At 35.1% G+C, this 60,948-nt stretch overlaps 2 protein-coding genes and 1 long non-coding RNA gene across 4 annotated transcripts; all 3 read right to left on the minus strand.

The window, feature by feature from the left end:
• Nucleotides 1-41,002: 41,002 nt before the first annotated feature.
• Nucleotides 41,003-43,137, minus strand: LOC131622665 (putative transcription factor bHLH107). The gene is made up of 2 exons (XM_058893703.1): nt 42,774-43,137; nt 41,003-42,152 (listed from the first exon to the last, which is right to left on the minus strand). The coding sequence occupies exons 1-2, from the start codon at nt 43,038-43,040 to the stop codon at nt 41,655-41,657; spliced, it is 765 nt and encodes a 254-aa protein (XP_058749686.1). The 5' UTR covers nt 43,041-43,137; the 3' UTR covers nt 41,003-41,654.
• Nucleotides 43,138-55,486: 12,349 nt separating this feature from the next.
• Nucleotides 55,487-56,147, minus strand: LOC131622685 (uncharacterized). The gene is made up of 2 exons (XR_009289970.1): nt 56,050-56,147; nt 55,487-55,744 (listed from the first exon to the last, which is right to left on the minus strand). It is a non-coding gene; the product is annotated as an uncharacterized LOC131622685 (long non-coding RNA).
• Nucleotides 56,148-56,354: 207 nt separating this feature from the next.
• On the minus strand, nt 56,355-60,645 carry LOC131622673 (zinc finger BED domain-containing protein RICESLEEPER 2-like). Of its 2 annotated transcripts, XM_058893720.1 has the most exons (8): nt 60,382-60,645; nt 60,221-60,269; nt 60,048-60,100; nt 57,243-59,303; nt 57,071-57,158; nt 56,818-56,971; nt 56,605-56,731; nt 56,355-56,427 (listed from the first exon to the last, which is right to left on the minus strand). In XM_058893720.1, the coding sequence occupies exons 3-5, from the start codon at nt 60,061-60,063 to the stop codon at nt 57,082-57,084; spliced, it is 2,154 nt and encodes a 717-aa protein (XP_058749703.1). In that variant the 5' UTR covers nt 60,064-60,100; nt 60,221-60,269; nt 60,382-60,645; the 3' UTR covers nt 56,355-56,427; nt 56,605-56,731; nt 56,818-56,971; nt 57,071-57,081. The 2 variants fall into 2 exon arrangements, with proteins under 2 accessions (XP_058749703.1, XP_058749698.1); XM_058893715.1 differs by having other exon boundaries at nt 60,221-60,645.
• Nucleotides 60,646-60,948: the final 303 nt, after the last annotated feature.

Here is a 60,948-nt window from a genome sequence, read left to right on the forward strand (position 1 = left end):
ATGTGACCTTTGTCCATCTTCACTTCTTCTGTTTTCAAAAACCATTAACTGTTTATCATATATATTCAACTGTTATCAACAAAACAACAAAAATACTGTTGAGGCTCTGTACATACTTCTTCAATGGCCTCCACTCCATCCAGGTTAGGCTTTACAAGCTTTCAATTTACAGTCTTTATTTAAATTACTGTCAAATATAAACTGTGCATATATTAGTTTAGAACTGTGTTTGAGTATAAACCTTAGGACAGTTAAACTATATATATATTATAGGAATATGACCTAGGATTGAGAATGTCTTCCCGGTGAAGGCTCTTTCCTAATTAGAGATCTGTAGTTCAAACCCCCAAGATGAATTATTCCCGGTGAAACATCTTGGCAAAAACCTTAGAATCCAAATAATAGGACACATCCACCCAAAGAGGAATTATTCCCGGTGAAACCTCTTACCCATTTGCTTAGAGCCAAAATAAGTTCAAAACCACATAGCTTTCTCTTGTGCTATAACAAGGACCCTCGATTAGCCTCCTCTTGGGCTTTGTACAAGGACCCACAGGCTTCTTAAAAGCATTTCCAGCTTCCTCTTGAGCTTGTATACAAGGACCCATCAGGTTTCTTATAAACATAGGAACAGGTCTTTAGTCACCTTTTAGCCTACCCTGGTGAGTTTCTTCCAATTTAAACCAGACTTTAAACAAGCTAAGTTTGTCTCAATTTTGCATTGAGTACACTTTTTGGAATGAGAGACATGGACAGTCTCTGTCACCCTTATCTTCATCAATCTTCCTTAGCAGAGTCTAGGATCCATGTTTGGTCATCCTCAGCATTGAGTCAGCCTTCATCTTGGGCTTTAAACAAGAAGTCTCACTAGATAATCTTTCTGCCAATTCTTTCATCCCTTAATAATTAATGGAGTGCTACCCAAATCATTCATTTTAATCAAAACCCCTGGAAAGGGTTAGCCTCCAACATCTGTCTAAAATTGTCAAAACCCCTGGAAAGGGTTAGCCTCCAACATCTGTCTAAAATTGTCAAAATCCCTGGAAAGGGTTAGCTTCCACACATTCCTTCATTTTAATAAAAACCCCTGGAAAGGGTTAGCCTCCAACATCTGTCTAAAATTGTCAAAATCCCTGGAAAGGGTTAGCTTCCACACATTCCTTCATTTTAATCAAAACCCCTGGAAAGGGTTAGCCTCCAACATCTGTCTAAAATTGTCAAAATCCCTGGAAAGGGTTAGCTTCCACACATTCCTTCATTTTAATCAAAATCCCTGGAAAGGGTTAGCCTCCAAAGTCAATTAAAAAAATAATAAAGATTCATTTCTCTTAGGAGATAATTTCCCCAAAAGAGTCAAAATCCCTGGAAAGGGTCAGCCTCCAAAAAATATGATAAAGTCAGTCTTTCAATAGACAAACTCACCAATAGAGTCAAAATCCCTGGAAAGGGTTAGCTTCCAAAGAAAAACAGTCTTTTAATAAATAAAACCTCCTCAGTAGAGTCAAAACCAACAAAAACAGTTAGCCTCAACCTTGGGCTTCATACAAGGCACCCAAACAATAAAACTCCCCTGTCAAGAGTCAGCCTCAACCTTGGGCATTGTACAAGGCAGATAATAGAGTCTCCCCAGTGAGTCCTTCATCACTCAGTAGCCACAACCTTGGGCTTTGTACAAGGCAGATAAACCATATCTTTCATGTGTCAAAGATTCCTAACACTTAGGATCTTTCCCCATATAGTCATCCATACTTAATTCATTTAAGAGTCCGCCATAACCTTGGGCTTTGTACAAGGCAGAAAATAGTGTTTTTCCCTAGCTACAGTCAGCCACAACCTTGGGCTTTGTACAAGGCATATAAAATAGAGTCATTCATTCAATTATCCTCAACAGTCAGCCACAACCTTGGGCTTTGTACAAGGCACATAAATAGAGTCTCCCTAAGTAGAGTAAGCCTCAATTCTGGGCTTCGTACAGAACACAAAAATACCCTGTAATTAATCCCCAGTGGAGTCATCTCCCAGAGTCAATAATTAATTAATCAATCAAAAAAGCCTCAAGCTTGGGCCTCATACAAGCCAGCTAAAGTCAAATCTTTTATACAGTAGATAGACATAGCTTATCTCCATAGAGAGATATTTTTACTACTCTACCACATTCAAACAAACAAACATTTCATTTCAATTTTAATCAAGTCTCCCATTTAGGATTTTGAAAGGCATGAGCTGGCAGTAAAACCCAGACATGTGGTAACTTTCCCTAATTTGGATGAGCATCTTTCTTTCATTTAAGAGGCATTTGACTGGTATACTTGCACATACACAAGTAAGGTCCCCCTCTTGAATGAAATGAATTCAGTTATTCTGTCGCTCCTTTAAATGTTTGTGGTAGAATAGTACAAATACCTCTCTGTAGAGATAATTTCATGTCTCCTTACTGTAAACAGAGATTTAATTCCAAGCTTCAACCTTGAGCTTCAAACAAGGCACCCAAATACAATTAATTTCCCTAGTTAGTTCCCCGAACTACATTAAGCTCTGACTTCCACTAGGGATATGTAGGCATGAGGTTCATAAGGAATCTCAGCGAGCTAATAAAATACCAAAAATAGTCAGTTTGTCTGTCTGTCTGTCTTTTAAAATCAATTCAATTCCTTCTCCTAATACAAAGGAGAAACTTTCCCAATCATTAGTAGCAAACACAATCACAATGACACAGAGAAGGTTCCTGTAGAGTACTACAGATATGTAGGGTGTTTAAACACTTCCCTATGTATAACCGACCCCCCGGACTCCAGAATTTCTAGTCTAGGTGAAATCCCCACACTTAGCAAACTCCTAGGGTTTAGTTGAGATCTTTTTTCCCCTTTCCTACTCGTAGGACAAATAAGAAAGTTCGTGTGATATCGTAGGAAGAACTGAAATAAAATTCATCCCATCACGGGCGCATTCTCCTTCCAAATTTCGCGTGAAGGGTTTAGCGTGCCGTCCTCCCAAGTGAAACGGGGAGGTAAAGAAAACGACCACCACCATAACCCCTCTTTTATTCGAAAGCATCCCCAGCAGAGTCGCCAGTTCTGTAATACGGTGAACTGACTTTATCGAAATGTCGCGGATAGCAAGAGTCGCCACCGACTTTTATTTTATCCAAATTAATGAAAAGGCTAAAAGAACAGGAAAAACCTTTTAAATAAAAACTGAGTTCGGGGGGTAATTTATGCAAAGGGAAGGTGTAAGGCACCCTTTGCATCCATGGTTTTCCATGGGCTCTTAATTGCTTTGCTCTTTAGTTTTGAAGCTAAAAGTTTTAAAAATGTAGAAGAAGAGAAATAAGGACTTTAGCTCGTAAATGAGCGTAGCCTTTTTGAAGGTTTATGAAAAAGTGTAAGAAAAAGATTTAAGCCAGAGCAAAGCAATTAGGGGCAAATTACCTGGTTAGATGAAAAATGTTCTTTTAGCCTTTCAAGGCTATCCATACCATAGGAGGGTAGAGAAGTCTTTTTATTTGGAGGTTGAAGGGTCGTCAAATTATCTTTCTCCACAAGACTGTCCCTGCCATAAAGGGGCAGGTAGTCTAGGGGAAGGATCAGAATAACCATTTACTTTTTAGGAAACCGGAGGATACCTCAGCACTTCGTAGGCAACTTCGAGGGACGAGATCATATTAGCGAATCTAAGGCAGCATCATTAGGGACTTATGATCTTTGAATGAACTGATGGCAACATTGCTTAGGTATCCTCGTATTCGAGGGACTTGGCTATTCTGCATTAAAAACACAAGGCAACAGGCAACAAGCAACAAGCAACAAGAGGGGTACCATAAAAGGTGCATGGGTGCAACAATCACGTGATCAGATTCAGAATAAGTTATCTTATAATTAAGTGATTCTAGATTCAGTTCAAGGTCACACTCCCTAAATTAATAACCACGCAGTAATATAATGCAGTTTTAAGTGCCTTCAAGGCAAAACAATACAACCTCGAAGCAGTTACATGATGAAACATGGGGAAGGGGAAAAGGCAATAATAAAAATCCCACCAAAGCAAGGAGGTTTGACATAAGTAATAATTTAAAGCAAGAAAATTAAAAAAGATGAATTTCTAGGGTTACCGACTAATCGAGCTTTGACGGTTGGCTAACCCTGAAAATTGGAAAAAGGAAAAATAAACACAAAGGGGTGAGTGTATGGCCAGTTCATTGATTATTGAAAATAAAACCACAATTTTTAAATCAAAAAGGCAAAAATAAATATTTAAATTAAGGCAAAAATAAATAAATAAGAATGGAATCAGGGACTTATCTTTGATCTGATATGGCGCGTAGTCGGACGAACCCTGATGGTAACCCTGAAAAACTGCACAAAGAAAAAGGGAAATTTTCAGTGTAGGAATGATCAACAATAAGGGTTAGTGTCATACCCCAAAATTTGCCCATACTAGTTCTCTTATACAAAGTCAAATCATTACATAAAGCTCCAGGACACACTCTCCTATGCAAGGCTCTGAAACTAGGGTTTGGTCTGCTCAAAGGAAAATCAGTGAATCAATGGCTCCAAGGCGTCTCATATGGCTCAATATCTCACACTATCTCTATAACAAGTATCAAGTCTCAATTCAAAATATTGGCCACTCATTTGTTCAGAAAGTCAACAGTCGACTAAGTTAACCTAAAAGTCAACTGTAGTCAAAGTAAAGTCGAAACTCCTGATTTTTTGTCAAGATCCTCATATTGAAGTATCATTCACCATTTGATCAAGAATTGATCATGGTTCATCAAGGAAAGATCAAAAATCAACAAATCAAAAAGTTTCTAAATTAGGGTTTTGTATAGGAAAAGTCAACTGAACTTTGACCAGCCATAACTTTCACATGGAACATCCAAAAATTTTCATCCAAAGCTCATCTTGAAGGAAATTTGATTCTGTACAACTTTGTCTCTCACATGCCAAGTCTAAAAATGCTTCATTTGAGAGATATGGACTAAAACATTATAGGTCCTTTTCAAAAGTCAACAAAAAGTCATTTTTTCAAAAGGATACACAAGGAGCATGGAAAATGATTTTGATACGGGACCAAAGACACTGGTTAGAGGACCCTCTAAGGTTTCTAAAAAGTCCTAGAACACTTCCATACCTTAAAAATTGAGAGAGATAGGCCTTGTCAAAGTTGGGTTATTTTGGATGAAAAATGTGAAAGAATTTGGATTTTTTGCAAAGAGGCCCAAGATATTTTCATTCAAAATTGATCCACAAGTTATTCAAGACCTAAAATTCATTTTCCACGAATTATTGTCACTTATTTGTTTTTTATTGAATTTTTATTTCATTAAAAATATAATTTAAATCAAATAATCAAAAGAAAAATTAAAAATATGATTGGGGATTCATTCATAACCAATCCCAATCATCATTTAGGCCTCACAAACAAGGGAATTTCGTTCACATGATTATGGGAAAAAGATTGGATCAATTAGCCATAATTAGAAATATTCTTGAACAAATTCAATCAAATTTTTCTTCAAAGGCAATCAAAGATTTAACAAGATTTGCTTTGGTTTTGATTAACCCTAATCAGTCCCTATAGATATCCAAACAAACCAAAGGCAAAGGTTCACGATTTTGACTTGCCAGAAGAACCCTGAATTCCTCCAAAAATTGAAGAAAAAGTCACATTCGGATTCCAGGAGACAAGCAAATTTAGGGTATCTCATTGATCCCAATACGTTCCTGAAGGTATTTGGAAGCTATCCAGGTCTTCACCTTCAATCAACGAGTCTAGAATCACCTGTAATAAGCCTCGGTTTGTCCAAATTTTCTTGAATTCGCATACCATTATTCATGATGCATAAATTGTTTTTGGTTGCATATAATTAATAACCGAGATGTGCTTGTTGTTTCTGGATAATTAATTGGACTGTTGCTTGCTTGTTTCGAGAACCACCATAGTTAGGGTTTGGCACCTTGAAAGAGGGCTTTAGAGTCTAGGAAAAATCACATGAAATTGCAGGTGGATTCGGATTCCTGGAACCTGGACGATCATGATGGTTAGGTCGCGAAGAATTTCTATGCTGGTTTGAAGTTTTTGCAGGTACAAGTGATATAGCTACGAACCCAAGTCGTAGCTAATCTCTAGCGGAGGTCGTAGCTAAATTTACAAGGGGATCCGGTGAAGAAGATGAAGTGTGGCAAACACTCATTGGCTGGATTCAAAATGTTTTCGCGCGCGTCAGACTTTTAAAGAATCATGGATCCGGTGCGTCTCATGCTTATGCGTACGGTGGGCCCATGCTTTTGCTACCATCAGATTAGAGGCCAAGATCATCCAACGTTGCTGAATACGCTGGTGTACCATACTCCCACAGAGGCGCATCACACCTGATCAAACGCTAAGTTCCTTAAATTTTTTTCTTTTTAATTATATAGCACTTGTTTTTATTATTATTATTATTATTATTATTATTATTATTATTATTATTATTATGTATATTATTTATAAATATTGTTTTATTTATAAAAAAAAATATTTTTGTTTCTTAATTATTTCCTTTTTCCATAAAATATATAATAAAATTAAAATCTTTTATTTTAATTGATAGTTTTGTTTATTTTAAATTAATCTAAAATAGTTTTAAATAACTTATTAAATCATAATTTTTTTTATTAAATTTATGAGAATGTCATATATTTAATCGAATTTATTTTCTCAATCGATTTAATTAATTAGGTTAAAAAACCAATAATTAATTAAATCGATCTTTTATTCTTTATTTAATTCGTACCCTAATCAGGGTTTACGAAAATCATTCCCTACACTGAAAAAATATCTTTTTGTGTATTTTCTTTTCAGGGTTATTATTAAATACACTCCGACTACGCGCCACGCAAATACGAAGCTAAGTATTAATTTATTTTAAAGTCTATTTTGTTCCCCTTTTATTTTTAGGGCTTACCCTTTAAAATCTCTTTGAATCGTGTATACACTCATCCATTTTCTTGCCTTTGCCTTTGCCATTTTTCAGGATTAACCCCGAGGCTTCCTCCGACCGCCAACCATGTCAGATCAAATTCAAAATGCAAAGCTAAGTACCTTTTTATTTATTTATTCTTAATTTCTTTATCTTTTATTTTTTTATTAGGGTTGGCAATGTTCGCCTCCGAATCGATTATACACTCACCTTGTTTTTTGCTCGCCATTTTTTCCCGCTTTTCAGGGTTTGTCAATTGCCAAAGCGTCGAGTATCGGTAACCCTAAACCCTAATCTCAATTATATTATTACTTGTTTCAAACCTATTTGTTTTATTTTATCCTGCTGGTTTCAATTCCCCTCTCCTCCGCTGGTTGCAATTTCCCTTCCCCCATTATTACTGTTTATATTAAACTGCGTGGTTAGTAATTTTAGGGAGTGCAACTTGTTAACTGAATTAGCATCACGTAAATTTACAAGATAATATAACTGAACATAATCACGTGATTGGTGCACACACGCACACTTTTGGGTAAACCTCTATGTTGCCTGTTGCTTGTTACCTGTTGCCTTGTTGCCTTGTGTTTCTTTGCAGAATAGCCAGTCCCTCGAATACGAGGATACCTCAGCCATGTTGCCTCGATTAAAGATCATGGTCCCTAATGATGCTGCCTTCGATACACTAAAAAATGATCTCGACCCTCGGAAGTTGCCTACGAAAAGGCTGAGGTATCCTCTGGCTGCCTACGAAAAAGGCTATTCTGATTCTTCCCCTTAGACTACCTGCCTCTCTATGGCATGGGTCAGTCTTATGGCGAACGATAATGCGATGACCCGTTTACATCCAAACGAAAGGCTTCCTACCCTCTCATGGCAAGGATAGACCCTTTCACCCTGAAAGGCTAAAAGAAACCTATCATCTAAGTTTAAGGTAATTGCCCCTAATTGCTTTGCCTTGCTCTAAAATATTTTTCATATTCTTTCTCATAATCCTTCAAAAGGGCTACGCTCATTTACGAGCTAAAGTCCTTATTCTTTTTCTTCTACATTTCTTTTCAAACAAAGAGCAAAGCAGTTAAGAGCCCATGGAAAACCATGGATGCAAAGGGTGCCTTACACCTTCCCTTTGCATAATTACCCCCCGAACCCTATTTTATTTAAAAGGTTTTTCCTGTTTCTTTTAGCCTTTCTAACTTGTTTGGATAAAATAAAAGTCGGTGGCGACTCTTGCTTTACCGCAACATTCCGAATAAAAAGTCAGTTCACTGTATTACAGTTAGCAAGACAATTAGTTTTTTATGGTGATAAATTCTAAATCTTGAGGGTTAATGGGCAACACCTACCCACAACAGTGATTAGTGATCATGATAGAATTAGGGTTTAAGGCATAAAATAAATTTAATTAGCCTAAAATTAAATTATTACCCCAAAATAATTATTAGCTTAAAAAAATATTTTTAATGTTATAAGAAAAATCGGATTTTTGATTAAATAGAGTAAGTGATTATAAAATCATTAGGTAAAAAATAATTTGTTTTAAAAATAAAATGATAAAAAAGAAATTATAATAAAAGAGGTAAAAAGAAAATAAACAAATGAAAAAAAATTATGTAATTAAAATTAAAAAAAAAAAGAGAAAGAAAAAAATAAATAAAAAATAAAGGACACTTAGCTCTGATTCTGTATGGCTGAGTGTTTAAGGTCCATGGTGGACTTGCGCTCCTGGAGTGTTGGATCTTGCGCTGGCGTTGATCCCATGGCTAGCATTGAGGTGCATGATAAGTCTGGGCTTGCTGGATGTACCGGATCGGCTAGAAAAAATTTCTAAAAAAAAATTTGTTAGAACCTCGATTCGAACCCAGGTTTTCAGGGGAATGTATATCTTCTCCTTGCCATCTGTGCTGCTTTTGATTTGTTGTTAATTAATCAATACTAAGAATAAATATACAATAACAATATTCAATGGCAAAAGGTCAAAACAAACTCAAACTGGGCCCCACGCGCATGCCTTAGCCAATGGAATCGTAGGGAGAATCTTGACTGGCCAATCGCGTTGGAGAGAGAACACCACTCTTTCACTCACCAACCAGGGAATGCCACGCAACTCTCCACTTTCCCCAAGCCCCTATTCATCGTCTTCTTCCTCGGAGGCTGCGAATTTATTTGCGAAAATAGGTGCAGCTTTACCTGCAGATTTTTCCGCAGGTCCTATGCCTCCATGGCTGCGACCTTCATACCTGCAAATTAACGGAAATAAAAGCAACAAGAGTTCCCTGCCCCCCTAAACTGACCCCCAGGAATTCAGTGGTGGTATTAGTTTTTCCTAAAAACCATCGTAAGTATGAACCCGACGCCATTGATGCATCATGCCCTAATCATGGTGCTTAGCGATTCCGGCTCCAAACCTTGCATGTGATAGGTCAAAGCTCTTCTAACACAAGCTACAAACTTGATTGAATGGTTAGATTAAATAGAAATAGCCATCCATACGTAAAACGACAAATGCAAAGAATGGATGCATATGAATACCATGGGAATGAGGCTATACATGTCTAAGGGACCAAGCTTTGATACTTACCTTCCTTTTGATGTCAGTTGAGAACGAAGGAATGACTAGTTTGAGTTTTTGAGGGCTGCTCTGAGGAAAACGCAAAAATTCAAGTTTTATGTGAATTTTTGACTTGAAACCCTAACCCTTGCCTCTGATTTTTTTGTCCCCTGGTGGCCTGCCAATGTTGTGTGTATTTATAATGGAATAGAATTAGGGTTGGGGCTTGGCTTAAGATTGAATCATTTGGTGACATGGAGATTGAAAAAGATTTTACATAAAATCTTTCTAAATTTGGTCACCAAGCTATTTTATGCATATTTCTTATTCAATCTTGACCATTGGATGATATTTGAATTGATTTGAATTAATAAAAAGAAATAATCATCATATAACTATTTTAGGATTTTATTTGATTTTTTATTTGAAATTAATTGAATAAAATCAAATATAAATAAGATAATATCTCAAAAATAGTTATATTTGACCAATGGACCTCTTTTGGGCTTAGTAGTCACGTGGATAATACCAATTCATGGGCCCAATACTCAAAAATATAAATTTCATCACTTAGGGCTTCATGTAATTCTCAAAAATCGACCAACTTGTGCGAGCCATAACTCGTTCAATATTTATCATATGGAGATGATCTAGTACTTTTTGGAAAGTCCAAGATGTCCTCTACAAGCCACTTTGGAACATATTTTTTATTTGGAGATTTTATCTCGATGATATTGCTCCTGACAAAAAACAGTTTTTTTGCGATCTTCTAGAAGGACCTGTAATGTTTTGACTTATATCTCTTATGCGGAAGCATTTCTTGACCTTGGGCCCAACATAAAAGTTGTAGAGAGTGAAATTTCCTTGAGAATAGGCTTTGGTTTGGGAATTTCTGATAAAGTATGAAAGAGATATGATCAGTCAAAGTTGGGTTGACTTTCTCCTATAAACCCTAATTTAGTAACTTGGTCATTTGTGGATTTCTGATCTTTCCTTGATGAATCATGATCAACCCTCGATAAAATGATAAATGTGACTTCATATCCTTGATGTTGACCAAAAAATCAGGAATTTTGACTGTGGTTTGACCATAGCGGACTTTTAGGTCAAATGGATCGACTGTTGACCGTTTGATCAGTTGACTGAGCAATCTTAAGAATCAGAGCTTGAAACTTGGCATGAGGATACTTTGAGGCATATGAGAAGCTATGAAGTCCACTTTAGGTGTCAGAAACTGATTATACTTTGAGAAGATCACAACCCTTGTTTGAGGGTTGTTGTTTAGGAGAGGGACTGCATGCTTCCTCCTTGTATATCTTTGAGCATTTGAAAGTCAGATAGACTGAAATATGAGTAAATATGATGGGCAAATTTTGGGGTATGACACTCCAGAACATGTTTTCAAAATAAAGAAATCATTATATGGCCTGAAGCAAGCTCCCAGAGCTTGGTATGAAAGATTAAGTTCTTTCCTTCTGGATAATGGTTTCACTAGAGGACGAGTGGATACAACTCTCTTCTGTAAAACCTTTAAAAAGGATATTTTAATTTGCCAAATTTATGTTGACGATATCATATTTGGAACATCTAATGCTACACTTGGAAAGGAGTTTGCTAAGTCTATGCAGGCAGAGTTTGAAATGAGCATGATAAGAGAACTCAAGTATTTCCTTGGGATCCAGATCAATCAAACTTCTGAAGGAACTTATGTTTATCATCAGACCAAGTATGTGAAAGAACTTCTGAAGAAGTTTAATCTTTCAGAAAGCAAAGAAGCAAAGACTCCTATGCATCCAACGTGTGTATTAGGTAAGGATGAGGTAAGTAAGAAGGTAGATCAGAAGCTCTACAAAGGTATGATTGGATCTCTTCTGTATCTTACTGCTTCTAGACCTGATATTTTATTCAGTGTATGCATGTGTGCTAGATTCCAATCAGATCCTAGAGAATCTCACTTAATTGCTGTTAAGAGAATTCTGAGGTATCTGAAAGGTACTACTAATGTTGGTTTAGTCTACAGAAGATCTGAAGAATACAACTTAGTAGGATATTGTGATGCTGATTACGCTGGAGATAGAGTTAAAAGGAAAAGTACTTTTGGAAGCTATCAGTTTTTGGGAAATCATCTGATCTCTTGGTACAACAAGAAGAAATCCACAATTGCCCTCTCTACAACAGAAGTAGAATATGTTGCTGCTGCTGGATGTAGTACACAGATGCTCTGGATGAAGAGTCAGCTAGAAGATTATCAGATATATGAGAGTAACATTCCTATATTCTGTGATAATACATCTGCTATTTGTTTATCTAAGAATCCTATCTTACATTCCAAAGCTAAACATATTGAGATCAAACATCACTTCATTAGGGACTATGTTCAGAAGGGTGTTCTTTCGTTAAACTTTGTGGATACAGAACATCAGTGGGCTGATATCTTCACAAAACCCCTTGCAGAAGATAGGTTTAAGTTCATTCTGAAGAATATCAGTATGGATTTATGCCCAGAATGAAAGGATGAGAAAATCTGATATATGGATTAGATTTGAGATGCTTATTTATTTTCTTATCAGATATTTTGAACTTGTTTATCATTTAGATATTATGATTCTATTATTGCTAACGTTTCATATGTCTAAGTTAATTCAGAATTTCTTTTAAAGCAAAACAGCTGTCACCAGCTATTCTAGATGATGAACACGTGTTCATTCTGAAGGGACAAGCATGCGTGCAGTTGATGAGACGCCACCCTAGTTAACTGTGCAAATCATTTCAAATATCACATTTTCTCCTAACGTCACTCAACATTAAATGCATTTGATTCTCTGCATTCTGTAACTGTTCATTCTCAGAATTTAATTGCATTTTGTTTCAAATTCGTGCCTATTTAAAAACCTCTCATAATCTCTTTTACTCTTTTCACACATTCATCATTCTCTATGTCACACCCCAAAATTTGCTCACCTCATTTCACCTTCCAAAACTCATACCAAAGTTCAACACTCAAGGGCACACTCTCCTAGACAATGACCTCCTGAACTAGGGTTTTGAATTCTCTGTATAAAATGAATGAATTATGGTCTCTAAGGGATTTCATAAGGCTTATGATTTTTCAAACTATCTCGATGACAAAATTCAGGCTTCAATTCCAAGGATTGCCCAGTCAATTGCTCAGAAAGTCAATAGTCGACTAGTTTGACCTAAAAGTCAACTGTGGTCAAAGTACAGTCAAAATTCCTGATTTTTTGTTAACATCCTTATTTTGAAGTATCATTCATCATTTGATTAAGGATTGATCATGATTCATCAAGGAAAGTTCAGAAATCAACAAAACCCAAAGTTTCTAAATTAGGGTTTTTTTACCTAAAGTCAACTAAACTTTGACCAGCCATAACTTTCACATGGAACATCAAAAATTTCCCATCAATATCTCATTTTGAAGAAAATTGAACTCTCTACAACTTTGTCTCTCACATGCCAAGAATAAAAATGCTTCATTTGAGAGATATGGATCAAAAGATTATAGGTCCTTTTTGAAAGTCAACCAAAAGCAGTTTTTTGTCAAAACCCATATCATCAGGATAAAATCCTCAAATGGAAAAAAGATTCCAAATTGGCTTGTACAGGACATCTTGAGCTTTCCAAAAAGTCCTAGAACTCCTCTATATCTTAAAAATTGAGGGAGATATGCCTTGTCAAAGTTGGACCATTTTAAAGGAAAAAATGTGAAATAATAGGCTCCAAAATGAATTGTTTTGCAACGGGACCCAATCTTTTTTGGCCCAATCTTCATCCTCAAGATATCCAAGATCCAAAAGACAATTTCCACGAAATTATATAATTTATTTGATTTTATATGAATTTTTATTCATTTACAAAGCAATTAAAATCAAATATTCAAGGAATTATGGAAAACAGTTGATTTGGATTTGATTTCCAATCAAATTCAATGAATTAAATAGAATATTTTCCATGTAATTTCGTGCAAAAAAATTTGTTGAAGATTGGATATGTAATTTGGCAAAAATAGAACTTTAAAATCATATTGAAGTCAAATTTCAAGTAATTGATTCAAGAAGATTTGGTCCAGGTTTTTAACCTAAAATCATTCTCCTATAAGAGCATCAGCATTGCAGATCACTAGGGGACGTTTTTTGCAGCCTCACAAACCCTAACCCGAGTTCACAAGTTTCAAAGAAAAATTGAAATTGTTCTTGGAGATTTGGATTAGTTCAAGGGGATTTCAACATTCCAACACATTCTCAGAGTATCACTGATCATTTCCTAATCCTTGGCAAGCCTTGAAGCATTCAGAATCACCTTCAATTCCTTCACGGTTTGATCAAATTTCTCTTAAATCGATTACGTTATTCCATGCATTTTAAATGAATTTTGGTTGTGTATATGTGTTTATCGTGATGTTATGATTGATGAAGTTTAATTGTATTTATATGCTTGTATGAGTCATCCGCCATTGTTAGGGTTTAGGAGCTCGAAAGAGGGCTTTTTTTTCTGGGCAAAATTGGGTGAAATTGCAGGTCCCATCACGCTCGTGAGTGTTAGACGAATGCATCCATATATTCGCGATAAATTTTTGTGGCTTGTATGAAGTTTTGATTGGTACAGGTGAATTAGCTTCAAACAAGGCCGCAACTAATTCGTAGCGAAACTGAGAAACAATTTGCAGGTCTCATGAGGAAGATGAAGATGTGTCATGTTACTATTGGCTCATTTGAATCACGCGCTGTTTTTATCTTTTATTCATGTTATTTGTTTTATATTAACTAACCATTGCATGTCTTAAACAAATGGAGCGTGAGGACCAGTTGGCTTGATGATTTCGTTGGTGATTTATAGGAAGTGGGTTCGATCCCCGTCTCTTTACTATTTCTTTGATAAATTAACAAACTTCAAGATCTTGTGCGCATGACATGGAGGCGTCTTAGATGTGCCCTCGTTCAGTAACCATCAGGTCATCCCAGCATCTGATCTAACGCTTCCAAACACGCAAGTCCATCATAGACATCCCTGAGCTTGCCACGCTGGATCAAAAGCTAAGTTTTTTTCAATTTTTTTTTAATTTTTAATTACATAAATACTTTTTGTTTATTTCTTTTTTTCTTCTTCTATTATAATTGTTTTTTGTTTTTATCTATTCTAACAAATTAATTTTTTTATATAATAATTTTATAATTATTTATTTTTTATCGAAAACTCGACTTTTCATAATTCTATTAATAATTGTTTATATATTCAAAATTCAATATTATTTTCACATATACTTTTAATCAATTAAATAATTAGGATTTAATCCAATAATTATTTAATTGTTATATTTAATTGAACTCTCGATTTTCTTAACCTTTAATGTTTATTTAAATTATTAATTTTTCATATGTTATGGTTCTAACCCTTATTTATTCTGGTAAATTAGGGTTGTCGATCTTTAATGCACTAACCTTTCTCTTCTTCATTCTTGATTTTTCAGGGTTTATCAAAGATCATGAAAGCTTAAGCCATTTACCATAAATTAATTATTTTCTTTTTTCTTTTGCTTTCCCCTTCCCCATAGGTGTTTATTGTAATGGCGTAGGATTTTATTTTTCTGCCTTTTATTCCGCCGTGATATTAATTGTTGTGGTTATTAACCTTAGGGAGTGCAACCCTGAATTGAACATAGAATCACTAATTTTACAAGATAAAATATCTGAATTAAACCACCTGATTGTGCCACACACACACACTTTAGGGTAACCTCTCTTGTTGCCTGTTGCCTTATTAATGTTGCCTTGTTGCCTTACGAATTATGCCTTTAAAATAGTCAAGTCCCTCGATTCCGAGGATACCTAAAGAAAATGTTGCCCTCAGTTCATTCATCATCAATTTTTTCCCTCGATGTTGCCTCGGTAAAGATGATTTGTCCCATTTCTAAGGTATCCTCGCATGTTGCCTTAAATGACTATTATATCCTTCCCTTAGACTACCTGCCCTCTTTATGGCAGGGTCAGTCTTATGGTGAACGATAACTCCGATGACCCTTTACATCCAATAAAAGGGCTTCCTACTCTCCTATGGTATGGATAGCCCTGAAAAGCTAAAAGAACGAATTTTTATAATTTAAGGGTAATTACCTCTTAATTGCTTGCTCTGGTTTAAATTCAGCTTTCCTCTTTCAAAAACCTTCGAAAAGGCTACGCTTATTTTACAAGCTAAAGTCCTTATTCAAAAATCTTTTCTAAACACACTTTAAACATTTCAAATAATTCAAAAGTGAGCTAAGCAATTAAGAGCCCATGGATAACCATGGATACGAAGGGTGCTTTAAACCTTCCCTTTGTATAACTTGCCCCCCGAATTCAAAATCTCTTTAAAAGATATTTTTCTGTTCTTTTAGCCTTTCTATAAATTGGATAAAATAAAAGTCGGTGGCGACTCTTGCTTACTGCGACATTTCAAAAAGTCAGTTCTCCCACCGTATTACACTCTAGTCTTATACGTTTCTGTCACCTGTTCTCTCTCTTCTCAAACCCTAAAAAGAAACCCAGTAATCTCAGAAGTGCTTCAATGGCTTCCCCTTCAAATCAAAATGTTGGTTCGTCTTCTCAACAACAACATCAACAAGAACAAGATCAAGAGCAACAACTTGTTCCCCATAAAACATGTTTGATTCCGTTTGATCAGTTGGAAGTTATCTGCGAGTTGATGGTAGATTTTGATAATCTGGAAAAACATGATGTTCATCTTACAGAGAATATGGTGTTTCAAGGTTGGGGACCTCTATTCTATGATCTGTGTGGACTAGTCTATCCAGACTTAGTGAAAGAATTATGGGTTCATGCAACCGTTATGCCTAGAGCAATTCTCTCCATAGTTCATGGTGAACTCTTCTCAATTATAGAACCCCTCATAAGGAAGTTGTTTGGGTTGATGAATGTTGAAGGCGTTACTGAATCAACTCCTAGAACTGATTGGGATGTTGTTTATGCTGAAATCTTTTAGAATGGAAAGAAGTCAAAGGAAGTTAAGGATCTGAAAAATATATACAAGGTATGGACTAAGATCCTTCTGGGTTGCTTCTACCACAAAAAATCAACAAGTTCATCAAACTTCATAAACAAGGACCAACAATACATTATATATTGTATTGGTCAACAAATCAAGGTGGATCTTGCCTTCATCATTTTCAATCACATGTGGCATGCTGTGAATGATTCTAGAGAAGAAAACAGGCTGCAGTATCCAAACACAAAGAGGAACGTTATTCCTTTTGGAAGGATAATCACAAATCTTCTGGTGCAAACAAAAATAGTTGAGAATCTGGAGAATGCTGGAATCATCAATAATCCTTACACCATTATTGGAAATACTCTGAATGCTCATACTCTGAAGAAAATGGGCATAATCAAGTCTATTGATTCTACTCCTCAAGTAAACACAGAAGTTAGGTCCAGAAGAGGTCCTGTTCTGGCAGATTTTGAGTTGTTCTTCAGGAATGAACGTCTAGAAGTTATTGTCCACTATATTGCTATGCACAGGGAAGCTGGTTCTGATTGTGATCCTATTTGGATAAGCAAGAAGAAAGCTCTCACAACTGCTGATCATGTTCTAGAAGTAGTGCCTGAGCAAGAAAAAAGAACAAAAAGAAAGTTGGATCTTCCAACAATCAATGAAGAGAAGAAGGAAGAGGAGAAAGCTGAAGAAAAGAAGGAAGAAGAGAAGAAGCTGCAGAAGAAAGAAGTTGAAAAAGAAAAGAAGAAGGAAGTGGAAAAGGAGAAGGAAGATTTAAAAAGAAAGAAGAAGGTACTGATACAGAAGGAGAAGAAGAGGAAGACAGTTGGATAAGGACCTGCTAAGAAGAAGCAACGACCTTCAGGTATTGTAATTTCTGAACCTGACTCTGCTCCTGTTTTTAATTCGAAGAATGTATCAATCGAAGCTAACCCAGAAATTCAACCAGAAAAAGCCCCTGCTAAACCATCTCCAACCACCAAAGTTCTCACCCCTCCTCCTTCACCCAAGTCTAAAGGCACTACGCCTATTCTTGATTCTGATCCCCCAGTTTCTGAACCAATCTTTGAAGCCACACCCCTAAACACCACCATTCCTCCTCACGCAAATATATCCACTTCTCAACCTCCTCCACATCTCAACTATACTCTTGTAAACACTGCTGTGTTATGCAATTTCTCATCTTCATCTTCTGAACCATCTGATTCTGATTCTTTCACCAACCTTATGAAACAATATCCCCGTAAACCCAATCCAACTTCTGATCCTGTTGTTGTGGTTTTAGACTCAGATCATGAAGCTGAGTCCTCTCAACCACCCTCTCAACCACCCTCTTCTGAAACATTATTTGTTATGGATAGAGTTCTGAAGGATAGAAAAACACTTAGAAAGGGGGGTTTGAATAAGTGTAGTCTTAAAAACTTGAACGATAAAAACAAATTGCACAGTTATTTTTATCCTGGTTCGTTGTTAACTAAACTACTCCAGTCCACCCCCACGGAGTGATTTACCTCACCTGAGGATTTAATCCACTAATCGCAACAGATTACAATGGTTTTCCACTTAGCCCACGACTAAGTCTTCTAGAGTATCCTGATCACAACCTGATCACTCTAGGAACAAATGCTTAGACACAAGCTAAGACTTTCTTAGAGTATCCTGACCACCACGTGATCACTCTAATTACAACTGCTTAGACACAAGCTAAGACTTCCTAAAGTATCCTGATCAACACTTGATCACTCTAGTTACTTACAAATTAATGTAATCAATTCTAAGAGTATTACAAATGCTTCTGAAAAGCTATAATCACAACAGTGATATTTCTCTTAACGTTTAAGCTTAATCTCACTAATATATTACAACAGCAATGTAGTGAGCTTTGATGAAGATGAAGTTTTTGAGCTTTGATTTGAACAGCGTTTCAGCAAGTTTTTCAGAATAAGTTCTTTCAAAATCGTTAACCTTGCTTCTCATCAGAACTTCATTTATATAGGCGTTTGAGAAGATGACCGTTGGGAGCATTTAATGCTTTGTGTATTCTGTACAGCATTGCATTTAATGTTTCACGCTTTTGTCAACTACCTCGAGCCTTGTTCACGCTGTGTCTACTGACGTTGCCTTTAATAGCTTCCAACGTTCCTTTTGTCAGTCAGCGTAGCCTGCCACCTGTACTTTCTTCTGATCTGATGTTTGTGTATACAACGTTTGAATATCATCAGAGTCAAACAGCTTGGTGCAAAGCATCTTCTTGTCTTTTGACCTTGAAGTGCTTCTGAGCGTGATACCATGAGAACTTCAGTGCTTCTGCTTCTGATCTCAAGTTCTTCTGATGCTTCCATAGACCCATGTTCTGATTCTGCCTTGACCATTTTCTGATGTCTTGCCAGACCATGTTCTGATGTTGCATGCTGAACCTTCTGAGACAAAGCTTCTGAGCGCTGATTTGTGCATACTCCTTATATATTTCCTGAAAAGGAAATTGCAATGTATTAGAGTACCACATCATCTCACACAAAATTCATATCCTTGTTATCATCAAAACTAAGAATATTGATCAGAACAAATCTTGTTCTAACAATCTCCCCCTTTTTGATGATGACAGAACATATATAAATGATATGAATTTGCGATCAGAAAGAACGGACGGCTAAAGACAATTTACACAGCTATAGCATAAGCATGTGAATATGTCTCCCTCTGAGATTAACAATCTCCCCCTGACATGAATAATCTCCCCCTGAAATTAATACTAGAAGAATTTTATAAATAAAAGACTTCCCTGAGTATTTCAGTAGAGACGTTCACAGTGCTTGATATTCAGAACATTCATGACTTCTGATTTCTGCTTCCACAGGACAGCTTCAGAACATTGAATTTCTTTAGATCCTCAGAACATTCACAGCTTCTGATTCCTGCTTCCATCGGACAGCTTCAGAACTTGAATTTCTTTGATCTTCAGAACATTCACAGCTTCTGACTTCTGCTTCCATCGGACAGCTTCAGAACTTGAATTTCTTTAGATCTTCAGAACATTCACAGCTTCTGATTCTTGCTTCCATTTGGACAGCTCCAGAGCTTGAATTTCTTCTTTCATCACTTCATGCTAGATTGTATCAGAACATTGTTGAATGTACCAGAGCATCATCAGAGCATCTCTACATCCTAAAATGTTACAGAACAAAACTAAACGACAAAAGTCAGGATGAATGAATCAGAACATAAAATATGTTTCAGAACACATAATATGTATCAGAGCCATATAAGCCATATAGAATGTATCAGAACATATAGACATAATGTTTCAGATCATATTCTATCATCAGAATATCTGAACATTCTTCCTTCTTGCTTCTGATTCTGAAGCTTCATAGCACTCAGCTTGCTTCAAGAATCCAAGAACTTGATTATCTTGTTGCTTCTAATGTTGATCTTGAATCTTCAATTCCTGCAACAACATAACTTAGAAACATAGAACTTTGCAAGTTCTGTTAGTAATGTGGGGTCTTTTTACCAGGTAACTGATAATATTAATCAGATCATTTATCATATATTTTCTCCCCCTTTTTGTCATAACATCAAAAAGAATATAAGAGATTCAGATGTAGTAAACGACAAAGGAAAGAACTAGAATCAAACTTTTCATTGATTAAGCAAACAGAATTACAAAAGATGTACGCAGAATATAGATGCAACAAGGAAAGAAAACTACAACGACCTTAAGAACTACAACCCTAGCCTAGTCATAATCTTAGCTAGCATATCATGAATCCCTGCGGCGTTCTCTGCATGCCTGTCCAGACTAGAACCTCCACTGTAGGAGAGATGCATGAATTCAAGGAGGAAGTGAGAGACAGTTCACAGGAAGAGAGTTAATGTCTCAAACGGGGCTTTCCCTTAACATAGAAGTCAAGAACATGATCCTTAACTTCATCCAATATCTCAAGAAAGTCTTCTTCCTTTGGATAAATGTTGATAACAACATCACATAAGAGATCTGACTTGAGACTTCTTGGAATCTTGAGAGATCCGTCTTGAAATCAATTTCAGCGATTCCCGAGATTTGTTTCTCAACTTGGAACCAGACAACCCTTCCAATCGTTCTATTCAAATAGATCGACCACCCTTGAGCCTTCATCTTCGATTTTGGTTTGAAACCATAAGCACCCAAGTCATCAGAGTCCACAGAAGATTTACACAAAACTTCCATTTCTGATGGAGGAATGTAGCGAGTTTTCAGTGGAGAAACCTCTTGAGAGGAACTTGAAGACGAATTCATGGTGAATGCTAGGTTGAAGATGAATAAACTAGGATTTATGCAAAATGCAGATAAAGAGAGAGAGAGAGAGAGAGAGGGAGAGAGAGAGAGAGAAATAAATAGAGGGAAACGAAACGTTTGAAGGGTATAAAAAGAAACTAAAATGATGAGTGGCATTTAATGTTACATGACGTGAGGAGAGATAATAATGACAAAAGAAGTGATTAGCACAGTTACCTAAGTAAGCGTCCCCTCAACTGCATGCACGCTTGTCCAGAAATAGTGAACACGTGTTTACCATCTGGATAGCCAGTTACAGCTGTTTTACTTTTAAAGAGATTCTGAGTCAACTTAGACAATGAAACGTTAGTAATAACAGAATCACTACTTCTAATTGATCACAATCAGAACTTCTTATAACAGACTACTCCAATCTCATTTCAGAAGAGACTCATACATAAGATCTTCTCATCTTCTCATTCTGGGCATAAATCCATACTGATATTCTTCAGAATGAACTTAAACCTATCTTCAGCAAGGGGTTTGTAAAGATATCAGCCCATTGATGGTCTGTATCCACAAAGTTTAAAGATATAACGCCCTTCTGAACATAGTCCCTTATGAAATGATGTTTAATCTCAATATGTTTAGCTTTTGAATGTAAGATAGGATTCTTAGATAAACATATAGCAGAAGTATTATCACAGAAAATAGGAATGTTACTCTCATATATCTGATAATCTTCTAGCTGACTTCTCATCCAGAGCATTTGTGTGCTACAACCAGCAGCAGCAACATATTCTGCTTCTGTTGTTGAGAGAGCAATAGTAGCTTGCTTCTTGCTGTACCATGAGATCAGGTGACTTCCAAGAAATTGACAACTTCCAGAAGTGCTCTTCCTTTCAATTCTATCTCCAACATAGTCAGCATCACAGAATCCTACTAAGTTGTAATCTTTGGATCTTCTGTAAACTAAACCAACATTAGTAGTACCTTTTAGATACCTCAGAATTCTCTTAACCGCAGTTAAATGAGATTCTCTCGGATCTGATTGGAATCTAGCACACAAACAAACACTGAAGAGAATGTCAGGTCTAGAAGCAGTTAGGTATAGAAGAGATCCAATCATACCTCTGTACAACTTCTGATCTACCTTCTTACTTACCTCATCCTTACCTAGGACACATGTTGGATGCATAGGAGTTTTGGCTTCTTTACTGTCAGAAAGATTAAACTTCTTCAGAAGTTCTTTCACATACTTCGTTTGATGAACATATGTTCCATCAGAAGTTTGGTTGATTTGAATCCCAAGGAAATACTTGAGTTCTCCCATCATGCTCATTTCAAATTCAGCCTGCATAGACTCAGCAAACTCCTGGCCACTGGTGCAAAGGTTTCTGTATAGTCAATCCCTTCTTGCTGACTATAACCCTGAGCCACCAGTCTGGCTTTGTTTCTTACTACTTCACCTTTATCACTCAGCTTGTTTCTGAAAACCCATTTTGTTCCTATAATATTGAATCCTTTAGGTCTTGGAACAAGATCCCAAACATCATTCCTTGTGAACTGATTTAACCCTTCTTGCATGGCAATTATCCAGTCTGTATCTTCTAGAGCTTGATCAACAGAAGTTGGCTCGATCAGAGAAACCAGACCTAATTGACATTCAGCATTGTTCTTGAGGAATGCTCTTGTTCTGATAGGATCATCTTTCTTTCCAAGGATCACATCTTCTGAATGAGTTGAAGCAAGTCTAGGTGATCTTCTGACTGTTGGCTCTTCAGAAATCCTGAGATTCTCTAAAGATGCAGCAACTTGATCTTCTGATCCATTGCTTCTGAGACTTCTAGCTTCTGCAGCATTGCTTCTTGGTTCTACTGCTTCTGATATATCAATATCAAAATCTGCAAAATTCTCAAACTGCTTTGGTTTTTCAAGACCAAGCTTATCATCAAACCTGATATTGATTGATTCTTCTACAATCAATGTTTCAGTATTGTATACTCTGTAGCCTTTAGAGCGTTCAGAATATCTAAGAAGGAAACACTTTTGTACTTTAGAATCAAACTTACCAAGATGATCTTTAGTATTCAGAATAAAACATACACATCCAAAAGGATGGAAATATGAAATGTTGGGCTTTCTGTTCTTCCACAATTTATAAGGAGTCTTATTTAGAATAGGTCTTATAGAGATTCTATTCTGAATATAACACGCGGTGTTTATTGCTTCTGCCAAGAAATGCTTAGCCATATTGGTTTCATTGATCATGGTTCTGGCCATTTCTTGTAGAGTCCTATTCTTTCGCTCTACAACTCCATTTTGCTGTGGAGCTCTAGGACAAGAGAAATCATGGGCAATACCATTTTCTTTGAAGAACTCCTCAAAGAAACTGTTCTCAAATTCGCCACCATGATCACTTCTGACCTTTATGATTTTGCACTCTTTCTCAGATTGGATCTGAGTGCAGAATTCAAAGAACACTGATTGAGACTCATCCTTGTGTTTTAAGAACTTTACCCATGTCCAGCGGCTATAATCATCTACGATGACTAATCCATATTTCTTCCCTCTGACAGATGTTGTTTTGACTGGGCCAAACAGATCAATGTGCAAGAGTTCCAACGGCCTTGAGGAAGAAACAACTTTCTTAGACTTGAATGCAAGTCTGGAGAACTTGCCCTTCTGACATGCTTCACAAAGAGCATCTGATTTGTATTTCAGATTTGGGAGTCCTCTGACCAGATTTAGTTTGTTAATCTGAGAAATCTTTCTCAAACTAGCATGTCCTAATCTTCTGTGCCAGACCCATTGCTCTTCAGAAACAGACATAAGACAAGTCACCTTCTGCTTCTCAAGATCAGAAAGATCAATCTTATAAATGTTGTTCTTTCTCTTGCCTGTAAATAGGATTGAGCCATCCTTCTGACTTACAGCCTTGCAAGACTTTTGATTGAAGATAATATCATAACCATTGTCACTTAATTGACTTATGGACAATAAGTTATGCGTCAATCCTTCTACAAGAAGTACATTAGTTATGGAAGGAGAGTTACCAAGACTTATGGTTCCAGAGCCAATGATTTTGCCCTTCTGATCTCCTCCAAACTTGACTTCTCCACCTGGTTTAAGCACCAGGTCTTGGAATGTAGACCTTCTTCCCGTCATGTGTCGCGAGCACCTAGAGTCCAGGTACCATGACATTTTGCTTTTTGTCCTCTTTGCCGCCATGGATATCTGCAACAGAAATTATCTTCTCCTTAGGTACCCACAATTTCTTGGGTCCTTTCTTGTTAGTTCTGCTCAAGTTCTGATTGAACTTGGGTTTAGCAAAATATTTAACAGGAGGAACAACATGATATTCTTTAGGTTTGTCAGCATGAATTTCTTAGGATGTGTCACATGCTTCTTGGTGTGAACAGTGTTAAAGCTCTGTGCATGTGAAGTGAGCCTAATATCATGTGCATGGCCATATTTGAATTGATCATACAATGGCTTGTATGTGATCTTCAGATCATCAACAGGTTCAAATTTATGTGAGGTATCACCCTCATAGCCAAAAGCAAACCTTCTGTTTCCATAAACACCATATATCATAGAAGCAAGATGACTTCTGCCAATACTTCTAGATAAGAACTTTCTGAAGCTCGAGTCATATTCTTTCAGAATATGATTCATGCTAGGAATGGATTTTTCTGTCTCAGAAGGAGATCCACTATCTTTGGATAGATTTAAAACTTTTTCCTTCAGTTCAGAATTTTCCAATTCCAGCTTCTTAGTTTCAAATTCAAACTGCTTCTTCAGCTTTTTGTATTTGATACTAAGATGAGCCTTGAGTTCCAGAAGTTCTGTTAAACTGGACACTAACTCTTCTCTAGATAGTTCAGAAAATACCTCTTCCGAATCTGATTCTGATGTAGATTCTGATCCATCATCTTCTGTAGCCATCAGCGTAAAGTTGGCTTGCTCTCCTTCAGAGTCTGATTCTGATTCTGATTCAGAATCATCCCATGTTGCCATAAGACCTTTCTTCTTATGAAACTTCTTGTTATACCCCAAAATTTGCCCGCATCTTTTTTCAAGAAAACTCCAATCTAAAAATTAAGAGTCTCATATAATCATGGATTTTTATTTCAATAAATATCCTGACATGTGAAATACTTAGTTTTTAGAATTTTTCTTATACAGTATTTTGGCTTGCAGTTGAATTTATTCTTACGCAAACGCCAAATACTATTTATTACTTCACACATGCTATTTATTTATTTACAGATAAATAGTACTGACACAATTGGTACAGAGTTAAATCTTTTGCAGGCGCAGAATCAGGAAACTCAGACTGTACTGGTAACAAGTAGATTATTATTATCTTTTGTTTCCCATTAATTTTTGTACTATATTCCATTATTTTCAAATCTCTTTTTCAAAAAATCAAATCCTAACTTTATTCTATACATCTCTCTTTTTCCCATCACTATCATACACTTTCTTTCAAATCTTACTTCCACTCAAATTTTCCTTTTGTACGGAATCACTTCATTCCCCAACGTCTCTATCCTTCTTTCCATTCTATAAATACCTCTCATTTTTCCATAAAAATCTCACATCAAATTCTAACTCATCTCTCAAATTTCTACTTCATATCCATCCTTTCTTCTTCCCCGGCAAAATGGCGAAGTGGTGGGAAACGTGTTTTCTTATGGTCATCACCATTGCTACGGTGATCATGTCTTTTTTCTGTCTACATAGCCCGGAACACTGTGGACCTGGGATGCTTGCACTCCCAATCATCTACATGTTATTATTTGTAGCATGGGTTATTAATCGTCATTCTTAAAATTTGCCGTATTTCTTATTTCTTAAATGTACCGTTTATTCGTCGTACTGTTCAATATAGTATGTAATATTTGTACTGTCAGTATTAAATGTTGTACTATTTGTCATAATGTTGCTTAATTATTCAGATAATATTTTGTGTGTTTTCTGCCAGTCAAATATTCATTTTTCTGTGCATTAAATGATTTTCAGGGTTATTATCGGTAATTTTGCTCGCGTACAGTAAATATTAGTTATTTATTATGTCTGTGTTTTTAACAAGTCATGTAAATAAACTATAATTTTTCACATAAAACAAAAAACAACAAAAAGAAAATTAACTTTGACTGTTGATTTTTCACTCTAACTGCTACATTAATACCTGAACAGTCAGTTGACAGTCAAACTGCTGGCAGTACAATTCTCAGTGTTTTGTACCATCAATCAAATCAATCTTTTACAATTCAAAATTCCAAGATTTTTGTCCTAGAAGTCTTCTGAATATCACATGATTAGCAGAGACTCAACACTGCACAAAAATCAGGTACGCTTAACTGTCTCCTACACAAACAGTCCCTGACTAGGGTTTTCTTGTTTTTACAGGAGAAACAAGTTTTTGAGACCTCAAATGGATTTCATGGACATCCATATATCTCAAATTACCATCACACAAATTTTCAGACTTCAATTCACTCAGACGCACCGTCAGCAGCTCAAACAGTCAACAGACGACCCGTTTGACCAAAAAAGTCAACAGACAGTCAAAAATGAAATTTTTTGTCAACATCCATATTTTGTCAAAAGATTCATCATTTGATCATTGGATGATCATAATTCATCAAGGAAAGATCAAAAATCAACAAAACCCTAAGATTCAAAATTAGGGTTTTCTCCTAAAAAGTCAACTGAACTTTGACTGGCCATAACTCTCTCATCCTTCATCCAAAAAATTCAAAACAAAGCTCATTTTGAAGGAAATTCAATTATCTTTCAAATGCAATTGATCCCATGGTCATTACATTCACCATTTGAAAAATATGAACAAAGACATTACAGGTCATTTTCAAAGTCAACAAAAAGACACTTTTTTCAAAAGGACACACAAGGAGCATAAAAAATCATTTTGACATGAGACCAAAGACATTGGTTATAGGACTCTTTGAGGTTTCCAAAAAGTGCAGGATCTCCTTCATATGACAAAAATTGAGGGATTTACACCTTGTTGAAGTTGGCTAAATTTTGGGAAAATGCATAAAACCAACATTGCTCAAAAATGTATTTTTTCCAAATGGGGCCAAGTTTTCATGGTTCAAACATGTTTGCCATGATAATATGGGCCTCCCACGACCAAGACAAAGCCCACACCATTTTTATCCATTTTTCGCTTAATTTTATCTTATTTTAAGATTAAATGAAAAAAGAAAATGGAAGGATAATGGATAGCTTAGTTTCTAAGCATGAGTCATCCAAGAATCTTCAATTTTCTGCATAAGATTGAGGTACAAGGCAAGAGCATTGAAGAGAAGCAAGACTTGGTCAACAATTCAAAGGTTTTAATATAAAAAAATCAAGAATTCAACAAAGGCAACTAAAGGCTTCTTGGCTTCAATTCTAAGCACAACATAGCCTATATAAAGGCTATAACACTTCACAAATAAGAGAGCACGAAATTAGAGCCAAACTTCTGCTTGTAACACACTTGTAATCACTTAATTTTTTCAAAGAAACTTGAAATTCGAATTTTAAGTTTAAGTCATTTTCAATACAAACTAAGCATTCAAACATCTTCCTCAAGCATCACTGAACATATTCCAATCATTTCCAAGTCTTGAAACTCACTGAACCAAGCACTACAGGTCACGATTGGTTCGAACTAGAATCAACTTGTATCTCGTAATCCACGCATGCTTAGCAAGATGTAGACATATATTTGAACTTGGTTTGATGTGTAGATCATTTCTGGAAGTTTAATTGAGTTTTGGATGCTTGCACACGAATCTACCATTTTAGGGTTTTCTAGTTCAAATTTAGGGTTTTTAGTTAGAGCCAAAATTAGAACAAATTAAGGGCATGGTTGAATTCAGTGGAACAAGACGAATTGAATGGACCTATCGCGCCTAATTTCTATGCACGTTTACCCCTGTTCGCTATTTTTGCAGATTTACGGTTCATCAATTACAGCGCTTTTGCATAAAAGCGCTGTTAAAAGTGGTGTCTGGAGGTTGAAGACGAAGACGTGTCCTCACCCCATTGGTTCACACACGCGCGCTTTTTTAAATTTAATTTTTCTAATCCAGTGTGCTGTAGGTATATCACGTGTCACACGCCTTCAGGCCTTCCACCATCTGATTTCATTAATCTCCTCATCCAACGCTCTAGCCTTGCCAGTCCATGCTATAGACTTTATAACCCACCACATCTGATCACTGCTTATTTATTTTTCTATTTTATTTTAATTTTCTTGCAAAATTAATTAAAAATAGTTTCAAAAATCCAAAAAATACACAAAAAATATTTTTAAGTTTCTAAAATAATATTTTATTTTCTAACATAAAAATATTTTATTTTTCTACATAATTTCAATATTTTGCATAATTAATTAGTTTATATTTATATATTTGCTTTTTAACTATTTTAACCAATCAAAAAATCATAAAAAATTTGTTCTTCATATTAAATATTGTTTATATATTATAAGCTAATTTTGTACATATTTTGAATAATTTTCTCTTTAAGTTTTAATTATTTGTGTAATTACTTGCATAATTATGTGTTAATTAACTTAATAAATTTCAAATCAATTTCAAAAATTCAAAAATTCAAAAAAATTAGTTTTGTTTTAAAATTAATTAGCAAACATTTTGAACATATTTCGAACTTAATTTTTAGGTTTAAATTTTATTTCCACCTTTTCCTCATTTTAATTAAATTAATCATGCATTAATCATAATTAAAATAAATCATAAAAAATCCAAAAACATTTCTTTATTTTCTTGCTATTTAAATTCCTAGATAAATGTATAGGTGGTCAAATCTATGTAAATAGGCGTAGTTTACATTTCCTGCAAATCGATGTAATAGCGTAGATTTACTTTCCGCATTTTACATTTTCGCATTTTAAATTCCAGCACATATAAACTGCGTGTATGTCAAAGATAAAATTGAACTGTTAGATCACTAACTCCAAAAGATAAAATATCTGAATTCAAACACAATCACACTTGCACCTCCTAAGGTAATCCCTTCTCATTCTTTTCAAAATCAAAGTCAAAATTCTACTGTTTTGAGTACAAAATTGAACCTTTTTGTTTGTATCCGGTGAAAGGATAGATTTTTAAAGGAAATAGGATAAAGACCTTACAACTCAGGGTAGACCTCCTAATTTGCTTGCTCAAATCAAAACAAACAAAATTCTCATACACTGTTGTTTTTCAAAATAATACTTTCCAAAAAGACAATACTTTGTATATATCCAAACAAGGATCATTACGAAGTTAACGTTCTTTTTTTCAAAAAAACATCTTTTGAAAGATAAAAAACACTTTGTATACATCCGCACAAGGATCATTACAAATTCAATTCACAAAGGTATTTGAAACCACATATGAGCATTTTAAAGCAATTGAAAAGTGATCGAAAAAAAGTGAGCTAAGCAAACTAAAGAGCCCATGGATAACCATGGATACAAAGGGTGCTAACACCTTCCCTTTGTATAACCTACCCCCTTACCCAGAATTTCTTAAAGGTCTTTTTTCTGTTTCTTTTATAAACCTTTCCTTAATTGGATAAAATAAAAGGTCGGTGGCGACTCTCTGAATTTTCAAAATGCAAAAGCAGAAACAATAAAAAGAGTCAGTTCACGTATCTCTCCGCGAGAGGTATGGCCGAAAACGGAGGTCCACACTTCTTCTTGGGATTCTCCTTCTGAAGTTTTGGACACTCGTTCTTGTAATGTCCAGGCTCATTGCACTCATAGCAGACAGCCTTCTTCTTGTCAGATCTTCTGTCACCAGAAGATTCTCCTCGTTCAAATCTCTTTGAACTTCTGAAGCCTCTGAACTTCCTTTGCTTGCTCTTCCAGAGTTGGTTTACCCTTCTGGAGATCATGGACAGTTCATCTTCTTCTTCAGATTCTGATTCTTCAGGATCTTCTTCTCTAGCCTGAAAAGCGTTAGTGCATTTTTTAACATTAGATTTTAATGCAATAGACTTACCTTTCTTCTGAGGCTCGTTTGCATCCAGCTCTATTTCATGGCTTCTCAAGGCACTGATAAGCTCTTCCAAAGAAACTTCATTCAGATTCTTGGCAATCTTGAATGCAGTCACCATTGGACCCCATCTTCTGGGTAAGCTTCTGATAATCTTCTTTACATGATCAGCCTTGGTGTAGCCTTTATCCAGAACTCTCAATCCAGCAGTTAGAGTTTGAAATCTTGAGAACATCTTCTCAATATCTTCATCATCCTCCATCTTGAAGGCTTCATATTTCTGGATTAGAGCAAGAGCTTTAGTCTCCTTGACTTGAGAATTTCCTTCATGGGTCATTTTCAATGACTCATATATATCATAGGCCGTTTCCCTGTTAGATATCTTCTCATACTCAGCATGAGAGATAGCATTCAGCAAAACAGTTCTACATTTATGATGATTCTTGAAAAGCTTCTTCTGATCATCATTCATTTCTTGCCTTGTAAGTCTTACGCCACTAGCTTTCACTGGATGTTTGTAACCATCCATCAGAAGATCCCATAGTTCACCATCTAGACCAAGAAAGTAACTTTCCAGTTTATCTTTCCAGTATTCAAAGTTTTCACCATCAAATACTGGTGGTCTAGTATAACCATTGTTACCATTGTATTGCTCAGCAGAGCCAGATGTAGATGCAGTTGGATTTGTTTGAACTTCACTAGCCATCTTTTACTGAAGCGTTTTTCTCTTCCTGAATCTTTTCTAAACACGGTTAAGTGCTTGCACCTTAGAACCGGCGCTCTGATACCAATTGAAGGATAGAAAAACACTTAGAAAGGGGGGGTTTGAATAAGTGTAGTCTTAAAAACTTGAACGATAAAAACAAATTGCACAGTTATTTTTATCCTGGTTCATTGTTAACTAAACTACTCCAGTCCACCCCCACGGAGTGATTTACCTCACCTGAGGATTTAATCCACTAATCGCAACAGATTACAATGGTTTTCCACTTAGCCCACGACTAAGTCTTCTAGAGTATCCTGATCACAACCTGATCACTCTAGGAACAAATGCTTAGACACAAGCTAAGACTTTCTTAGAGTATCCTGACCACCACGTGATCACTCTAATTACAACTGCTTAGACACAAGCTAAGACTTCCTAAAGTATCCTGATCAACACTTGATCACTCTAGTTACTTACAAATTAATATAATCAATTCTAAGAGTATTACAAATGCTTCTGAAAAGCTATAATCACAACAGTGATATTTCTCTTAACGTTTAAGCTTAATCTCACTAATATATTACAACAGCAATGTAGTGAGCTTTGATGAAGATGAAGTTTCTGAGCTTTGATTTGAACAGCGTTTCAGCAAGTTTTTCAGAATAAGTTCTTTCAAAATCGTTAACCTTGCTTCTCATCAGAACTTCATTTATATAGGCGTTTCAGAAGATGACCGTTGGGAGCATTTAATGCTTTGCGTATTCCGTACAACATTACATTTAATGTTTCACGCTTTTGTCAACTACCTCGAGCCTTGTTCACGCTGTGTCTACTGACGTTGCCTTTAATAGCTTCCAACGTTCCTTTTGTCAGTCAGCGTAGCCTGCCACCTGTACTTTCTTCTGATCTGATGTTTGTGTATACAACGTTTGAATATCATCAGAGTCAAACAGCTTGGTGCAAAGCATCTTCTTGTCTTTTGACCTTGAAGTGCTTCTGAGCGTGATACCATGAGAACTTCAGTGCTTCTGCTTCTGATCTCAAGTTCTTCTGATGCTTCCATAGACCCGTGTTCTGATTCTGCCTTGACCATCTTCTGATGTCTTGCCAGACCATGTTCTGATGTTGCATGCTGAACCTTCTGAGACAAAGCTTCTGAGCGCTGATTTGTGCATACTCCTTATATATTTCCTGAAAAGGAAATTGCAATGTATTAGAGTACCACATTATCTCACACAAAATTCATATCCTTGTTATCATCAAAACTAAGAATATTGATCAGAACAAATCTTGTTCTAACAAGTTCCTCAATCATATGCCCTCTCTTATCCAGATAAGCCAATCTCTTCTCTCCATCTTTAAATACCAAACTCTCCTCCCAGAACATCACCTCCTAAACCTTCTGTTGATACACTTTTTGAATTGTTAACACTTAAGGTCAGAACATGTTTAGATGCTTTGAAGGCTGCACATGATGCCAAACTAGGTCATGTTGCTGCTAGCAAGCTCTAGAGAGCTTTTAGAAGGGAGATTCAATCATACTTTCTGGATCTTCAGAATGATTGTCTGGCTGCTGCTCCTGGTCCTTCTGGATACCTTTTGGAGTATGATGATGGAAGATACTACCATCCCGTCACCAGCTGGAAGCCTCTTGAAGAGAAGGAGTTTGTTGATGAGCTTGCAAAAGAAGAGAATCCTCTGGCAATCGTTGTGTGGAAACCACATCCATACAAGGTTCTAACTGGAGATTTTCAGTTTTTATTCAACTGGCTTAGGGAGAACCCCTCTCAAAAGGCACCATATATGGTATATCCAGAAGTTGAATACCCTCCAGAACCTGTTGCTCCAACACCTCCAGAGAATCTGGCTGCAATTCTTGAAGGCCTAGAACATCCTGCTGAAGAAATTCCTGTTGAGGAAAATCATGAAGATGTTCTTATGGTTAAAGTTGATGCTTTAAATCCTCCTGTTCTAGACAACAGTTTTGCTGCTGCTTCTGCTGGACCTTCTGTCTCTGTTCTGATGAACACTTTGGACAAGCTTCAACAGAATCAAGCAAGTTTAGCTACTCGTTTAGACAAGCATGAGGATACTCATACTGAGTTCAGATCTTTTATGAAGGATCAGAAAGAAGCTACTCATAAGCAAGTTAAAGACACTGATGAGATTAAGAACCTTCTGGCCCTTTTAGCTTCAAAGCTTAGCTAGTCGTAGTCTGTCTTGTGTCTTAGTTTATTTTCTTGGTTTTTGCATCTGCTTGAATTGCATCTGTTTTTGTATTCTCTTATCTTCTGATGATTATCAATGAAATATTATCTTTGTCTTTCTTCACTCTGTGTGTCTTTTTCATCGGAATCTTTTATGATTTTTGATGTTGTGACAAAAAGGGGGAGAAATATGATAATTGAAATTGATTTATAATATCAGTTGCTGGGATTAAGTCTCAACATTCCTAACATTATTTGCAAGTTTTTCTGTCTTTGATAATTTTGCAGGAATATGATATTCTGGACAAAGCTCAACATGAGAAGCAAATACATGGGAAAAGCAATTCTAAGGAAAGGCAAGCTCTTAGAGAATTGAAGCAAGCTTAGTGCTATGAAGCTTCAAGATCAGAAGCAAGAAGAATGCTCTGAAACAATTGATTACAAAGAGAAATCCAAAGCTCTGCAGCTGTCCAATGGAAGCTCTGAATGTTCTGAAGTTCTATTCAACGTGAAAGTCTTAAATGAAATGGAAAAATACTCAAGGAAGTCTTTTATTTATAAATTCTTCTAGTATTAATTTCAGGGGGAGATTGTTAATCTCAGGGGGAGACATATTCACACACTCTGATTATATGCTTATGCTATATCTGTGTAATTGTCTTTGTTCATCTGATATTCTGGATACAAATTCATATCAATTATATATGTTTTTGTCATCATCAAAAAGGGGGAGATTGTTAGAACAAGAATTGTTCTGATCAATATTCTGTGCTTTGATGATAACATTATATATGAATTTTGTATAAGATAATGTGGTACTCTAATCCTTTGCATTTTCCATTTCAGGAAATATATAAAGAGTATGCACAAATCAGCACTCAGAAGCAACTGACTCAGAACTTAGAAGGATCTGAATGGCTTCGTCAGAACATGCTCTGGCAAGACATCAGAAGATGGTCAAGCAGAATCAGAACATGAACTAAAAAGCATCAGAAGAATGAAAGTCAGAAGAACAAGCTCTCAAGTTCTGAATGGTATCACGCTCAAGCTTTTCAAAGTCAGAAGACAGAAGATGCTTTGCACCAAAGCTGATGACTCTGATATTCAAACGTTGTTATCTACAAAATCTGAGTCCAGAAGAAAGTACAAGATGAAAGGCTGAAACGTCTAATCTCTGACTGACAAAAGGAACGTTAGAAGCTACAAAAGGCAAAGTCAGTAAAAGCAACAGAAGCAAGGCTCAAGGTTGTTGACAAAAGTGTGAAACATTAAATGCAACGGTGTACTATTCACGCAAAGCATTAAATGCTCCCAACGGTCATTTCCTCTCAACGCCTATAAATAGAAGTTCTGATCAAAAGCAAAGCAGAACACTTGTGCAAATATACTAAAACGCTGCCAAATTCAAAAGCTTACGAACTTCATCTTCAACCTCACAAACTCTTGTAATATTTTAGTGAGTGTTAAGTTTAGAACTTAAGAGAAATATCACAGTTGTGATTACAGCTTTATTAGAAGCATTCTATACTCTTGTAAACTTTATTTTTATATTGATTGTAAAAGAACATCTAGAGTGATCAAGTTGTGATCTGTAGATTCTAGAAGGATTCCTAGAGTGATCAAGTTGTGATATGTATACTCTAGAAGACTTAGAGGTTATCTAAGTGGAAAACCATTGTAATCAGTTGGATTAGTGGATTAAATCCTCAGTTGAGGTATATCACTCTAAGGGGGTGGACTGGAGTAGTTTGGTTAACAACGAACCAGGATAAAAATAATTGTGTTCATTGTTTTTATCTTCCAAGTTATTGAAGTTACACTTATTCAATCCCCCCTTTCTAAGTGTTTTTCTATCCTTCAAAAGCAACCTAAGAGGTGGTGCTACAGGTAGAGGAGAAGGTGGTAGTAGAAAGCCTGGAAAAAGTCACATTTAGTATTTCAATTTTCATAAGTATGGTCAATATTCTAGTGATTATCCAGAAAAACATAGAATCAAGTAAGTGATGCAAAGTTTGCAAAGCATGAAGAAGAAGAGATGATGTTGATGGTCACAACAAGAGATGAAGAGAGATACAAGGACCAATGGTACTTGGACTCAATATTCTCATCACACATGTTTGAAAGGAAAGATTAATTTTTCAATATAAAACCTTCGATAAAGAACATGGTAAAAATTTCAAATGACAGTACTATAGCAGCTGAAGGTATTGGAGACGTTCTGATTATGAGGAAAGATGGCAAGAGGTTAATAATTTCCAATGTGTTGGACATATAAGGCATGAACACCAATTTGCTCAGCATATAAGAGTTGGTCGAAAAGAATTATAAAGTGTCAATCGAAGACAAGATAATAAAAGTTGCCAACGCAAGAGGAAGGTTAATCTTGAAGGCTCCCATGTCTCATAATAGAACCTTCAAGATTGAACTTAATGTGATGGAGCACAAGTGCCTTGCAACCGCAACTAGCAGAGATGAATGGATATGGCACTATCGACTAGGCCATCTCAACTTCAAAGACATCAGAGATTTGAAAAGAATAAATGTAACACCCCATACATAATTGACTAGTATATTATGCATGAAACATTAAAATCGATATTGAGTACATACAAAAGCCATAGTTATAGAAAGATCCATATAAAATACAACATGAAATTCCAATAAGAATTACAAAACATGTGTCTTCAATGGATCTTGCACAGCGGAAAGTCAAAACCAACGAGGTCTTCGAGCCAACACCACTTCAAGCCATCAATCCGAACCTGTTATCTATCAAAAGCTACTAAATTGCACCTGAAAAAAATATAAGTTGATTGGGGTGAGATTACTAAATCTCAGTGAGTCCTCCTATCCTATGGGTCCACTCGGTTCTACAGGGTACATGCATCAACAAAACCGAATCCACCATTGATCCGGGGTTCAGCCTCACATCCGGTACAAGTACGGAGAAAACAAGTGACTCGTCCACCATTGGACTTGCCTAAAACAAATACACATTGTAAAACAAACAAGTATACAAACCCGCATCCATAAACGGGGAATCCAGAAGTGTAACAACCTCGGCTAGATTATGGAATAAATGCATCCTCGATGAGTAACCTCCTGCCTATTGTCAAGGGACTTGTACAAGCACACTGCAAGACAGTTAAACGGGTTCGCACAAGCCTAAGTGGCCGCGAGATGACCTTAGCCTAATTGGCGTCATTGTCCCGTTAACCTTCTTCACGCTAGTGAGTTACGCCGAGTACAAACCGCCACCTTGACGCCTGAGCCCATCGGGCGAAAGCCTAGTATTAGTCTACGTGACTTCACTAGAGGTGAGTTACCTCATTATGCATTAGCCTACATGGCCGCATAACCCCACCATACCGAGCACGCAAGTGTGTTAACGCCAAGTGAGTAAAACCCCGTACGGAAACTCACGAGCACACTGCAACGGTAGCTCAGATGCACACCATATCGAACACTACACATGAACGGGTTATTCCATTATACTACACGGTCCAGGAGGGCTCATAGACCACATGGTCGGAGCAACGTCCCAATCTAGCCTTCCGGCCATTTCGATTCAAGCATACAGAAATATGACGTAATGTCAAGGTCACAAACAATGCAATCAATCCAATCGTTTAACCAAAACGACGGCATCCATAGATTTCCCTGTATAAAACATAATGGCATAACATTTACAGTTATGGGTATTACAGTCATGATAAGCAATAGATAATATATGCCATGCATAACATGAGAATTATTAATCGAATGATAGAAACATAAGTTCTCATAATAATTCATTGATTCACTAAGTGGGGTTCCACTATTTTTAAATCAAACATTCTGGTTTGGGGACCGATTTTATTGGAAAGTACACGTCGCTAGCTTTCCAACGATATAAAGTTTACGCAATTCCGATGCCCGAGCCGAAAGTTACGACTTTCTAAAGTTTGCTGATTTTTGCACTTTTGCCCAGGGTAACCGGTTACCCAGAGTCCAGTATCCGGTTACTGGCATACAAAATGCCCAGTAACGCAATTTTCTACAGAGTAACCGGTTACCCAAATGCCAGTAACCGATTACCCTGAGGCAGAATCAATTTTCTGCATTTTTAAGGGTTCTAAACCAGTTCCAAATGTCCAACAATCAATCCCATGCATCCCCAACACAGTCCCAACGGAATTGTAACATACAAACACACTTAGAAACATCAGTATGCATGGATTATAGCAGGATTAACATGATTAGCATAGTAAGCATCATATGTTTATCAATTATCTCACAATCCCTAAGCCCCAATCATAACCCTCACATGCCACCCCAAAGCATCTAACTAAGGACTCACCTTGGATTAATAGAGGTTTAGATGGTGTTAATGCAGCCTTTGAACTCTTATCTTACTCGAACTTCCATCTCCATTAGCAAGAAATTCGTAGCTCTCCATAACACACATTCAGCATAACTGACACAACTTCAAGATCAGTTTTCTCCTCCAAAACAGAAGCTATGAACGCGAACCATAGGTGCAAATTGAAGAGAAATTCGTTAGCTTTCCAATGGGACCAGAATCGTTACGATCGGAGTTAAGAGTTGAGAGTTATACCTGATTTAGTGGAGTTGTACCAAGTGTTGCAAAAATAGAAACTTGAAGATGAGTTCTCCCTTCCTTCTCTTTGCTTCAATGGCTATTCCTTTCTTCTTTCTCCCAAAAATCTGATTTATGAAGCACTATCAATCCAAACAAGCCTTAAGTTTACATGCATAAGGTTAATTGTCTCAATTGCCCTCCAACTAAATCATATTTACACCATTGCCACTTGGTTAGTTCCTAACCAATTTCCTTCTACTCCAACTAATCTTTCTTAATGCATAATTAATCCATAATATTTTCTTAGTATTTCATAATCATGCTTGATTATAATATGGGATATTACAATAAATATGGTTTCAGGGTTGCCAGAAATCGACATTCCAGACAAGGTATGTGAGGAATGTGTGTAGGCGAAGCAACACAAGAATATCTTTAACAAGGATGTAGGAAGCAAGTCGAAGGTAATCCTTGAAGTCATATACTCTAATGTACGTGCTCCTATCCATGGGGATTTGAATCGAGGTAATAGGTACTTTGTCACATTCCTAAAAGATTTCAGTCAAAAAATGTGGACTTACCTAATCAAGAAGAAAAGTGAAGTGATTGAGGTATTTGCCAAGTTCAAATCCATGACCGAAAGACAAAGTGGTCGTAAGCTCAAGATTTTAAGAACTGATGGTGGTGGAGAATATGTGTCGAAAGACTTCGACATGTTATGTGAAAAAGAAGGGATTGTGCATGAGGTGGTGCCACCCTACATTCAACAAAAGAATGGAACTGCCGAAAGGAAGAATTGAACCATCATGAATATGGTGAAAAGTATGTTGAAAGCAAGCATTTACCTAAAGATTTTTGGGGTGAAACTGTGTCGATGATAACATATATTTTGAATAAATGTACAATGAAGAAGCTTAAAGGAATTACGCCAAAAGAATGTTGGTCTGGTGTGAAGCCTAGATTGATTCATTTGAAGGTATTTGGATCTATAGCACAAAAACATGTGCCAAATCAATTAAGAAGAAAACTTGATAACAAGTTGAGTCAAATGATCCTAATAGGATATCATTCGACTGGAGGATACAAGTTGTTCGACCCAGTGAACAAGAAAGTAGTGATCAGCAGGGACGTGATCATAGATGAGCTTATGGAATGGGATTGGAGTGAGAATGTCAAAAAGGATTTAGTGGGAATCTTATGTGAAGAACCAACCACTGAAGTTGAAAGAGAGTAAGTCAGAGGTGATGCAAATCTAAGAAGAAGTTCAACAAGAAGTTAGAGGTGATGCAGATCCAAGTAGACCTCGGAGAATAAGACACATGCCCGCAAGGCAGCAAGAATGTGTGATTACATAAGATGATATGGTCGATGATGGTGGAGAGTTGGTACACTATGATTTCTACGCAGATATCAAACCCGTCAATGCAGCTGGGGCATTGAAGGATTCACAGTGGATGAAAGCAATGAATGAGGAATTAAAGTCTATCGAAGACAACAATACTTGGTCACTTATCAAATTGCCTCAAGGCTATAAGGAAATTGATGTGAAATGGGTATACAAGGTGAAGTGTAATCCAAAATGGGAAGTGAATCGACACAATGTAAGGCTTCTGGCGAAAGGATTTCTTGAGAAGGAAGGAATCGACTTCGATGAAGTTTTTGCACCTGTTTCCAAGATCGAAACAATTAAGTTGGTTGTTGGTCTGGCGAACATGAACAATTGGCACAAGTGTCAGATGGATGTTAAATGTGAATTCTTGAATAGACCCTTCGACGGAGAAGTTTATGTTGCACAACCAGTTGGTTTGTGAAACACAGCGAAGAGAGAAAGGTGTACAAGCTACATAAAGCCCTTTATAGACTTAAGCAAGCTCCAAGAGCTTGGATTAAGAAGATTGACAATTTTTTAAGGGAAAAGAAATTTATGAAGTGCACAACTGAGCAGGGAATATATGTAAGAAGAAGCAAGAGTGAAAAGGTACTCTCGATTATGGCATTTTGTTTCCTACAGCCGATGAGGAAAAAGAATGCAAGCTAGTGGATTACATCGACTCAAGTTGGTGCAGTGATGCTGAGGATCAAAAATCCACAGTTGGCCATGTGTTTATGCTAGATGGGGCACCAGTTTCTTAGAGTTCGAGAAAAGAACCAGTAGTGGCATTCTCATCGTGTGAAGTAGAGTACATAGTTGCTTTTCTTTGTGCATGTCAAGCAACATGGATGGTGAATCTGGTCAAAGAGATTACAACAGAAGATCATGGAGCACTTACCATGAAGATCGAAAACATGTCAGGTACCAATCTCGCAAAGAATCTGATAGCACGTGGCCGAAGGAAGCACATCGAAATGAGGTTCCATTATCTTCAAGAGCAAGTAGTTAAAGGGAAGATGAATCCGGAACACTGTAGAACTGAGAATCAAATTGCAGATACCATGACGAATAATGTGCAGGTCGAAGTGTTCAGAAGACTAAGACCTATGATGAATGTAGATAACTTAGAAACAATGAATTAGGTGGTTTGTTGAGATTGTATTTCCATGTTCCGAAGCATGTTGCTCGACAGAAGAAAGTTTGTGTTGAAATAGTCTAGCCTAATGTGTGTCGAAATATCGAAAGAGCTGCCTCGACAAGTATTTCGACTTAGGCCTAATTTTGTAGTATTAGCAGAATTAGGTATTTTGGACTTTCATGTTTTGGGTATTGGCTTAGGGAGAAAGCAACCTAAAACTATAAATAGAGGGAGTACCCACTATTTTGTATGAACTTACATTCACAGGATATTACAGTTGCAAAGTGAATAAGATTTTTTCACAGTTTGTGGGCAGAGAGAAATTTGCAGAAAATATTCTTCTTCCTCCTCTTATTTTTTTCAAACCCTAATTCACTTTTCTTCCCAAATTTTCTTTCTTGTTTCTTTTATTATCATTATGTAGCGATAATGAATTACTCAAAGTTTTAGATTTAATTTCAACATCTATTTTGTATGCAGGGGTGCGAACGTTCAAAATAACACTACCGAATTTTTAAAGAGTGTGGAGAAATGTCATGTGTACCATATAGTTTGAAGAAATCGATACAATTTTAGACAGGCATTAAATATTTCAAATAATTTGATAAAAATCTATATTATATATTTTGTATGTATTATCATATCTTTAGTGATTGAAAATCTTTTTTACAACATATAATTACAAAAAATTAGAAAGACATTTTCAATATTATGAAAATATATAGGGTGTCAAGTATAAGTATAATTAAAGTACGTGCTAGATAAAATTTTCAAAAAAAGAAAAACAAATTCGGGTATTCTACCCTTAGAGTTAGAGCTGTCAAAATAGGCTACCAGACCCTAAATGGGCGGATCCTGGATTTTTTAAGGCTGAACCAAAAAGGCCATGTGTAATATGGATTCGAGATTTACTACCCTAGCCTGACTCTAGATGGGCTTCGGGCTATCCAACTCTAAATGAGATTTTTTTATTTTAAAAAATTAAAATAAAAACTTCATAATATATATTATAAATAAAATTAAAAATTATGTCATTTTAAACATGATACATTTTCAAGTACTATATTATCTCTTATAAGTACTATAGTGTGTTTCTAAATACAATATATGTCTAAATTGTATAAAATCATACTTGAATATTTATTATAAGAGAAAAACTAATATAATACGATGAAAAATGTTGATTATATTCATGTGTAATATTTAAAAGAGAAAGATGGAATAAAATAGAGATAAAATTTAGTGAAGCGAGAAAAATCAATATATTATTTTGGAGTAAGATAATATAAATATTAATATATTTTTTTAAAATTTATAATTATGCGGGTCTAATGGACTATCCACGGTCTATATGAGCTAACTCTAATGGGTGGCGGATTTTTTAACATTGGACTAAAAAGGCCCTGAAAAATATGAACTCTAATTTTAAAGCCCAAATCTTATGATTTTTCGGGTTTGACGGCTGTACCTAGAGCAATAGAGCAATGCTGCATCTTTTAGATCAACTTTATCTAATAAAGAAATACATATTATGTATTCCATTAAACCAGTCGAAAGCTTATGAGAAAAAAAGGATAGTTCACCTTTGAATAATTTGCTGCATAATTGTAAAGACAACAACACGTTTCAAAACAAAAAACTTTGAAGCTTCATTCATAAGTCATATAACTCATGAAAAACAACATGCTTTAAAACCAAAAACTTTGAAGCTTCATTCATAAGTCATATAACTCATGAAAAACAACATGCTTTAAAACCAAAAACTTTGAAGCTTCATTCATAAGTCATATAACTCATGAAAAAAGTTAAACGACAAATCCGAAAAAAATATCAACCTAACCAAAATGTTAGGCATCAACATGAACAAAATTCATGGTTGCATGACAAAGTAGATGTCACATTTTGCAGCCGAAGGCAAGGACGCGGTGGTAGTCTTAATTCGTAATCCATTGAAGCAGAAGCCTTATCCAAAACAGAAGTAAGTGCATGATGAACATTACTTGCAATAACTTGACATAACTCAACATCATAAATATCCACTTTACAACACGTGTATACAAATTCATTCTTAACTCTGTCTCCCAAAGTTGACATTTCTGCCCTTACCAAATCCAGTTGAAGTGTATCAATAGTTTGCTTTAGATCAGATAGAAGCTCAGGTCCATAATCACAGCAGATTGATGCTTTGTAAAGAATAGAGCCATCTACTCCTCCACTTTCACATGGTTCAATTTCAACTTTCACTTCATTGATATCTTTTGGGATTAAGTAGCCTTTGCTTTCTTCATTTGCATTCTTTTTCAGTTCCTTCACTTGCCTAATAACCTCTGCTAGTAAGGTTGCTTTGTCCATCTATAAAAATTTTAATTATTAGCTACGGGTGCGCTATCTGATCACTATTATAAGTAAAGTTTTTTTAAAAAAAAATTTATTCAACAGTTGATGTATCTTGATTATATATAAATTAGATACATTAACTTTAGAACAAATCTAAAAAATCAAATTTACTTATAAAATTGATCAAGAGTGTACATCATAAAAAAAACATTCAAACACAGATACTATCAATAATATTATAAATCACACGTACATATACATATGATATAAATTTGATCATATTTAATAATTTTTGACACGAGAGACACATATGTATCAATGTATTTCATTATTTTTCTAAAATTATTTTTTTTAGAACTTATTAAAAAAATAACTAATAATTAATTATAATATAACTGCATGAGAATAGTGCAATTGCGCGTAGAATAAACTTTGCCCAACTATTGACAGCTGTATAACAATAAAATAATTATTTGTTGAGTGCCTGAATATTTAGCCAATGATGTGGAGGGTAACCCCACAACTAAGAACAATTTATTAATATATATGTTTTATAATCAAAGAATACAAATTTATTAAATATTATATATTGAATAATAAATAAAATGATACAGTCTCTGATTTAGACAAATATACCTTTGGAGGACATGAGAGAAGTCCTCGAAGTTTTGCAAGATGACCATTGATTCTGTTTCTTCTTCTCCTCTCAGCTTCCCTATGACTCTTCAAAGCCACCAAAGTTTTGTTACCATCACACATCTTTTTCTCTCCATTCATTGGATTTGGAGGGGACTTCACTAGTTCTTCTTTCTCACTATCCAAAACCAGTGAGTTTCTTGATACAAATCCACCTCTTGAAGTGGTATTGAACAGTATCCTTGAAATATCATAGCCAGAATCCATTGAAATTTATATGAATGAACTTCAGAAATAAATAAAAAAACACTGAAAAGAGAATTTAGATGAATAGTTTACTGTTTATATGCTTAATGCAATTGTAGAGAGCATATGTAGAATGATATTTATAGTGTAAGTTTTCCCGGTCAATGTATATGCAAGATTCCCTATCAATATTGCTGGAAATAGTTATTAATTTTAAAAGTGCTGGAAATAGTTATTAATTTTAAAAGTGCTGGAAATAGTTACTGATAGCTTAGTTTGACAAACATAATGTGTGATCCCGTATTGAAATAAATGATGTAGTAGAGAGAAAAAAAAGATTCACTCATAATCTTCACCATTTATTTTAAAATTCAATGGTTCAGATTCATTCTCATATTTTCATATAAATATGGCATTCTCATATGATATGCCCTATATATATATATATATATATATATATATATATATATATATATATATATATATATATATATATATATATATATATATATATAGGAGAGTTATATTGACTCCAAGAGTAAGTTATTATAACTTACTTCACATCTTGACCATTAATTCTTTTCAATCTAATGATTAAAAATAATAAGGAATAGTTTTCTCTTTCCACATTTAATGACTTATTATTTTTAACCATTAGATTGAAAAAAATAAATGGTCAAGATGTGGAGTAAGTTATAATAGTTGGAGGCGATTTGGGAGGTCAACACAAGAGAACATTTTATACTTAAACACACTTAAACCTTAAGGTGATAGGTGTGTGGATTGTCTCACTTATAAAGTGTTAAATCTTCCATTTTCTAATCAATGATCTCTCATTTCCCACATGTGGGGAGTATTTTCGATACAAGTAAGTCGGTCCCTTCACTCGAAACAAAAGGTTGTGATATTGCTGTTGGAGAGTCCGAGAGAGTCGGGAGCACCAATGAGACCAATGCTCTAGGATTACAAGAGAGGAAGACACATCATCTCAGCCTAAAATCTTAAGGTGATAGGTGTGTAGGTTCTCTCACTTATAGAGTGCTAAATCTTTTCTTTTCAAATCAATGTGAGACTTCTTCCTCACACTTAATTCTCAACATTTCTCCCTTGGTTAATAAAAATTGAGGGTCTACATTTCTATTATTTTCAAAACTAGCGCAACATACCTCTCGGTTTTTCAATAAAATCGAGGGGTAAGATATATTGTTAATTATTAAAAAAACTAATTACATTGTTTACACATAATATTAATGAATTGTTTTTTACAAACTACATTTTTTATCCAAAATAGTACATTTTTTACATAGAATATTAAAGTAAAATTGATTTTCCTGAAGATCTGATTTTAGATCTTCGAATCATTGAATTTTTGTGATGGATCAAATGTTAGGTGCTAGATATTCTTTATGACTTTTGTATCCATTTGTTTCTGATATAAAACAAAAAAGATTAGATAAATACATGATTTTCTGCTCAAATAAATATTTAAGAACACAAACCTTAAATCCAAATAAATTTCTACTCTTGAAATTCATTATAAAGAACTTTTCATGGCAAATGTTCGTGCAAACCTTAAAGTGGTGAATGTAGATAGTTTCAAGCACTTCATGATGTTTATATCAATTTTTTATATTCAACATGCTTTTACAATGGAAGGTTTTTATATTTTGCATGAATCACAAATGGTAGTGTCTTGAGTATTGATACTCATGAAATGGATGACGAAGATTTGTTTATGGAGGGTGATCAATATGCTCAATAATCATGCTAAATTATCCCATTGGTTTTTACATAAACCGAGGTAAAATATGTTTACCCCTCGGTTTCAGTAGAATACCGAGGTGAATAAGATGTTTTTTAAACATTACAATATTATTTACACAAAATATTAAAATACATTGATTACAACAAATCTAGATTCATCATCCATAAACATTGTAGTGGACAAAGTACCTAGGCTACAAGAGTACTTTTGATAGACTCATATATGTGATTGTGGAACTTAGGCCGATTCTTATGAAATTTCGAGGTAGAATTCTTAGAGCCATCACTAAACTGGGATACACGTGCATGGCCATTAAAGCACAAACTATTAGAATACACCTTAAGAAAAGGTTGTGTGCGAGTTTGATGAGTGAGATAGAGTTCAAGACAATTGTAATACTCTTGTTGAATCAGAATCCTACTTGCTACGCAAAGTCATGGACACCTTTGTTTACACACAATCTAAGAAACGTTTGATGTTACTTCTGAAACACTCTTTTAAATTCAAGAGGGTGATTGTTGGAACATTATGTCAATATTCCAATATAAGAAGATGAATTTGAAAAAGCTCCTTAAGTCAAATCTCACATTGGATGTTAGTTGAAAAAACACATTTGTCATATATTGTTTAGGTGAGATATCTTAGCAAGCTCACTTCATTATATAAGGAAATTCTTTGTTTCATTCCAAAACACATCAGAAACTCCTTTTGTTGATTTTTTTCTTCTTTCACTCTCATAACTCCACGTCTTTCAAATTGTCGAAGCGCCAACTTCTCCCCCTCTTTTTCTACTCGTTGAATTTTTCGAGTACATTCTTGAATTCACTTTAGAGAATAATGATAACTATTTCTGTTTGAGTTGAGAAATTATCAAGTATAATTTTTGGATTCTCTTTAGAGAATTATTTGAATTTCTCTTTGTTTGAGAAATTCTTTTGAGTGGTCTAATGACCATTATTAAATTCTCTTTGGAGAATTATTAAAAAAATTCTTGGTTTTAGAAATTATTATGACCGGTCGTTATACTAGATACTACGGTGGTATTTATACCATATTCGAAAAGGTCTTAGTACAATCAGAGGGTGTATTTCTAAACCGATTATCTATTGTGCAAGTAATAATCATACAGTATAGAACTGTGTTGTTTTATCCTGGAGGTGGCGTAATAGTTCGATTGTTTTGCATAATGGGCAGTGCCGCGAAACGTCTTTAAAAGAGCGACCTAGTCCATCACTCGACCCGATAATTTCTTCGGTGGCAAAATTTTAAAAATCATAAATCAACAATATATGTATATATATATATATATATATATATATATATATATATATTAATTGTAGCAGACTTAAAAAACATGGAGAATGACCTGTTGTTCATATGAGACATATACTAAAGAGTTTAGGGTGGAGAAAAGGTTGAGACAAGGAGATCCGTTATCTCCTTTTCTCTTTGTGATTGTGGCGGAAGGGTTGAAAGGGTTAATTAATAAAGCGGTGGAAAATGGGAATTATGCGGGATTTTCTATTAATAGGAGTTGTTTCATTAATGTTCTTCAATTTGCAGATGACACGCTTTTAGTTGGAGATGGAAGTTGGAGTCACCTTTGGGCCATTAAATCTGTTTTAAGGGGGTTTGAGCTTATATCGGGGCTCGATATCATTTTTCATAAGAGTAAACTCATCGGAATCAATATTGATTCTCGCTTTTCGGAAGTGGCAACGACGTTTCTAGCATGTAGGAAGGAAGGTAAAGAATTTAAGTTTCTCGGTTATCTATAGGTAGCAATCCTAGAAGAATAGCTACGTGGGATCCGTTATTGAGGAATATCAAGAAGCGGTTGGCTAGTTGGAAAGGAAGGTTACTAAGCTTTGGACGGAGACTTACTCTTTTAAAATTGGTTCTTGGTAGCTTAGCAATATTCACTCTTTCTTTTACAAGGCTCCGAAGAAGATAGTTAGGAAATCACAATAATTAAAGTGATTTTTTGTGGGGCGGTTTGGGGGAGAGAAGATGTATACATTGGGTGAGTTGAGATGCGGTTTGTTTATTGGTTGAGAAGGGAGGATTGGGGTTAAGGATGATCGAGGATTTTAATGTTGCTCTTCTTTGCAAATGGAAGTGGAGGATATTAGAGGACTCGGGAACATTGTGGTATAAAGTGTTGAGAGCAAGATACGGGGATTTGAAGATTCCGGTAGCAATCAGAGGTGGAAGTCGTAAGGGGAAGGATTCAATTTCTAGTTGGTGGGCGGACATTTTATCGTTGGAAAACCAAGTTGCTATGTATTTTTTCAATCATCAATGTCGCTTTATAGTGGGAAACGATTATAATGTATCATTTTGGCATTCTTTATGGATGGGGGAGGGAATTATTAAGGAATGATTTCCTGTGCTGTTTTCTGTATTATTGTTGCATGATGTCTCGGTAGCTTCAATGAGGGATGTTGCAACGACATTTAGCAATGGGAAAATTGTAGAGCCCCCCTAAATTTGCGGCAGGCCTCTGGTTTCGAAGCTGATATGCTGCAACTTTAGCAACTGCTACGGTTAGTGTAGCCTGACATAATCGATGGCGTGGGGGTGGAAGCACGGAACAAAAGCCGTTTTTTTGGTCAAGGATTGTCACAAAATTATTAGTTGTTCGTGCATTTCGTGTGGTCTGAAGGAGCAACACGACTCGGCGCTTGACCTTGTTTGGAGGATGGAGGTTCCCTTTAAGGTTAAGGCCTTCGGGTGGAGGTGTTTTATCAACAAACTCCCTTCGGAAGATCTTCTAGCTTATAGAGGTATTTTATCTACTTCAAATGATTCTTGCGTTTCCTGTTAGTGTAATAGGTAAACGTCGCTTCATTCTTTGTTGACTTGCCATAATGTGGATTTGGTGTGGAGAGATATTGTCGAGTGGATTGGGTTACTTGATTTTAAAGTGTTGAATTTCAACGAAATTTTTTTAAAACGGTCCTTTGTTTTGTAAATGTGTGAAAGTAAGGAAAGGAAAGACGGGAGTGGTGTGGTTGGCTACATGCTGGACAATTTGGTTGGTTAGGAATTGTATTGTTTTCGAAAGTGATATGTGGAATGGGCTTTTATAGGGAAAATTATTCAACCCAATTGTAACTTTTACGAGTTTAGTAGAAATTCTTTATTTTATTTATCCTAAGTTTTAATTGCCGTGTAATTTTTTTTCTCGAGCTCTTGCTCGATTTTTTTTTATCAAGCTTTGAAAATTTAGATTCTCTTTTCAATAGATTCATGCTTTAAAAATAAATAAAAAAAACATATACCTAACCTTACGTCGTAGTGTCTTTCTACTTTTGTACGTGGAAGATCTTGGTTTGATTGTGCTGAAATAAAAATTGTCACTAATTTCTAAAATGGCCTAATGGTAGTAGTGGAGATCTTACCATTATTATATATGTTTTAGGAGTAGATTCAACTTACGGAAATTTTTAAAGTAAAACTTACTGGAGAATGATATTCTATTTTTAATTGCAGGAAAATAATATAATAATTTGACATTTATATAAAATGAGTTATAAGTGTGAGCGTGTGAAATTATGCAATTATTCTTGGAATATTCAAATATGCTCAGAATCTTGAGATGAATGACATAATATGTACAAATATTTCAGCACATATATACAAAAAAATTAATCTGATATTTTTTTAGTGTTAGATGAAATTTATAGATTATAGTTCAATTGGATCAACAACATTTAAATTAAATAATAGATATTTCGAATGGTTAAATCAAATAATAGTTACAGTACATAAAAAAATATTTATAATAATGTAAAATGTAAAAACTGTATAAATTGAATATTTCATCAAAACCATTTCACTTGTGTTAATAAAGAGAATTTCTTAACCTACCTCATGCATTTTTCACGCACTGCCGAATTAACAAAATTGTCTTCGTGCTTCCGTAGATGTATTTTCGGAAGCACCCTTTTTATGTTTAACGTTGTTTTTTTTCGTAGATGCATCTACGAAATCAGTCCAGACCCAGAAAACCAAAACAACAACATTTTTAACCATAGAAGACTCATGCATTGATTCATTGATTAATCGACATTACAACAAAATTTCCAATAGAAAATTAAGAATACTAAGAGATCTAAGAAATTGCAACGGTTAAAACAATGTCATCTGATCCATGCATCATTTGAATGCAATCCAAGTTGAATTTCACTTCATTCCACCAACGTTCCCTTTCTCCGGTCACAGAAGAGATCCTTGTTCTAAGCCTCTGGATCCTTCAGATGACTTCGTCGGATTTGTAATCCCCCTCTAAAAAAGACATGATAGTCCTTTTGAGTTGGTCGAAGGAATGAATATTCTAAAACTTAACCGGCACGGGGGGTTTGACGGGAGAGAAAATGACATGCCCTTCCTTTATGCGATATTTCGATTCAGGATCGGGACGCTTGGATGATGTTCGCTGCCATGATTCTGGCCTTATGCGAGACATTTTTGTGTTTGTGTTTATGGTTTGTGTTTGTGTGTAATGCAAACCTAGAAACCCCAAATTTATAGAAGCCTTTGGAGACTATGGACCACACAATCTCTGTCACAAAATGTTCCGTAGATATATCCACGGAAGGGTCGTAGATTTCTCCGTTCCGTAGATGCATCTACGGTAAACACCCATAATTTTCTAGTAAACACCTTTCCGTAGATGAATCTACGAAAGTTTCCCTAATAGTTTTTTTAGCAGAAAAGAAGGCAGTAAGCAGCAGTTTTGGTAAATTGCATATAAAACACAAAACCTAAATAATTTGAAACACATAGACACAAACACACAAACACAAAAAAGGATTATATTGCAATGTTATAGAGCGTATATATTACACTTTGAAACTAGATAAATACATCGAAAGAACTGTCGCCGGCTAAATCTATTGGTGGTTCCAATTTTGACTTTTTCGTATTCGAGATTTTATCGATATTATTCAATCTTTCGAATTCATGCATCCTATCAACAAAAACATCTGGCCACGTATCGGCAAGTTCGGTATGATGAAAATTCCATTCCGGTGACGTAGGTGGTATGAGGCATCCCGGTTTCAAGTAAACTTGTACAAAATTACGCGATTTGGTGAGCCATCCAACACATATAATACGATCAATTGGATTTGTAGGAGGTGCAGTGCGGAGTGGAAAAGAGGTTTCTGAAAAACTATAACACGTCAAGTCAATGTATACCATGTCATATGCGCATGCAATAAGATGTCCCATTTCCGGGAGTCTCAACCAATGCAAAACCGGCGTGTAATTTGGTTTCGTCTCCAAATACCCGCGTGTACGAGTCTTTATGATTTACCAACCCTTTGATAAGATCATGAAGGAAAATCTCATGGGCATCCTCTCCCTTACAAGAAAAGCCGATACGGCCCGAAATCCACAATTACCATCCCCCACCACATTGACGATCCGGTCGATGTATTTGTGCATAAAAACCGGCATCTCGTCAATGAATGAAATTTTTGGAGCAATTTGTACCTCTTCTATTGATGGAGCAATAGGTGTTGGAATCGGACTCGAAACTTGCAAAACTTGCGGTGGAATAGGTGTCGGAGGCGGTTTGCTTAAGCGAGTTTCCTTGTTTGAACTCTTTTGAGATTTTTGCGATTTCAGAGTAGGTGAGTTGGGAAAGCGTTTGTCGACGTGCTCACTGTATGAAGGAGACCGTGTTGTCGAGTTGTCATTTGGCGTAGGCTTCACTTTCTTCGGAGCATCCTTTGTCTTAACGGGTTGAGACGGCGGTTTCATGTCAGTTGTTTCGGGAAATCCAATCCTCCACAATTGTTCTTTGATGTTTAATTTCATGTTGTCATCGGCCTTCGAAAACCTCTCTTATATCGCCTCCAATTCATAAATAATAGAGATATTCGAATCTTCTTCGATACAACCATCATCATCAAAACTAAGTCTCTTCCAATAAGGAGTGACTTCATCCATTCTTATTGGCTCAACTAATCTCACATTTTTAGCAATAACACAAGCACACGGGAGACCATACGTGCTAGTAATAGTGCACTCACACTTTACGCTATCGCCACCAAAATTTTCACCTCGTTTCGCCTCGTAAAAGATATAATTCAATTCGGCCCGAGACATATTGCTAATCAGTTGAGAGTAAAGGATGTTATCCTTAAATCTATGCTTCAAAACCGTAATGCTCCGACCGAATGAGGTTTGTATTTCGTTGTGTTGGTTCGAAATCATGTGATTTATGGTGTCCCATGCTTTACACAAATAACCATTGCTATCACACAACCAATTTTTCAAAGTAGAATGTGATATCGACAAAGTAATGCATCGGAAGAAGGCAATACCGTTGCAACCGCATTCATCAATGCGGGGTCGTGGTCCGTAATAATCGCCTTAGGCATTCCGACTTGTTTCTTCAAAAGTGAGCGACACACCTCCAATGCCCACCTAAAATTATCTTCTTTTTCACACTACAAAAAAGCAAAACCAATGGAAAATGTCTTCTTAGTAGATGTAACACCGACCATCTCAAATAATGGGAGTTGATACTTGTTGGTCTTGTAGGTAGAATCGAGAAGGAGCACTGTCGAGAAAGCGTTGAACAACTTTATTGAATCCCGATGAGTCCAAAAAATATCTCGGACCGTAACCTCGTCATAGCAATTTATGTACCGCGACACGTATTTGTTATCATCCAACATTTTCAACAATTCTTGCATCTCGCTCTTATCTCCCCTACTCGCCTTATTATTGCGGTACCGTTGATTATATACTTGCCTTATATTTGATATGTTGTCGGGTTCTTTTTTTTCAATGTGGCAAATATATTTTTCGGTTGGACAAAATTCAAGGACATGTCTTTAATAGATGCCTTCTCAATTAGATTGAGCCGACATGCCATAGGATGGCCTTGTAATTTTGCGCACAAATCATGGTTATGCAAACCACAAATAACATAGCATCTCCATTTCCTGCTAGTCAACATGTAACAACGGATTTTAAATGGACACTCGCATTTTCTAGTACCTGTGTCGTCTCTTTTAAAATTCTTTAGAGGAGGATGGTATTTACCGTTTCTTTCGCACAACATTGTAACAAACGGGCTTCTTCTTGCCGTACCATTATCTAATCTTCCTATTACCACACCAAAACCAAGGTTAATTACATTCCTACGAATTCATGTTAGCATGCTTTCACGATCATCAAAGTCTTGCTTGCTACTAAAGTCACCTCCGACATCTACCACATTTGCGACTACCCCATCGATACTCGTACAAACATCGACTAAAGTTGAAATATTATCGTGGTGCACCATACCTATTTTGTCAAAATCACACAGAATTACAAAATGCTGGAAAAAAACTGCAGGGATTATTCCGTAGATGCACCTACAGAAGTGTTCTTCCTCTGAACTGATTTTATGTGTATTTTTTCCCCATATATACTAGTTTATTACGCTTTTCCGTAGGTGTATCTACGGAAGGAATCAATTTTTTTTTTAAAATATGAAATGCTTTCGAATGTGCATCTATGAAAATTCAGGAAAAATGAAATTGCGTGTGGGGTTAGTTGAGAAACTTTCTTAATAAAAATACTTTTTCAATTATATAAAGATACTTTATAAAAAGAAACTAATAAATTATCCCCAGACCTAAAATTTTGAGCATATAATAAAATGCACTTTCTTGACTTTCATCCATTAAAAAAAGACTTGATCTATATTTTAATATTTGATCCAATAATATGGAAAATTTTAATTTTAATATTTGATCCAATAATATGGAAAATTTTAATTATTAGTTTGAGACGTTATTTTCCTAGAATCATAAAGTAATACACGTTGATGATTCATGCCTTCCTGGTAGACAATCTGCATTCTGTTACGTGCTTTCTTACATTTACTATTAAATATTTTTCTTTCATGATTGGATATAAGTTTCTTTGACGTAAGTTACTACGTAAGTTTGATAAGGACGTCTCATCAAATTCTATAAGTTTGACATTTTTATTGGTTGGACTCTGACCAATTGAATAACAGAATTGACATCAACAGTGGTGGTCCTGCAGCTTATTTCATTTGCATAAGAAATTCGCCTACCTCTCCTATTTTATGCTCAATGGACAATATTTTAAATTTGTCACGGTTAATTTATGGTTATATAATTTCACAAAATATTTATAATGGTTAAATCATGATTATATAAATTTTATGTATTTTTTATTGTTAAACTAAGATTAATTTATACAAGATTTTTAAGAAACTTAAGACAATTCTGAAAGTAATAGTATAGACTTTGATTTTTATGTTTTTTTCTTCACATAACTATGATATATAAATTTATTTCATCTATATCATGTTTTGTTAATATTAAATTAACATTTCTCATTCGAATTTTTAAACTTCCTTTTTATAACTAATGTAATATATTATTCATCTTAAGATTTGAATTTCCGATGCGGACGCACGGATTTTCTACTAGTTAGTAGATATGTGAAGAAAAAAACATGAAAATGCAATAGTCATTCATATAAATAATAATTCGATAAGATTAAGTTGTTGGTGATATACAATTGTTATTATAAAATCATTAATAACTGAAAAGATTTAAAAAGAAATATTTATCAAATAACCAACATGATAAATTTAATATGTCTAATAACTATAAATATTTACAATTATGACTAATAACTATAAATATTTACAAATATCACTAATAATTATAAATATTTATAATATTTTGTTGTATAAATAAAAAAGATATTGTGGTGATAGTGTCGCGTAAAACTAGTGAGTTTTAGTAATAAAACTCACAGGACTTAGTAAAAGTTACATCGGGTCTAGTATCTAAGAATTTGCTACAAAATTTTTAAATTTTCAAATATATAATTGGTAAATTTATCTTATATAGTATAAAATATATTTAAAGCATATATAAATTTGAAATAAATTATTTAATTATAAAATAATAACTATTATAAATTCAATTGTATTAAAAAAATCATACCAAATTAAAAGAAAAAAGGGATCAGTGAGATGAAGAAAAAAATAAAAACCTTAATATTTGAAATTAAAAATTTTGTTTCTCAAATAAAGATTATTGTTGATTAAAATAAAATAGACATTGTGTTGATAATGACTCATAAGATTAAATATTTTATTATCGTATTTATATGTTAATTTTGTGTATAATATCCATTAATCATCTGAGAGTTATCAAACAATATTAAATACCAAACAATATTAAGGTATTTGTTTGTTTTCTTAAATAATTTAATTGAAATACATCGACAATAAATTTTTCACAGTCAATCAATCACAATAAAATGTTTGACATTATTTTAACTTTTTAAAAGTAATACAATTTAATGGCTATGTACATTATTTTAATTTTTTAAAAGTAATACAATTTAATGGCTATGATGTATTGATAATGTAGAAATTTTCACACTGAACTCTTTTTAAACAAAACATCAATAAATTCTTTAAGTCATTATATTTATTACTCTAAAAAAATATTAACATAAAACAACTTATAAATCACTGCCTATTTAGAATTATCAGTTTACTAATAATTTAAGCAAAAAAAATTTACCAACCTTAGTTATCAAGTAACACTTAATCACTTAATTTTCATATTAAATTAAATAACAATGATTTAGTTTTAGGAATAAAATATTTAATCACCCTTTCTAATATTCCAGTCTTTAAAAATAGGAAACATAATTATTTGACTCATGAATTAATTAATTAAATTATTGCCTAAATAAAACATAAAAACTTACCTCTAACGGGTGAGTTTCTCAAGGGATAAGCTAAACAGTGCCAAGGACTAAAACCTGTCACAACCTTTATTTTTAAGCTTACATAGTTCTATATCTATTAGTCATATATAAAATACATGGCTCAAAGTAAATAATATTAAAGTATAGCGTTGTATTTTTACTAAGAGTATGAATATGTTTAAAAATAATAAAATTATAGGTTGTTAAGTTCCATAATACAATCATAGGCTGCTAGATAATACTGAGGCCTAGAGCTACCGTTTGAATGCTAAATAATACTGATGCCTAGAGCTACCATTTTAAAGTTGATAGCGTGAGAAAGTATAACTGCATGCTACAATGCTAGTGTTGCACTTGTATCTTTACATAAGTCGGTCATCATATATTAGACCTCAAGAATAGTGTTATGCCAGTTTCACTGATGAGAAATTGATAAGTCACTGCCCACTAGGGGTGGACAGGTGGTTGGATAGGGTCGGATTCGGGCCCAAAACACCAATCCGGTCCAATCCACGGGTGACACATAGTGGCCCAATTTCGACCCTATCTGATATTGGGTTTTTTCGGGTTCAGCCCAATCGGTTCGGGTAACTACGTCGGATTATTTCGGATGGTAAATAGTGTTGGGCCAATTGAAAATCTAGCCCAAATAACAAAATCCAATAGTTTTTTTTTCAGTTTTTTTTTATATTTTTATATTCAAATTAACAATCTATTCATAATTGTTTGACTCAAATTTCAAATCCCATTACAACTGAATTGGGCCTTATTTTATTTACACATGTACTATTTTTAATTTTTAAGAAAATGGGCCTTATTTTTACAAAAATTAATTTAAAAAATTGTTATAAACATTTAAATTCATACTTAAACTCTGATTTATACTTGGACCAAATCCAAATTCAAATTCATCAGACTTTAAAACTGACATAACAGTCTTTAAAACTGAACCAAATTTAAACTTAATACAACCGGTTGAAACATAAAACAACCAAATTCAAACACATCTAAGCACCATATAAAATTTAGATTTTTTGAGCATATAAATGTTTGCTCAAAATTAATACAACCAGTTTCAATTTAATAGCACCAACACAAACACAACCAACCTAGCACAATTAATATAAAACATGAGCTATCTTTTATAAGCTTCATAATCCTTTTCTCCCATTTCCTTCAATTCCTACAAACAAATGGCGGGTATCAAACAAACTAGCATATGAAAGTTCAGGAATCCAAATCAAAACAGGACTAAAAAATTTAAAATAGTAGCAAAGTGGATTTTAAAGTAAATATTCAAGAACATATTACTAGTAGGAATGCCATAAAATATATTACTAGTAAAGTAATATATTACTAGTAATTGGCAGCATTCATATATTGAAGCATTCATATATTACTAGTAATTGGCAGCATAAAGCCATAGGAATACCATAAAATAAAAAACTTTAAGTAAATCACTGATAGAATTATGTTCACAAATCATACCCATTGAAAAGCACCTTCCTGTGTTCCATCCAGCACCGTAACCGCATCAGCATCAGATTTCAACGTGCTTCTGTGCTTAAGCAAATCCTTTACCTTAAATTAACAAAACGCAAAGCAACAAAAAGTTAAAATTCTAACACAAACTTACAGAATCTAATAAAATAAACTACACCTAAAAGTCTGAAAATTTGCTTTACACTGAAAATAAACTTGCAGAATCTAATAAAATAAAATAAACTACACCTAAAAGTAACCAAATGTGTATAAACACTGAAAATTTAATATCTGCCATGATAAGTCAAGAATCTTGCCTGCAAAGGGAAAGCTATCCGCAATAGTGTCCTCAAAAAGAAGTACTGAAAGGATAAAAAGAAGCACCTGCAATATGTAAACATTACATGATTAGAATGCATGATAGACAAAATATTATAGAAAGAATCTATTTACTAGTCTATAAGAAGCTCTCCAATGCCAATTCATAGAATGAAATAATATCTACATGTTAAATGTATATCAAAAAAGTCCATGGAGGAAAAAATAGAGCAGCTACTGAACTGGTTGAGATGCAGCCAATGATACTTCCACTAATTCTCCGAGCTATTTCTTTGAGTTGAGTTGAGTTATATACTGAACTGGTTAAGATGCAGCCAATGATACTTTCCATATCTCAACAATAGAGGCACTGTCATTTCAACATTTTCAAAAAAAAATATTAGAACAAAGATCAAAGCTTATATCTAAAAAATACTAATTAAGTAAGACATGTACCTGAGCAGAAACTTGATTCACATTGTCATACCATTTTCTTTCATTGTCTTCTTCAAAAGTGTGCATCGCTTCAAAATCATTTCAAAATGGGGCTGGTTGTGTTATGCGTCGCTTCAAAAATACGAGTCATTTATGACTCCAAAAAATTAAGCAACTGCAAATACATTAGAAAAAATTAGTATACACACTTGATTTGCATAAGGCTGCTGCAAATACAATAGAAAAGATTAGCGTAAATGCAACAGAAAATTACCTTGCTTTGTTTCACGCACAGCCAGAAGGCTGTGACTGAGTTGAAGAGGATAACGGAGCTCCGCTCCCAACTGAAATTTCATTAAATCCTATAGAACATTTTAAAAAACAATAAGCAACATATTACCAAACAAACTAAATAATTACACTTAAGACAAATATAAACAATATACCTTCTAAAACATCTTCAGAAATCTCATAGTCTTCGTTAAATTCGGAGTCTTTGAATTGATATAAGGAAGGCCTCAACCAGTTTTGAGCACATATAAGAGCCTCGGCCATTTCAGGTTTGAGAGAGCTTCTATATACCTCTAAAACCCTCCCACCCGTGCTAAAAGCACTCTCAGAAGCCACAGTTGAAACCGGTGTAGGCATTATATCTCTAACAATTTGGGACAGAACTGGATATTTAGTAACATTATGTTTCCACCAACATAGAATGTCAAACTTATCTTTATCCTTTTCACTAAAACTTATACACTTATCTTTTAAATAGCTTTGTAGCTCAGTTTCCTCTTCAACCGAATCCATAGACTGCAAATGTTGCTGAAATGCATTTTGTCTAGCTACACGTGCTGTTACTTCGACGGTGGCAGCGGTTTCACCATGAGAAACAATGGCTGCCATAGACGGGACAGAACCTTCAGCATTGTCATAGGCTTGTTTGTAAACCATAAAAATCTTTGAGAGATTATTATTGATCTCTTCTAATAAGGATTTCTTAGTTTCTGAAGATTGTCCATACATATCATTAAAGCACCAGTCCACAAATCTTAACTTATACCGGGGATCAAAAATAACACCGAAATAGAGGAGTTGGTTCATCTTAGTGATATCAATCCAGTATTTCTTAAACTTATCCAACATGTCCCTAACTACATTAGCAAACAGCCCATTAAGGTCCATGTTTAATTGCTTAAGCTCGACGTAAATATCAGCCAAGAAAGGAAAGGCTGTATGCAAGCTCGCTTTGGTGGAAACAGAAAACACATTCGTCGCTTCATAGTAATTCTTCAAAAACTTAACAAAGACCCTAACATTATCCCAATCTTCACTACTTGGGGGAGAATCACCACCATCAAAGAATTCCCTATAGTCTTCATCCATATCTTCTAGCTTATCAAAAGCAGTTTTAAACTTCTCAGCCGCCTCTAACATCAAATATGTCGAGTTCCATCGAGTTGAAACATCAAGACATACCGACTTCTTGCATGTAATCCCGGCATAACCCACACATTCATTGAACTTTAAAGCTCTATGGGGTGAAGATCTTACAAACCTAATTGCATTTCTAACATTTGAAATTGAGGTGCTAGCTACTTTTAATCCATCTCTCACGACCAAATTCAGTATATGAGCACAACACCTCATGTGAAACCCAAATCCATCCAACAAAAGTCCGTTCATGTTTCTTATTTTCTGCTCTAAATACTTAACAGCAACATCATTTGATGCCGCGTTATTCACCGTGATAGTTGAAACGTTTCTCAGCCCCCACTCCTTCAACACATCCTCAACCTTCTTACCAACTGTTTTACCTCGGTGATTTGGGATAACCGTAAAACTAATGATCCTTTTTTGGTATTTCCAATCTCTATCTATAAAATGGGCAGTGAGGGTTAAGTAGTTAAGATTTTGAACTGAAGTCCAACAATCTGTGGTAATTGCCACCCTACTACAATCAGACTTAAATAACGCTCTCAACCTCACTTTCTCATCAAGATATATCTGAAAACAATCCCTAGCAATGGTTCTCCTAGATGGTATAGTAAATTGGGGCTGCATTTGGTTACAAAAGTACTTGAATCCCTCTCCTTCAACGGTAATAAATGGCTTCTCATCTAAAATGATAAAGTAAGCCAGCCCCTTTCTACAACCTAAAGGATCAAACCGAGAGGATGTTTGGACCAAAACACCTCCTTGAGTTGTTGAATATGTCAATACAGTTTGGGTAGAGTCGGTTGACAAGTTCAGCGGATACTTAGGACATGTTTTCATATGACTCTTTAAGTTTGACGTTCCATGTTTCTTAGAGTCACACATGTACTTCTGATGACAATACTTACATGCCGCAGTAGCGGGATCACTATTAGGAATAAGGTTAAAGTGGTCCCATACCTCAGACCTCTTTCTAATAGCATTTGCATTAGCTCTTCTTTTCTTCCGGCCAATAGGAGGAAGATTTGCGGTTGGCTCAATGGGTGTTGTTGCTGTTAGAGTGTCTTGCTCCATAGCTGAAACAATGAATTCAATGGATTCAATTATAAAAACAGCAGCATCATTAAATGGGCAAACAATGAATTCAATTATAAAAACAGCAGCATCATTAAAAGTCTAAACACAAACACAATTGCACAGTATAAACATGAACCAACTACTGTGGCAGCAATTCACACTTTTTTAGGAACAAAAACCTTATAAACTTTACAAAACTTGATAAAGCACCAACACAGTTGCACAGTATAAACATGGTAAAAAAATTAGTGAAAACTTAGAACATAAATCAGTTATTCATTTAATAGACATTAGAGAAATATAGTCAGTATATAAAGAAATAAAATCATGTCAAAAACCATAAAATTAAATTGTGTAAAATAACAAAATTACATTAGGCTACTTCTGCCACAATCACTACCATTTTGCATCAAAGATTAGAAGACTGCAGAATACTAGTAGAGTTTATGTGTAGTAAATATGTGTAGTTTTTGATGGCTGATTGGTCTTTCATTTTATTTACCAATTGCTAACCATGATTGTTCATCATTCTTTAAAGAAAATTAAGTAAAGAGGACGGAATACTAGTATAGAGGACTGCAAAAAATTAACTTGGCTATTTATGTAAGTAGAAAGATTAAACATAAATTGGATATTAATATGTAATTTGAAACATAAAATCTAATCACACTTGCATTTTTTACTTCTTGCATTTCAAACATATTAACATATATTAAAAGTTATCAGAGCAAATGAAAACAAACCTGAACTCTCAGCCATACCTTCTTCAACTCTCTTAAGAGAATTCTCAGCAACACTGTAATGAAAACAATAAGACTTATTATTATTATTAAAATAATAGGGTTGCAAAATAAATGAAGAAAAATTTGAACTATTGAAACCATAAATCAGAAATGAAGAGTGAGTTTATATGAACCTTAATAGTAGCTCCAACACAATAACTGAACTCAGACAAAACCTTTCTCCTGTGTGACAAAAGTGGTAACGAGAACGAAATATATTATAATCCATTGAGAAGAACAAGTCAGAGAAAATAACAATAAATCAGAATAATTATGAGCAAATCCAAACACAAACCTGTTTGAAAACAACGATTACAACTTATCGTTGAGGATGAAAACTTATCGTTCAGTGAAGTGAGTTTGAAACAAGTATGTAGCAGTAGCTCATTGTTCCGTGGATGAAATGGATGAATCGTTGAGGGAGACACGACGTGGATTGTTTCAATTTGGGGGTGAAGGCGGTGATGGAGGCATTGTTACGGTTACACAATGGTTTTTTCTTCTAGGGTTTAGAAGTAACAAAGAGGCAGAAGGAATGGAAGGAACACAGCGCTGCTTTTTCTTCTAGGTTTAGAAATTATGTCTCAATTTTTAGGTTTAGCCATTTATTTGGGTTGGGCTTTGGGGAAAATAATGGTTGGGCCGCCATACTATTACTCATATTATAGGAATTTAGGGACTACTGAGAAAAACTTACAGTAATAAATTAGTAATAATAGAAATCAATTGTATCGGTCGGTTTCAGGGACCGACGGGCCCAATTTGTTGAACCGAACCCGACCAAGCTTATCCATCCTTGTCCAATTCTCTCACCCGTCCAACCCGTTCATCCGAAGAAACCCGAACCGCTTCTTAAAATATT

Source organism: Vicia villosa, linkage group LG1 (genome assembly GCF_029867415.1).
Source record: "Vicia villosa cultivar HV-30 ecotype Madison, WI linkage group LG1, Vvil1.0, whole genome shotgun sequence".
NCBI lineage: Eukaryota > Viridiplantae > Streptophyta > Magnoliopsida > Fabales > Fabaceae > Vicia > Vicia villosa.

Coding starts and splice junctions, on each gene's coding strand:
- LOC131622665 (XM_058893703.1), bottom strand. CDS start 43,040: ATGGATTCTGGCTATGATATTTCAAGGATACTGTTCAATACCACTTCA. Junction 42,153..42,773: donor TTCTCTCATGTCCTCCAAAG/GTATATTTGTCT, acceptor AAATTTTTATAG/ATGGACAAAGCAACCTTACT.
- LOC131622673 (XM_058893715.1), bottom strand. CDS start 60,315: ATGGATTATAATATATTTCGTTCTCGTTACCACTTTTGTCACACAGGA. Junction 60,101..60,220: donor GTGTTGGAGCTACTATTAAG/GTTCATATAAAC, acceptor TTTTCATTACAG/TGTTGCTGAGAATTCTCTTA. Junction 57,159..57,242: donor TTCTGAAGATGTTTTAGAAG/GTATATTGTTTA, acceptor AATGTTCTATAG/GATTTAATGAAATTTCAGTT.